The 72,089-nt window shown below is 41.4% G+C and overlaps 1 protein-coding gene and 1 long non-coding RNA gene across 3 annotated transcripts; both read left to right on the forward strand.

The window, feature by feature from the left end:
* Positions 1-977: 977 nt before the first annotated feature.
* On the forward strand, positions 978-43,992 carry jag2b (jagged canonical Notch ligand 2b). Of its 2 annotated transcripts, XM_068708440.1 has the most exons (26): positions 978-1,285; positions 1,955-2,275; positions 17,739-17,793; positions 23,638-23,895; positions 24,873-24,933; positions 27,107-27,237; positions 28,910-29,029; positions 29,453-29,566; positions 29,857-29,970; positions 31,432-31,545; positions 31,928-31,974; positions 32,141-32,314; positions 35,551-35,713; positions 35,810-35,971; positions 36,516-36,629; positions 36,773-36,886; positions 37,093-37,206; positions 37,871-37,987; positions 38,644-38,671; positions 39,280-39,365; positions 40,712-40,825; positions 40,985-41,100; positions 41,766-42,023; positions 42,166-42,297; positions 42,762-42,912; positions 43,050-43,992. In XM_068708440.1, exons 1-26 carry the CDS (start codon positions 1,217-1,219, stop codon positions 43,565-43,567), a joined length of 3,765 nt encoding a protein of 1,254 aa, XP_068564541.1. In that variant the 5' UTR covers positions 978-1,216; the 3' UTR covers positions 43,568-43,992. The 2 variants fall into 2 exon arrangements, with proteins under 2 accessions (XP_068564541.1, XP_068564542.1); XM_068708441.1 differs by lacking the exon at positions 31,432-31,545.
* Positions 43,993-51,524: 7,532 nt separating this feature from the next.
* On the forward strand, positions 51,525-61,340 carry LOC137870800 (uncharacterized). Its single transcript, XR_011102747.1, has 3 exons — positions 51,525-51,583; positions 60,659-60,800; positions 61,186-61,340. It is a non-coding gene; the product is annotated as an uncharacterized lncRNA (long non-coding RNA).
* The last annotated feature ends 10,749 nt before the right edge of the window (positions 61,341-72,089 follow it).

Here is a 72,089-nt window from a genome sequence, read left to right on the forward strand (position 1 = left end):
AGTGACATTATGGCATTTGTGTGTCCATTTCTTCATACTGCCTGGTTTTATAGAAGCTGGTTAAATGGTGCCTGATGCGCAGACAGTAGAGGGCGCTCTGAACTGCTGCAATGTCTGGGGTTGACTTGGGGAGAGCTCCTTGGAAAGTCAAGTCTCGTTACTGACAAGGTGATGTGCGTTAGGGGCAGTTTTACTTTCAGCAGCCATGAACAGTACAGAAACAGGGTGTTGAATGAATTCATATGAATCACTCTCATGCAAGCGTAGCACAAATAAGTCGAAAGTAAATGTCATTTTTGACGCATCATTTTAGGTTAAAGCAACTAGATTAAGAATTAAAATTCATTTGGACACACTAAGAGGCATTCAGAAACAATGTTCCGTGTAAAGTATTGATCTAATGTTAACTATAATCACGTTATCGTAATCTAATCACATGTCAGTTACCAGAAATTTGTACAATTTGACCTCAGAAATTCAGGCAACTGGAGGGACTATTTTTTTTTCAAAGGTTTGTTGATAAATGATATGCTTTGAATTAATGACGCCTGATATTAAAAAATAAAAAAACAAACAGTCATCCAAACGTGTCCCTGGCTGTAATTAAATTCAAGGCAGCGCCGATGAGATCCTCATTTGAAATAATAGCCCTGCTCATCATAATATCTTTGCGGGCGCGTTTAATTAAAGTGGACCCCTGCTTTGTTCGCATGCTGTAACGCGGCTTGTCCAAATGAAGCTAACCCACTATATAATTCAAGTTTTGGGAGGAGGAGGAGGAGGGGGAGGAGAAGGGGGAGGAGGAGGGGGGGGGGGGGGGGGGGGGGGTTAGTATACTATTGTCCGCCCCTTAATCCGGTTGGCTCAAAGACTGCCCGCAGGACAATTTGTAAGTGGTTTGCGGAGCTGCCAATCAAAGCAGACATCCTCTCCTCAGGCTGTGACTACGGAACATCTCAGTTGCTGTGTGGAGAGATTTGACGGAGGGACACTCCTGTACATGGACCATCACTGCGCTGCAATCCGCCGCCTGCTCACGCACACACACGCATGTAATGCCTCGCTGAAATCTGGACGTACACGGTGGAGAAAACGCGCATGTGAATATTTTTATTTTTGCATGTCAGGAGAGGAGGAACTAGTCGCCGGGTCCGCGGCTGTTTGTCTTTTCTTATCGCTTCACCCCCCCCGTATGTTACTCTAATTAATCGGAGGCATGTGGAATCGCACCAGGATTAGGAATCGCTTCCCAATAGTGTGCCTGCTGTTGACGTTATGGACGGAGGTAAGAAGGCTCATTATTTCATTTTTTTTTTAATTCCCAAATTATTTTCACGCTGCTCCACGCAAATGAAATAAATGTTTAAAAAAAAAAATAGCAAATGTCAAAAGTTGGTGGGCGTGGGCAGATTAGCGTATTCGTTCTCCGGCGTTGCATATTCGCCTCATATTAATCGATAATTGAATTACGTAGCCGTCAGTAGTGGAGCATGTGATCCTGTTACCATGAAAAGACAGAAGTCTGAGGAATTAATACAGGCTTCTCTCCATTTTGGTTACAATCATGAGAGCCCTGTACGTTTCTTCTTCTTTTTTTTTGGAGGGGGGGAATTAGGCCTGAACCAAGAAGTTGTAAATTGCATTGCATCAACTGACTGCTGCAGCGGTTAATTTGCTCCCGTCAGAGTAACCTGATTGTCTAAAATCCCCAGCCTCCAACTATAGGCTGTTCACGTGCTCCGTTCACGATGCACACACATTATTTTGGACTGTCCACCCAATCTGAATATTTTTGTATGATTTTTTAAATTGAGAGTCAGGCACTGCTTGGCCACTTGACCGTTTTTACGCACCAATCTAAGCAACCCAAACACCACGCTGCAGCCTGTGAATATGCAGGCCTATGTTTAAATTGGGTCTCTTTTTTTTTTTCTTTTTTTCTTTTTCTTCCTAGGTGTCCCAGTCAACCGGCTATTTCGAGCTGCAGCTGATCACCGTGGCGAATGTAAATGGCGAGTTGGCGGACGGGGAGTGTTGCGACGGCTCCAGGAGCTCCCAGGACCTGCGCTGCACTCGAGACGAGTGCGACACTTACTTCAAAATCTGCCTGAAAGAGTTCCAGATGGAGGTCACCACCACCGGCCCGTGCACGTTCGGAGCTGGATCTACGCAAGTTCTCGGTGGAAATATGTTTTCTTTTAAGAGCGCAAATAACAACCCGAATAAAATCGACGACGGAGGCAAGATTTTGATCCCGTTCCAGTTCGCGTGGCCGGTGAGTTTCTCCAATTTTATTCCTCCAATTAAGTCTACAATCGTGCTTCTTGGCACGTTGTTCTCTGGAGATGGCATTAAACACCGAACCCTGTTTAAAATGTGGGCAATTTAATGTTCACTTTGATCTATGTGTACACATGCCCGAGGAACGCACCATAAAACAATTCTGAACGCCTTGGACCCACTCTCCCATTCTGCACATCACAGCAACATTGATCTGGTTAAGTTAATTAAAGTGAATCATTTTCTGTCACTGCAAACTAAGGCTACAGGTAACTATTATTTTCAGTATAAACTAGTCTAAAAATACCGTTCACACCATCCTAGTCTTCAAATGTCTTCCTTTGTCAGACCAACAGTCCAAAACCCACAAAATAAGTACATTTGCTATCATGTAAGACCAAGAAAAGTAGCAAATTCTAACATTTTGAGAACCAGCAACCGTTGGCTTTTCGGCATTTATGCTTGAAAAGTGACTTATTGATTTGTTGCAGCTCTAATTGCAGCCATCTTCAGCTACCGGAAACTCTACAGCTGTTCAGTAGAAGGCTGGACAGAAAGAAACTGCTATTAAAAGTTGACGTTTAATCCAAATAAACGGCACCTACATATCACATTGATGCCACATTGACCAGAAATCCTTCTTCTGGGTCATGCGTATGGGCCTTTGCAGGGAGGACAGACCTCGTTAAATGGGGCTTCTTGGCAGCATCCCGTCCTTGTGAGAATTGACACACATCACAGTCAAACGATTGCACGCGTCACAAGGATCGGATTGCAGCTGCAGTGGTTCGCAGTGTCATCTGGGTCATCTTTTAAAGTTGCCGTGATATATGGGGGTTGGCTTTGTTCCAATCCAGCCAGCTTGCACCTGCCAAGGCCATGATAGGGTAATTAGACTGGGGGAAATGCTTTGATATGTAGACCCTGGAGGGGGAACTCTGTTACTTCTCCTATGGAGGAACCGTGCCGTGTAACTCCAGAACATGACATCTGGCCGATTCACAATAATGTTAAGGGAAATTCCATCATAATGCAATCCGTCAAGTGGAATTTGGTTTGTTATTTAATGTTGAAATGGTTTGTGTTTTTGGATTTCTACGAAATAGAAATGGTTTGACTCCACATTCATGAGATATCTGATTCTTTACTTTCACGCAAGGCAACATTTAACTGACAGATTGATCACAGAGGTCTGGTGTGACGTCCAAAATGACATGAAGTGTAGTTGAAGGTGCAGCCTGGCGGTATGTTCTTTTGGATGGATGCTCCAATAAATTCTCTATTATAATGATGAATGAGTGACATCCTGCTGTGAGTGTGAAGTATGTGTTCGGTGCCTCCAGGCAGTGGTTGGGTACATACTGCTGGCTGGTTTTGACACCTCTTCTTTCCTCTGCGTCCCACAGCTTCGTCTCCTGCTGTGGGTGCCAGGTGGCCCCTGGTGGCCCCTGGTGGCCCCTCCAGGGCAATTAAACTCTTGTGACTGCAGATGAGTGATAGCTGATGGGTTAGGCACACGAATAAGGTGTGCTAAGAGCTAGTCCTGTGGCAGTGAACACACTTTTAGTTGTTTGTTTGAGGGGAAGTCACTCCAATTATTACCTCTAGCTCTTGTTGCCATCAAGCCTTATCTATTGTAAATGGTTTTGGACAATGAAATGTAATATAGTTGTGTTTTTATGAATTAAGCTATTGTTGTGTTGCTTCATGTTTTAATTCAGATTTGTAATGTAGTGGTGGTCAAAGGAACTAGACTGTAATATGAAGGGTAGGTTGTTTTGCATACCGGAATATATGTGATTTTTATTTGGAAATATAGAGATGATTAGTTGATGGATAGAAAAAATCATCTGCAACTATTTTGACAAGTCATTTTTGAAGCAAAATTACCATCGCTTTCTGTTTCCAGCTGTTCAGTCGTAACAGTTTGTCTTTGGACAAAACAAGAAATTTTGATACTGAGAAATACATATTTTGCACTGTTTTCTGAGGTTTTATACAGATTCATCAATTCATTAAGAAAATAATCCACCGAATAACTCGTAATGAAATGTTTGTTGCAGCGCTGGATTAGATTTGTCTAATCAAACCTGTTTTCTGGTTACCTTTGTCTTCTGTGATGGTAATCTGGATGTCTCTTGGTATTTCATGATAGGTTGGACAAAACGAGCCAAATGAATGAAGTTTTGAAGAATAGCTGATTCAAATAATCCAAATAATGAGAAGCTCTGTGTACTGTTCTCTTGAAAGCTTAGCATGTTTTTGCAGGCTTTTGAGTTGAAGGCATCACATGTTTGATCCAGGTTTCGTCTTTGTGCGTTCAATGATTTCAGGGCTTCCTGCAGCGGTTTATAACCGAGGCCTTGGCCTTTAGAAAATGACCAGCCTTTGCTTGCGTGTTTTAAGCTTCTGGGGGAAATCTCAAAGGTGTGATTTCACACGGTAAAAGCCACCTATTTAATGAGGGAGGCTTTTGTTTAGACCATCAGGTGGGTTAGGGGCCACATTTACCCCCTTGGGCTAACCAAGGTGCCACCACAGCTACATGTACAAAACGCCCGCTCATCTAACATTCATGCATCACATAGAATATGAACCGGTGGTAGTCTCTCATTGGACTCTTTGACTGACACCTCGAGGTAGAGGTGAAGAGGGCTATTCTGGTGTGTTGTCTGTCTCTTAAGTGGCGCGGGCTGATAACGGTGCACTATTCCAGTGCCAGATGTCACAACAAGCCTGGAAGGTCACTTTTGTGTGGCGTTGTCTCTTTCCTCACTGAAGAAACAAAGATGCAGTGTACTATAGGCTGTGTCATCTGGCCAACTGCCCACTTTAAGCCCCAATGAGGGCCGGACCCTTCTGCCGTCCAGAACCCAGCATCTTGAGACAATCTGAAAAATGAAGGAATGCAGGAAATATTACATCTTTTGTAACTCCTTGAATGTCGGCATGATCAAAATAAAGCTGCATGGGTTTAATATCTTTCTTACAAAACAGTGATTTTAGAAATGGACCTTGAAATCCTGAGACATGACAATACCCTTTTGATGCCTTTTTAATTGTATGAATAGTCACTTGTCAAATTCTCAAAGAGCACTTTTCATCTTCCAGTCGAGTGTCGGGCTGTAACAGTTACACTCATCCTGCATTTCTGGGAAAGGCGTCGTCTTCTGTGAAGACGCAGAGACATCATAGCCTCTTCTCTTCTCGGCTCAGCTATCATCCCACCAGTGTGATGCAGTCGCTAATGGCTGATCTTACTCAGATTGCATGATGCTTATCCATTCTTTAAAAAATCCTTCAGAGATTCTCTAGCTCTGGCTCATCTTGCCAGTAAAGAGACTATAGATGCTGCTGCCACCTCTTGAGTTCAGCCTACACTCTACTACTCTAGTACTTGCCCCAAGGGTTTGAATGTACAGTTAATGCAAACTGCTTCTGCTTTCTCTTTTCATTTTTGTTTTGTTAAGGTGTCAATGATATTGTACTCCAAACTTCTAAAGCTGAATACCAGTCTCATGTCTGTGTCAAGTACAGAGCTGGAGCCAGGATGTGGTTAGCTTAGCTTAGCAGAAAGACAGGAAACAAGGAGAAAGTAAAACTCTCTCTCTCTGGTCTCGTTGGTCGCCGGTTCAAATTCCCGTTCAGATCATGTGCGAAGTGTGGACTGGTAGCTGGGTGCCAGTTCGCCTCCTTGAGCAAAGGACCGCACCCCCAGCTGCTCGGGGCACCTGTCCACTGGCAGCCTCCTTGATCTGACATCTCTTCATAGGTCCTGTTTGTGCATGTGGGTCCATTTAATAAGAGTTAACACGCAATGACCACGCCCACTTTAGGAGATCGGAAGTGTACCATTTCAAACCATCGGCAGAGCTTGCAATGTGTCATCCTTGTTATAGAGCTTCTTTGCTAGCACTTCACACTAAAGTACAGCTGAGACTGATTGGAAAATCATACTTTTTTTAGCGTTGGCGTAGATAAAAAAAAAAATAAGCCTCCAGCATTAAGACTGCAGGCTAGTCATCAAGAAAGAGTTACACTCCTCCTAAAACCACAAATTCTTATTCTTACATTCCTGTTTTTGTACAGCTTAAACAAACAAGATATGTGTCAATGAGCTTCATGGTAGATCTATTTTATTGACATTTTATAGAGAGCCAAGCTCGCTGCCCCCCCCCCCCCTCCCCATTTCCAGTCTGTATGCTAAGCTAGGCTAATCTCTTCCTGGCTCCGCAGCTTATGCACATAAGACGGGGGCCGGTATCGATCTAAGTCCCGTAAAGAAAGAAAACAAGTGCATTTCCCCAAAATGTTTAAACTACTGTTTTAAGACAGTGTTCAGATTGATTGATTGATTTTTTTTTTTTTTTCAGTGTCAGTACTGTAGCATGTGGATCATACTGCGCCTCGTTTGGCCCGTCTGATTGAGTTTCCATTTCGTTGGCCCATGCTGTGTTAGCAATTCAGGAGAGAGAGGGAAAGGGACACGTCTTACTTCCATTTGATCACTAATGAAATTGCCGGTGGAATTTCTCTGCCTCTCTCTCTCTCTTCCTCCCCGCCCCCCAGCTACATTAGCCGGACGTCCGTTCGATGTGAGCCAGCTTGTAACTGTATCTGCTCTGAACTTGGATATGTATCAGACCTCCCTCGGCTAGTAACTAGATGCATGTAGCTGACCCGCAAACAGCAACCAACCTCATCGGGAAGCTTGAGCAGTTGCAGATTCTGAATTAGAATTTGTTGTTGCCTCATTGTAATAGATATTCATGACAAATTAAACCTGTATATTCCTGTAAAAAAAACAAAAAAACACCCAGCTTGTGGAGAGTGTGTGTGGTCAAGGGATGAAGTGTGTGTGTGTGTGTGTGTGTGTGTGTGTGTGTGTGTGTGTGTGTGTGTGTGTGTGTGTGTGTGTGTGTGTGTGTGTGTGTGTGTGTGTGTGTGTGTGTGTGTGTGTGTACCAAGTTGGTTTGTTTGGTCTGCTGCTCGTGCACTCCCTTGTGCGGTGTGCTGTCAGTCTCTCGAGTGGGAGGTGTGGACGATCTCATTCATGTTTAAGCGACGGGTTGATCTGCACAGACCTGCTTGAGTTTGTTTCTCTTGGAACAAACCCCAACTATTTAGATAGTTTTGGCTCGGTGTTCTGGCCACGTGTACGCCAAATGCACACAGTTAAGCTGTCATACTTTTTTTTTTGTGTGCTACTGTCAAGCATTGTTCTGCATGTCTCCTTCTATACAAAGACAAACAAATAAAAAAATTCTTATGAATTGTGTAAATGTCTTTGGGCAACGCAAACAGATGTTGCACCGTTCTTCGTTAGTACAGAGTTCTATGTTTGGGACGGAGGCTTTATTCGTAGCTTATTCAAACACGTTTGACTCTGTACGTGCCTCTCCTCTCTGGATGCACACACGCTCGCAGAACCTGAGGTTAGCACAGGCTGCTGTGGTTAGCCACACCTGATGCGGAGTTTGTCAGAGCTGTTGCTAGGAGACGGCTACATTGGCCTCTTGTAAACAATTATCTTTCCTCTCTGTGGCTCCCTCCCCCATCCTTTCTCCTCCGGTCCCAGGGCTGCTGCGTGGAAAACCACTCGCACGAGCCTCACCTGTGATTCAGCTCTGCTCTGTATTGATTATGCAATCATTACCCGGTCGGGCTGAACACCCGAGGTGAAACGACAGCGTTTTCTTTAACTTATTTTGATCTTGTAGACAACAACACGTGTGCATTCAGTGATATCGCTTTTTGATCTGCTGACAAAACTCTTTTTGTACTCGTAAGCATTCGCTTTTTGTGTATGCTGCAGTAAAGGCCAGTAATGCCACCAAAAAGATGTCTGTCCGCAGCTTGCAGAGTCCCTAGAAGACATGCTCACCCTAACCTTAGGCTTAACTAACAAGCAAAGAAGCCATTGTTTGGTCCCTAGTGGCCCCTTTTATGATGCGTTTAGTGTGGGAAATTTATATTCCTCTTTTATCACTAACTGGGTGATTTTATCGGCTGCTCCAGTCGTTGACAAAAATGTGATTGCTTGAATCAAAAAGCTAATACTTCAGTCACAAAGTCTGCAGGAAATGTATCGGTACTGTTTTTGATCAGATTTTGCTTCTGGTTTTATCTTCTTTTCTTTTTTTCTCTCCCCATAGTTATCAATCATTATGTATCTGGCATAAAACACACAAAATTATTATTTTAAGTAGTTCTTAACCTGAATGGGCTTTCTACACACATGCAGGGTATCAAACGCACCATCATGATTTTATTCACCTTGAAACATTTCAAAGAGCGTTTCATCCTAACCGTTATGTTGGGTTACACACAACTTTGTAAGCGGTCAGAGAATTTGCATGCAACGTCAGATTTCTGCAAATTCATCTTGGGTCTACTGTTGCCTTACATCACAGTTTACAAGCCTGACCGACATCTGCGTTGTTGCTTCATTCACCAACAAAGTGTGGTAGTGGCAGTGTGGTATTGACTGTGTGATCTGGACAGCTGCCCTGTGGAAACCCGTGTGGACTGAACTCCTGTCATCGCCATCTGACTCCTGGCTACATTCTTGATATTACATGGATCTGTGTTATGGTGTCGCAAAGGAGGAGGCAGGGATTTCCTCTGAGAACACGCTGTTTTGTTCATTGTGTGATTTCACATGAGGCACAGCATGTACGGGTGGGAAATAACTGCTTTTAGGGTCCATTAATTAAAAGGTTGTTCACCTACTTGGAGCCTCTGGGAAACAATGACGTGTTAATATGTGCTCCATTAATGTTGTGCATACAAGAGTTTGAACAAGAATCTGGCACATTAGTTTGGAAATTTATAGCTTGTTTTTTTTTGTTGAGGAAGTTTCTCATTGGAGCATTTTCAGTGTCAACCATTATGAATTTTCCACCTAATTTATATCCCTTATAACTTTTATTTTTTTATGATTTGAAAACTAATTTTGGACATATCTCTGCCTCTGCCAAAATGCACCAGTTTCCCTTTGGTACTCCTTACCTAGTTCACTTGTAAATCTGCTCGTCCGGACTACATCCAGAAGTTTGTTTCAATCAACGGTTGTCTTAAAATGGGTTGTGTACAAAATCAAGCTCCGCTGAACCTGGCTTTCTTGGTCTCTTGTTAGCCTTCGGCTTACCAGTCTGATGATAGGTGGCTGAAAGGTAGTGATGATGGAGCTAAGTGTCTAATGCCTCATCTTAAAGTGGAGCCGTCATAAACTGTTGGCATCCATCATGTCTGTTCCCTCTGTTTGCACGGTACCAACAAAGGTATTCAAAAGCAAAACAGATGAGACGTATCCTGTATGACAATACTCTTAATTATTCTCGTTCCGGTTAGTTCCTCTCTGCAAACCACAGTTTAAGCAAACAGCTGCACTGTGAAAAGCCAATTTTGAATGTGTAAACCAACATTCAAATTGGTTTTGGCCATGGAAATATTTCAAATGGGAATCATGAGGAACTTGTGCAAAGATGATGTGAGGTGGTTAGGCATGCACCTGGTTTGTCCAAAATGCAGGTTTCTATCATTTTTCACGATTAAATAATGTACAGTATTTTGTAATTATTTTACTATAGTATCCTATGCAGACTGCAGTCAAGCCAGGAATGTGACAACAAAGTAAAATAGGGGAACATTCACAACATAATGAGACCTGAAGCTGCATGTAATGTTGATATTTGTAGGATTTTGTTCAGATCTTGTATCTTGAATTGAGAATGTATGAATGCTTTTGAATGCTTGTGGGTCTGAGCTCATGTGACACTTGAGGAAGCTCCATTGTCTGCAGTATCTGATGCCAAAATGATGCTCAAGTGTTTTCAAAATCAGCCTGTTATTATGCCTGCAGTGTATGTACAAGGTGTTCTGATATCACGATGTCTGTCCTTTAAACTGTGACTGAACACTTCACAAAATGTAGTTTAAGAGGTTTTCAGTTGTCTACCCTCCTTTTTAATTATTGTCACCAGACTCCCATCAGTCCAAACGATCAATAAGATAATCAATGGTTGAAACGTTTGACCTATTTCTCATTTGAGTCTGTTTAGGAGGCCACATTGCACTTAAAGTCAATACATTTTTTGTAATTTCTTCAAGAACAACATTATTGATGTGTTTCTGGCAACATGAGTGAAATGGGCTACTTTGGAAGCACCGCTGATCCCTTGTAAATGAATAAATGAATGACTGCTGGCAATTGGGTGAGGTGAAACTACAGCTGTAGATTGAGAAGCACTGCTATTACTGAAGTGACGCGTTTACATCAATAAATCACCGCTACATCAATTTTAACCGCAATATTAACTAGTCTTCAATTAGACAATTAAACAATACAATTACATGTTGCGGTTTGTGATTCAGAAACTGCAGATTTTCTTTACAGCACAATGGGATGGTGGATTGGGACAATAACGATGACTATACAACACCTACAATCATGTCCTCTCTTCTCAAACAGCAGATGTGTATTTTTCTCTGCATTGATTTGTGTTTTTACACCGTTTGTGCGTGTTGCTGTGGCCCGCTGCGTCCCCTGCCTCTTGTTAAATGAATGGTGTGCAGGTGGTAGAGGCTCCTTGTGGGGGTAATTAAAGCACGTCATTACATGGGCAGTTAAATTGTCACCGTACTGTTGAACCTGTTTGAAATGATAATGGGGCTCGGCGGGAGGCGGTGCTGTATTGCACTCCAGTCAGGCACCCTGTTGTTTTGGATCAGAAATTAGCCGGTTAATGTTTCTGAAGTATGTGTGCTGCTGTAGTAGCTCTTACACTTCTTAAGGCAAATTAACGCCTGAGGAAGTAAAAGACAAATGTCTACGTGTCCACGAGAACTGAGCAACAAGGGGATTGTTTAGAGCCTTTTAACTTATTTGATTCGTGGCACACGTGATGATGAAGACATGTCATGAGTCTTAAAAGCTATTGTTATTGCTATTCTTGTCAGACCAGTATTTTCAGATTTAAATACTTCCATATTTTGGTACAAGAGCGACCTGTCCTTTTTTTTAAGGTATTAAAAAACTAGTTGATCCATTAAATGTTTCCTTTTTTACTGACATTTTCATTTTGAAGCATGTAAGAAATTCAGCTCAGTTTGGTACATTGTTTAAAATCACCTCTGTTTTGACTTTAACAATAAATGACTCCATGTCAACTTGTACATATTGTTTGTCCTTATGTGAAATCATTTAGCTTTGCTATGCAAATGCCAATGTGTTGGCGTTTGTTTTACGTGTTGCATACTCTTGGATCATGCTGGTTAATTAGCACCAGGAGGGGAGGGGTTTGTTGTATTGGAAGTGCATGGGTAATGACCCTGTTGGCATAGTAGCAGCATGTTCAATGGGCCGTGTGTGTGTGTGCACAGCCGGTGCACACCAGCCAGCCAAATGCCTTGCCTTCAGTGCGACATCTCTTGGCACACGCTTCTGGCAAGCAACTTGTGTGCCAGCACTCCACCTCTCCACCCAACAGATATGACTGTCCTACAGTCTGTAACCTGCTTTCGCAACCACACATAGTTGTAGTGGTGTAAATGATCATTGTCAATGGTGCGCGCTTGTCTGCAGGGATTCATTCAAACTAAACACCAAAGAAACTAACAAGGATACTGGTTTTTCCATGCATCTCTCAGGTTGAAGATTCAAAATGAGTGACATTTGATGCATGGTGTTTTTGATGGAGGGGGTTTGTGGTCTGGCATGTGGTGAAGACAATGGGATGGAGTTTAGTTCAGCAAATACAGTGATAGCTGACTGTCGCTGGTGTTTGTTTGGGAAAGCACAGTGGTTGTGGTGGCACACTCGCAATAAATGGTGCCAACAGTGCAAACAACAGCAACAGTGCTGACCGAGCTAACTGTGTTTACCTGAGGGGGAACTGGAGGCTGGGCACCATCTTTCTGCGATGACGCCGTCGGTCGGGAAGGCGTTATCAGCTGTAACCGCCGTATGATTCTGCTTATGCAAGACTGTTGAGCTCCAGTTTCGTCTACATGAAATCCTGGGGCAAGCAAAGTGCAAAAACGTTTAGTACGGATGTCAAACATGGTCAAAACCTTCCAACTTGTACTTCTCTGCCTGCCAACATCATCCCCACATTTGCAAGGGTTTTGCCACTTCAGGTCTTTGATGCTCTGAACAGAGTGAGGAGCTCGACAGAGAGAGATTTGCATTTGGGTCCACGCTCTAGGCAGAAGTGATGGGAAGCTGGTTCAGTCCAGCTCGCATCTACTTTTTCTGTTTTTCACCCATGATTGGAAGAAGCTGCTCCCCCAACCCCCAGACAAGCTCCCCTCCCATTGGAAGTCTCTGTGGTTGTGCTCTGAGGGTGTCTTTGTGACATTCATCCTGTTTGGCGTCTAATTCTTTAATTAACCTCAGTATCATTAGGAGTTGATGATATCAAACTCTTTCCCCTCCAGTTAGTCCTAACAGCTAATTAGACTAAAAGTTGCAACTGAACATTTTACACTTGATACTTGAACATAATTTAATGGGATGGCTCTCATTCTGTTATTCCTCCTACTGAGATGGCTATTATCCATCACTGCCCATTAAGAGAGATAGTGCTGCTGCTGGTCATCCAGATTTTTACAGGTAATTCTAAAGATCAATGTCCAAAGAGGGTAGAAGTTGCATCACATGCTGTTGTGCCCACTGCCCCTTCTATTCAGCAGAGATGCCGTAGCTCGATTGCCCTTGCTGGAACAGCGTAGACTCAGCCCGAGTAAAACCAAAAGCTGGGATTGACATCACAGATTAATGAAGATTACATGCAGCGATTACTGGCCACGGGATGAATCGTGATGACCTCATGTCCCATCAGAAGGCAATAAATCAGGAGATGTCAGTGGAGCTCTCCGTGGAGGAGTCGGGAACAGGGAGGTGGACATTCAGGTCACCTATCAATGACATGGGAACAGAATGGCTCAGGGTTGCAGGGTTTTTATAGGTTGTACACATCTATGAATTTTCTAGTTATTGCGTGATAGGTATATAAAAAAACCCAGCTCCTAGGAGTAATTCTAAGAGCTCAATCAACATTTGAGGTCCGTACTTTCCCCAAGAGTCAATCAAACGTCAGATCCACAATGCAGACTCACCCCTCCATTGATACCTCATTGTTTGCAGACTGGGATCTCCCACGGGATTACACACCAGGCCTGGATCTCACATTCTTGGTATTCTTCGAATGCAAACGCGCTCATCACCCCACATGCAGAGGGCTGACCCCTCTTTTGAAAAAGAAGCGTGCAGATCCCATGCTTAGTGACCCCAACCTGCCCCGGCTTCCACTTCCCACTGCCACCTCTTTCTGTTCCCTTTCCCTCTTTTTATTCCACTGGCCACCTTCCCATCCACCCATCCACCCCTCATCTGGCGTGGGAACCTACACCTGTGGCTCTCCCCAGACATCACCACCACATCCTCTGTCTTTACCAAAATGGCCTTTTGTGAGGACTCAAATACCTGAATTCAGTGATTTGATGAAGATAGATCCATTTGGTGCGATGGAACTGTTACATAATTTTAAGCAAACACAGATTCACTGAGTACGTGACACATAAACATCCATTTTTTTTTTTTTTCACCATGCCCCCCTTCTTGACTTGAAAACTAGGATTTCTCTCAGTAAATCCTCTAATCCATTAGGGGAAGGGCCGGGTTGGGTTTTTGAGATTTGATTGACAGCGGATTCTTTGGGGTCTCTGATAAAGTATCTCACAGTGTCTGATGTAGCTGACGTGTGTCTTTTGTGTTGAGAAAGTGGTAGTTTAATGAAATTAGGATATTTCCTCTGGTGTATACAAGATTAAGACTCATGCAATAACCACTAGAAGCTTTTTTTGACTTTGCCCATGCAACTGTCCAGCCCAGGCTCGGCAGCACACATGCTGACACTAATTGTCCTCGTGCTGACTGTGTCGCTTCATGGACAATGGTTTTGATTGGGATGGGGGTGAGTTATGATGTTGGGACAAGGGTCTTTGTTCAGTAGCCTTTCCCCCTTCCCTCCCCCACACCTCCCCTTTATCCCCCTGCCCATCCATCTATCTTGTTCGAACCATTTGGGCAGCTGTCACTTAATCCAGCTAATCACAGAGTGGGATGGTCTGTGGGAAACCAGACCGTGGCTTTGCTCAACCCAAACATGCACTGACTCAGGGAACTATTTACCCAAACAATTACAACATGTAGGCATTCAAGCAAGACTGGATTTTAGGCAAACCCAAAAGGTGAAGGTCACGTTATGGCCACCGGTTTTTCTTGATTCTGCCTCATGACGAGGCTTGTCTGCCACACTTGCATAGTCTCCTGATACAGGCAGGCATCATCCACTAATTCATTCATTGCCACTCACAGTTCCTTTTGAATGCATTGGCATATGCACACACCCACCCACATGCTCAGACTGGGGCAGTTAGCCCACCCTTTTGTGGTGGGGGGAGGGGGAATGGGTGGAAAGGTCAGAAGCCGAGCTACATGTCGTGGGATGATCCACGTTCATGTCAAATAATCCATCTTTGAGGCCGCATCTGTTGTGCGTCTGCGGTTGGACGGGTTGGCAGAGCTTCCGGAAACGGCAGCACGAACGTCGCCCTTCGCCAAAACCCCCAGACTCACCATACTCCCTTATCTTCTCACCCACCTCCCTTACCCCAGTCTGGGTTTGGCCTCTCATGTATTAACGGTAGCTACAGTCTTATGCAGATGTACCCCCTTCTATGTCAAAACTATGATCCCAAGCCCTTTAGCTCACCCCTCTCCTGTCATCTTCTATCCCCTTCTCTTGTCACCCGTGGTCTTCCACAATAACACTCCCCTCCCCTTCCTCCCGCCACCACCCACAGCCAGACAAGCCTACTTAATCCCACAGCCCAGCAGCAACCAGCCTACCAGCTTGTTGGTCCCCCAGATCAACAACACAGACTGACACACACACACACACACACACACACACACACACACACACACACACACACACACACACACACATTTTCCAATCCCCCTCCCTGTGATTTCTCTTTCCCGCTTCAATGGGGCATTGAAGTCCCTCAATTACTTGCCTTATGCTTTTTTTTTTTGTACCACCACCCCCAGGCCAACGTCCTATCAATGACAGTACAGTAGAGGTCACAGCAGTCACACTGTGGCTACTACAACTGTCACTGGTAGTGACGTAATGAGTGTTATTTAGGTCAGCTGGTTGCCTAGCAGTGTGCCCTGCAGCACACCAGCTAGATTACTCTTGTGATGCTGGTTAGCTTGGTTAGTTTCCATTTGTGTGTGCGTCTGTGCGCGCACGAGTTAATGTTTACTCAAACCAGTGTCAGCTCAGGTTTTTGCAACATCATTGCAAACAATTTGACAGTTATCCAAAAAGTATCAATTCAAATCTGTACCTAAATTGTCTAAATGTAATTGACATAAATACAATTGTAATCATTCAAATTATATAATCATTCAAAGTTATATTGCTAAATCATTAATAATTGTTGTACTTGTATGCATGGTGATGTGTGCATTGGGAGTGGGGATCCCAGTAGAGCCACAACTACTGATTATTCCTGGTATCGGTTAATCTGTTCTTTATTCAATTAGTCCACAGTAAGTTAGATAGTAGTGAATAATAGCCATGACATTTTACCAGACGAGTCTTTAAGCAACAGCCTGAAACCAAATATATCCAATCAAGGATTATATAAAACAGAAAAAAGCAGCAATTCATGAATGCCTTAAAGCATTAATCGATTATCATTATGCATTAGTTTCTGTTCCACTAATTAATTAATAATCTAATAATTTCCACCCAGGGTAAAACACATTCATCAATGCACCACTCCTGTTTACTGATCAACTGTTATACTGATAATCCCCTTAGCTCGCTGTCTGACAACCAAGGACAAAGCCAGGCAGAGTTCATCTCACACAGCTAATATTGGCAAAGTGACCTTCTTAATGGACATCCTACCTGCTGAGGCTTTATTTTTTTCCTGAAATCATGGTGGAAGACCAACAACCTTTAACGGCCATTGTTTTGTTTGTGGAAGAGGAAAGCTGAAACTGATTTACGATTAGAAGAGAAACTGGGGGAATAATAATTGTCCAAGGGGATTTCAGTGGTGGGTTTTCAGAAGACATCAGGTCTAGAGAGTTGGTAGAACATAAACCAATAATCCCAATTATGATACTGTGTTGTTAATGCATCAGATTTAACCAGTTGCAAACATTCAGTAGCTAGCAGCTAGTTATAGTGAATAGATACGTTTCAAAGAAAAAGTTTATTTTTATATACGTTTATATTGTTTTTAGATACCATAACATGACAACTTGTGACCAACGGAGACTCCAGGCAGTCCACGTCGAGATAAAAGTCCAGCACAAAACACTAGCTTTAGAGGCGTTGCCAGGCTAGCGGTTTCCTTTGTTTCCAGTCTTTATGCTAAGCTAAGATAACTGTTCACCTCCTGGCTCTAGCTTCATATTCAGCATACAGACATAAGAGTCACATCAATCTTTTCATTGAATTCTTTGTTCCTCTTTGTTTTTGCATGATGTGTAAAATGTCTGCTTCCTGAATTTTTTAGTTATTATTACATGCACCTTCACCACGACTATCTTTGTGCATCCGTGGCCTTTTCCTTAGTTGAACTCGCATCACGCATCTCAATGCCAGGATGTTTGGTATCAAAGCTTCAGGGTAGGTGCAGGTTCATACTACCACATTGCGTTCTGAGCCAGAGGAAAGTTGGTAGAGCTGAACCAGTTTGCTGTTCCCTTGTGTCCTCTCCACATCTCAGTCCTGCAGCTTCTTTCTTGGCTTCTTTCCACAGTTGTACTATCCTGCTCTCATCTTTTGAATCATTGGGTTTCATTGGCAGTGTAACTCAAGCGCACCTCTGAGTAACTGGGCCAAGTTGCATACGAGACGCTGTAGTAGCAATGAAATTGATTTTTGCATCATCTGTGTGTAGAATGACTTGCAGGACTATGGCTGAAATGATCATCCACAGTATTTACAAAAGCCGATTGTTAAATGTTCCTTTTTTTTGTAGCGGACAATAGATGAGGCATCATGTAGTTCTTAGCAATGATGATCAAAAACTAAATGATCAAGTCTTTTATTCTTTTGATGTAATTTGGATTGTATTATTTGAATATTTACACAAAGATATAAAAAAACTAGCATTACTCATTGAAATGTTGTAGCTATGCTTAATAGTTGCAAATGTTTCTTTGTGCTTAATATCATTCCTACTATGCATTCGCTCTATGGGCAGCTTCAGACATTGTTACTCCAATGGACACCAGTCTAGTCGCTGAATTACCTGCACATGAATGAGCAAACTTTTACACCTTCTGCTGTGGACATGAAGAGAGAGAGATGCTATTTTGTCCAAATATCATCTGACTAATTTATTTTTTCCTTTACCTCCAGCGGATGTACACGTTGATTGTAGAGGCCTGGGACTGGGACAACGCCACGCGCAACAGTAAGTCTAAACCTCACACAGCTCTCAGTATTGTGGCTTCTATAAACTGAATCTGGTGGTTTTAAAGGATTTTCAGAAAGGTTCCTAGATGGACTTTTTGCGTGCCATATTGTTGTCAATTTTGTTTGCAGATATGTATCTATTACTCACTCAACAGAAAAATTATCTGCTATAATTTTGATCATCTTTTTTCATTTTTCAAGCAGAAATCCTCCCCCAAAAAAACATGTATTGCTGCTTCAAAATGTGCTGCTTTCTTCTTTTTTTAAATTTGAACGTCACCTCAGTCACTGGAATATTCTGAGGGATCTTTTTCATAATTTTCTGACATTTAATAGACCAAGGAATTTATCCAGCAATTTGCATCCATCTGCAGAAGAATTGATCATTTACATAATTGTTAAAATAGTTGGAGGAGGAGTTAAACTCCATCATGAATGTGAGCCTTCCTGTTCACATCTTCAAATCAATGAATGAGTTTTTGTGTTTTCATTTTGTAAATTTCTGTTTCCACACTATAGGTTTACAGGTTGAAAACACGTTGTACTGTAAACTGTAGCCCCCAAAATGCTTCATATAGAATTGCCGTCTTGGTTCTTCTCAGCTGTGTTGGCTGTGGCGGTCAGGTCTGACCAGCTGTATCCTGTTTTCCTTTGGTTATGTCCGCTGTGTGGACTCCTGTATAACCCCTTTATCCCGTCTGAGCGGTAGCCCAGTCTGGGAGGAAGAGGACCCATTGAGGACTGTATGTCTGGATGTGTGGAAGTAGCTTTGATCTGTGGAGACGGTGGCATTTTTCGCGAGCCTCTTAATGCCTTTCTGTGCATTCAAGAGTGAACACATTTATAGTCGGGACGATACTGTCCTCTCCAGTCCGCTCCTTATTTATGAGGTCATTACATCCTGTTTTGTCCATAACATCAAACGCACTTCCACCCGTGAATGCAGACAATGGAGGAGAAATAGATTTTGACATCATAGCGCTTTGATTAGACTGCTGCATACCCTGTGTCGTTGTCGTTTCAGCCGGTGGGCCTCCAGTAATTGTGTACATTTACAGTAATTACTTCTGATGAAGCTTAAATGTTCCTTGAGAAACAGTCCAATTGATTCTCTGTAAGCTACAGACACTTAAGTCTCAGCCAAATTAAATTAGCAAAATAAATGCATTTCGGATGTAAGGATACAAGAAATAAGAAGCACATTTTCATCACTTCCAGTTTGATTCATTTCACTGGCATTAAATGAGAAGGGGAACACGTTCCTTATCTAAAAGTATAGAAGGAATGTGATAAAGCTTTTGACCTTTTTGAAGCTCACACAGGTTTGATTCATTCTGTGTTGGATGCTGTTTGAAAGCCGCACTGAGCCTTCTGTTAGGTCACAGACATCAGCTGACTTCAACCTTTATGTCATGGGTTCAAGAAATGCAAACGTCTGTAACAAATGCTTCTTTTGACCTCCGTAAGAGATCACAAGGGAGTCTGCTTGTAGATGGAAACTTCTGTGGAAACTTTTGTCTGGCAGGTGGGCGGGGCAGGTCATATTCATAATGTTGTATTTTTAAATTTGTTTTCACAGTTAATATGACATGTCATGGCACACGAGTCACTCTACAAACCTTTCATTTGTAGAAATCAGGGCTTGGGTTTCACAGGTCATCATCATAGACAAATTTGATTCAAAGACATCTAGCAAAGAAATTAGTTGGGTTAATTCATTTTTAGCATGTATTTTATATACATCTACCATCGATCGACAGAGATTTGACTTCAACGTGACGTCTAATGGCTTCCATCTAACTGTATGGATCTAATTGTAAATCAAGAAATCTGTCTGAATGCCCTTTGCATTTCTTGAACAGTTCAACCAGTCTTCTTCACACTTGGTAGTTGTCTTGCTGAGGTCCAAAGGGGGTGCCGTGTCAAAGTTGGTACAGTTTGGACTCTCGACATGTTCAATATTAAGAAACAAGTGAACAGCGTTCTGTGCAGCGGCGAGGCTTCAGGCCTCAGCTGACCGATGCTACAGGATACAGCAACAGGGTACAAGCCTGTTTCAATGAAAGCCGGTGACTCAAAGCTACGAACTCCTGCTTGACAATTGTTGCCAGGTGGCGGGCGTGACGTGCAACGAATCACAGTTGACCTGGTCCCGACTTTTTTTTGCTCCAATGATGCGGTGCAGTGTGGACCAATCTATGTTTTTGTATCGCCCTGTTCCCTTCCATCTTCTAAAAAATATTACGTTAGCCAGTTCCCAGTGCTATTTAATGTCATAACTACGTCAACGAGCGCTTGAGCAACACTTCGACGGCAACTCGCCGACATGGCAGCTGGCAATGTTGCTCGTAGTAGTCTGAACACGGCATGAGTCGACCATGTCTCTTCTGTTCTCTTCCCTGGAGTCAACGAGTGACGAGCTGTTCTAAACAACGCTGCAAGCAGCGCTCCCGGTGCCCAACGGCCACGCTACGAAACAGCCACTGCGCCGTTACCTCTAAAGTATTGCACTTTACAAAGCTTACAGAACGAACACTGTCAACTCATGTCACAGTCAGTGAAGACATTATCATGTTCAGTAATGGCAAAATGTAAATTTTACTATTTATTTATTTATTTATTTATTAATATAGTTCGGCCCTACAAGCCTGCTGTGCCAAATAATAACCCCAGACTACAGCTTGGAGCATCTCGTCATGACTATCGGGGATGTTATGATCCCTATTGAGGGTGTCACAGTGGTGGTTGTAGTATTGATTTTTTTTTTTTTTATGATCGAGTGAAAAGCTTAAATGCTTTGAGACGTGGCTGTAGGTTTTTCCCCTTTGCTGTTGTCTGTAAAGCTGTGTGTTGTGACACTTTAAGCTTCCCAGTGGTCACATTATCAACATGCACAGCTTTTGTTTGATTGTTATACAGACTACAACACCACTGATGTGGTTGTTAGTTAATTACCTGGTAGCGCAGCAGACTGGATGTCCGCCCATTTCCTCCAGTCAAACTCGATCAGCACAGGAATCGGCATGCTCCGATCCGGCCACATCTTGATGTCATATACAGTATATTGAGCCTGTTGTCAAAAATATGTACTGTACGTGCTTTTTGATTACATTTTGAAAAGGTTGGAATAAGTTACAGCAGGTGGCTCGAAAGAGTGAACATCCAGCTAAAGACAGTGTAGTTGTCTGACCACATCCTGAGGGATCTGTCCTAAACTGCAGGACAGAAGGTGTACAGCGGCTAGAATCCGGAACTTTCATGGCCCACTAGACGGCCATTGTTGTAATGCATATCTCTTATATGATATGGACAAGTCTTCCCTGTTGCATTTTTTGGAATTGTCAGTTTTGAAAATACATTTCATTCTTTGTTTCTATTGTCTTTGTCGCCATCTCATCCCAAGTAAAAAAATCTGGGTATGTGAATTGACAATAAGCCACTGAGGTGACACACGGAAAGAGACATGTTGAAGTACATGACGGTGTGTGTCTGTAAGACACTGAAACTTGTTTTTTGGCCTGAGTCAGCACCAGCCTGATGTCTTGCGCTACCAGTGAGTTGGTCTGTCAGTGAGATTCCTCTCCTCCAGCGTCACGTCCTCCAGTGTGCCTCTCTTCCTTTCCCCCTTGTGTCCTCAGGAAAGGCAGCCGGCTGTTTTCCTTGTGTTTATCGAGCAGGAAGTGGAGTGGACTGGACGGCCGGACTCAGTGTTTAGACACCGAGGTAGCAGAGCCCGGCTTGGGCCCGGAGCCCATTGTTCTCTATCTGGCAACTGCCGGGGTTATTTTTGTTATTGTTGCCTAATTCTGTCTGACATTGTGTCAGTCCCCCAGCAGAGGAAAGTGTGTGTGTGTGTGTGTGTGTGTGTGTGTGTGTGTGTGTGTGTGTGTGTGTGTGTGTGTGTGTGTGTGTGTGTGTGTGTGTGTGTGTGTGTGTGTGTGTGTGTGTGTGTGTTCCTGCTTGCTCACTTCAAAATGTCTATGGTGCATTGCAGCCCAAAGGAGAAAGAGGAAATCGCAGCAGACCCCCTATTTCCACAGAGATTGTTTGCCAGCTTCGATCCCACTGTGATAAAGATTGCTTTGTTTCTGGAAGCCGGCGCTGCAGCGAGCCCCACAGAGGCAAACCATGTTTAATGTGAGCGTTGGCGTGCCAGAGGCTAAATGGTAGCGACCTCCCGACATGACTGTGCACATACAGCTCAGAGGCATACGGCTCAGAGGCACCGCTGATGTGTGCCATCACCAGAAAATAGATCAATTTGCAAACAATGAATTTCAATTGCGTACTTAAAATTCAGAGGGTACTTTCCACGCGCACGTACACAATGTGATATCAAAGCGTCTGTCTGCTCAATAAGAATGCACTGCTTTTCCTCTGAGGGAGTGACTTTACATCAGAATAAAGGAGATTCCACATTGTTTTACGATGTCTGTGTTTCATATAACTAATTTTTTAGAAATGCAGTGGCTGCTGTCGGCTTTTTGATTTCTGTTTGTTTTCGACCTTTGGGGAAGATTGACAACACGCACTTGCGAGGACTCTTTTCTGAATGTTAACTTGTAGTGTCATGTTTTTTGATAGATAGATTTTCTGCTAAAAGTCTTGAGCCAAGATGTGCTATCCAAATCCTTATCTATCTCATCTTCTGATCAATTTAGTAAGTTCATGACAGCCCAAGCTAACTTTATAGTCATGCAACCTGCAATGTCAGGTTTTTTGTTTTGTTGGCACCTTGGGGGCAGCAGAAATGAGTTGTGAGCATAGCATTGGTATAGCGTCAGCTTTAAAATTGATAGGGTGAACTTGTTAGCAAACAGTTGCTTTTTACACTTCCAGTACTTACGGAGCAACACTCACTTTCATTTGGAATAGTGGGGCAAAGGATCATAAAATTCACGGTTCGGATCACGGATCAGAGTCACAGATCGGATCAGCATAAAAAAAGGAGCAAATATAACTTTTAAAGATCCCTGATCACGTTTTTTTTACCGCCGATACTAAATTGCCGATCATTGATGATCCACATTGGCACATACAGATCCCTTTGTTTGATTATAGCAGCTGGTCTACAAGGCTCCACACTATTTGTGCCACCTTCCCAAAAATCATTTCAACCGCTCTGAAGTCAGTGTAAACCATCCAAAATTTAAAATGTTATCCTTTTACTTTGTTATAGTCATCTATACTTTTTTTTTCTTCATAGAAACACACAATTCAAATGATAAGGAAGTAAAAGATTGCATTTTAAATGGATAAAACAAATCGTGTCAGTAGTTGTAATGGTGTATTATAAGCTGCTTAGAGTTAGTGTAAACAGCTCATAATTCATCTCTAATATCTATTTATATTAATGTGAAAACATCTCCTTCAAACAATTGGATTTATTCAAGTTTCTCACCAACACTACAAGATTACATGTGAACACATCATGATAACGTTATAATTTACCTTCGCCCAAAACTCATTTTCACTGAACAGAGCCTGAACGCATCATAATGTAACCGAACGGAGCCTTTTGTATCCCATTATAAAAGATTCTCATGGACGATGAGGTTCACTGGATGCTGATGGTAACATTTCATTTTGTCATATTGTGAGGACAAGTTACACCAAGAGCATAGGGAGGGAAATTAGTCTTCTGTAAACATAATGATCTAGGATCAGTCTTCCCCGTTATGGTTACTCATAACGGTCTTTTTCTTATTCAGTGTGCAGGTGATTTGTAAGTGGAGGAGCGGATATTTTGAATGTTTCATCTTCTTGGTTCTGTTGTCGCATCAGACCAAAATATTCACCACTTTGACACAGCTGATTTGTCTTAATCTGGTTTATGTTTCAGTTGAGGAGGAGCTGCTGATCGAGCGCAGCATTCACACTGGTATGATCAACCCCGGCGACCATTGGCAGACCATCCTGCACGACGGGCCAGTGGCCCGCCTCGTCTATCGCATCCGAGTGCGGTGCGATGAAAACTACTATAGCAACAAGTGCAATAAGCTGTGCGTTCCTCGGGACGACTACTTCGGCCACTATCGCTGCGAGCCTTCGGGGGCCCAGGTGTGCCTGGATGGCTGGATGGGCTCAGACTGCAGGACAGGTGAGCTGCAAATGTCCAGGAATTGTACAAGTTCAACATTTAAGCTTCTCAGGTGTGAGGGTTGGATGCTTTTCCTCTTGGCATTTGATGGTAAACTGAATATTTTGGGGTTTTCACGACTGTTACTTCAAAAAAAGATCACTACATTCTATTTTAGACACAGAATGATGAATTGATTAATGACTATAATCACTAGTTTGTCGCCATACTTCTTTCTATTAACAAAGTTGCAACGTATGCTAGCCTTCTACAGTTTTTGGATGTAACTAACCATTGTAGACTGTTTTGGACATTTTAAAGACTTCAAAATTGACTTCAAATCTGTAAGATTATCTAATTAACATTAACGTTAGTTGCAGCGTAAAGTGCTCAGATTATTTGCTGTATAAAATGATGTTATTAAAATCTTAAATTGAACGTGTCATCTGATGTACAGTACAGACACTCGTTTGAGTCGTATCAATTGAAGTAAATCCAATGTAATTGTCCGAGTACCATTTTGTAAAGCATGCTGGAAATGCAACGTGCGCTGCCTGCTTATGTTGAAACGTGGCAGCGTTGGAGTCGTGCTTGTGGGTGGTGTCAGAGAGAGTGGGGGGCCTCAATAAATCAGCCAACTGACCTTAGAAGACGAAGGGTGAAAAGAGGAGGGGAGAGGAGAGGGGCTGGGTTGTTTTTAAGAGGGGGTCGTGTTGTACATGCAGGCTATAAAGATGTCTCCCCCCCCCCCCAATCCCTGGTCAGGGTGCCATGAATTCTCACGTCTCGTTGCACTTGTTAGAAAGATGGCAAACAAACGAGCTTCCCCTCCTCCCACCGTTTCATATCGTTGCCTCCCTTCTTATCTCCCCCCGCTCTCTGCCCCTTTTCTTATGATATTTTTTTTATGGGAAGAAATGTAATGATACATGTCTCCCAATGGAATTTAATTGTCACCTTTTTAAATTACTTCTCTCCATCTTCTTGCTTTTTCTCAGCGATCTGCAAGCAAGGCTGCAACCTGTTACACGGCGGCTGCTCTGTCCCAGGGGAATGCAAGTAAGATTAGCAGGAAAATCCGTCTCTTTCATGTACAGAAATGACTGCTCGAATCATTTCTTTCCATCAGTATCTTTTTCTTTCTTTCTTTTTTTTACTGCTTTGTGTTAAGATCTATGATACTATGCATGCAGTTAGATTTTTTTGGTTTGTTTGCTTTGGTCTGTTTGTAATAGAGCCATGTTTTCTATATTCAGAATATGACCAAAAGTCAAGCTCAATGTGTGAAAGACAAAAGAATAATGCATTTCAGATGCCAAACCGAGGCACCTTTACTTGTCGTAGCCTGTTGTTGTTTTTTTGTGTCAGCCTTTTTTCTTCCCTCGTGGGCATCTCCACCTCGGTTCAGAAGAAAAGGGCAATGCCGCGCCTGCCTTCTTGTATTTTTAGCCACCTGAAATCCTCTACAGAATACCAAGCATCTCATCCGCTCTCTGCTGCTCCGACTGAAGTAAGAGAGTCGTTGGTGTGTGTGAATTTGACCACTGGTAAACGTGCTGGGAATGGTCATATCCCCTCCCCATCCGCATTGCAGTCCTCCTTGAGGAGCAGGAAAGGAAATTAATATCCCACTGTGTTGTGTACATTTCCCAAAGTGGAAATGACCGTCGGATAAAGTGACGTAGAATGGCCCCGTAGGTCCACGTTTCCAGGATGTGGTACATCCCATCGTCATTTGTAAACCCCCTCCTCCCACCTGCCAGATGGAAAGAGACACTCGACTCCCATTATTAGGAAGCAGGGTTTGGCTCGGAGCCGAGGAATAACGGGGGGGGTGACCAGTTTTTCGGAAACATTCACATTTTTTCGTGTCTGCCTCGTTCAGCATCCTGATTCCAGTTAACATGCAGACCGCAGAGGTGCACAGCTTATTCTTCCCAAAATGTCAAGTCCCAGTCAATAGGAAAAGTGAGATGAATAGAAGAGCAGCAGTAAAGAATCTTCCTGCAGTGGCATGAATTTAATGAAGCCTCGGGTCACAGAAAGCTGGTATTAAATCCCTCGCTGTCTCTTTTCACTGCCTCTATTTCATCACAGTTTTATGGGGTTTGCCGAGGGCTTTTAAGAAACAAAAGCTGGTACGTGCCTGTTGTTGTTACGCTGCTGCATTGGGGCTTTTCATTAGCACACATTAGACTTGTTCTGACATATCTGTCAGAGGCTGGCCGTGTCACTTGGGTAAGCACTGCAACACATTTTTCACCACTCTAAGCGTTTTGCAAACTTTGACACGTCAAAGTGCCAAGATGTTGGAATCCAGCTGAGAGGAAACATCACGCCCACACCTGCAAGGGGTTGATGAATAATCGTGATATCAGTGTGGCCAAGAATTAAACCACAGAATGCCTCTTTTGATAGCTTAAAGGGCAATCAGCGAGTCTCCTTGCCAAAGCTTTTGTTAGTGTGATTGCCACATTGCTGTCACATTGCCCTCTGAAGCTAATCACATACAGTGGAAGAAGCATGCCAAGTATTCCCCGATGCCTGAGAATGGCCGAGAAGGCCTCGTCTCTCGGATAGACAGCGGTGCCGTCTGCAGGAGACTCAAAATAGCAGTCAATTGACAAGACAGCTGGCCCGACGACACCACAGCCTTGGAATAGCCGATCGCTGTCGTGAAGCTGCAGGCGTGTGCACACGTACACTGTATACACACGGTTGTCTCCAGCCACTCGCTCTCGGACCCGCCGTGCCACCCTCGTAGCCCTCAGCCCCAGACTCTAACCCGAAGCATGGGAGCCGCTGGAAGTATTCTTAACCCCTCCTGCCTTGGAATGTCGCCCTCCACGAAGATTAGTTGGCAGGAGGGCCGCGGGATAGGTTGACACACGAGCAGATGCAGTATGAGGTGCGTTTCCACTGTTAGGCAGGTTGTCGAGGAGGCTCTCTTTGTCCCTTTTGCACGTTTAGCAGCTCCTGCAGCAAAGTGGTTTGAGTCATGAATCGATGCCTCTTCCCACAGACTTTATAGTAAATGTTTCTTATAAAACAACTTCAGTGATGGGTTTCTTTTGAGAAACTTGGGGTTTTTTTGGCAGCTTCTCACTGGACTTGAACACAGTCGTTAAGACCTTAAAAAATCGGATGATCCGTTACTACTTCTTTATCTTCCAGTGATCAACTGGTGAAGGGATTGGATGAGTGAAATGATGTATGCGTCTGTGTTTGACAGGTGTAACTACGGCTGGCAGGGCCAGTTCTGTGATGAATGTGTGCTTTACCCCGGATGCGTCCACGGGACCTGCAACATCCAGTGGCAGTGCAACTGCGAGAGGAACTGGGGTGGCCTGCTGTGCGATAAAGGTATGCGATAAAAGTTTTTTTGGTTTTGTTTCGTCGTCTCCCACACAAGATGCTGGCAAAGCGCCCGCTCTCATCCTGCACGCTCTCTAAAGCTACAGTTGCTGCTGAAATGCTGCTCCTGGTGTTCTTGTTGAAAGAAGGGAGTAATAATGACGCTGTTGACGAAATGTTCTTTTTGACATTTTATAGATTAACCAATTAATTGGTTGCAAAAGTGTTCTTCAGGCACTTTTAGGTAGCGTAAGGAGAGAAGTTTTGTCAAAAGCCTTTATCTTGCTGGCATATTGGTTCAAACGGCAACTGGTTTCGACCTCACTTGTTCTTCATCCGGGTGGAAATGGCAAAAGTAGGAAAATACGTAGTAAATAAACAAACAAACAAACAAACAAACAAATACAGAGTAAACAATGATGACGGAAAATGAAAGGATCAAAATGTCAAAGCAAATCATATCACAGAGTATGATGTGTTCCCATCAATAGGTTCAATTTAAAAGATTTTTGGATCTGATGGCAAAATTTGTGCTCTGTCTTTCAGATGTCAGTGAATCAATTAATACAGAAAATAATAATCACAATGATAGATCATGGATATTTTATGTTTTGCAAAAAATCAGTATTTAAAGGTACTTTAACGTACCTTCACATGAGGTCTGAATTCTGTCCTCGTTCTCTCTGACTCGAGAACAGCAGCTGGATAGTTTTACTGCCTGTGGCATCGGAGCAGCAGCAGGGACACTCGATCCCCCCACATCCCTTCGTCACCGAGGGCTCTTCAGGGGATGAGAACGCGTCCTAAGATCCCCAGTGGAGACGGATCCCTGCTCTTTTATTTACCAGCCTGTAGGGTGACCTGGCCTTTAGCCTAAGGATGGTGTGCAGGGATCAAATAGGGTTTCATTGAGTTTCTTAGGTATACGGAAAAAACCATTAGCAATTAAAGAAGAAAAGGGACATCTAGGAGTCTATTCAGTCTATAACTGATTAAAAACTGCAACTTAACCACTTGGCTGTGACCTGTAAAACCTTTATCATAGTGGAGTGCTGCAGAGTGGTTGTGAAAACACAACTGTGCTTCCTGTCAGAGCTGACAGCTGGTGGATCTCGACAAGCTTGCTGGGAAACGAGAGTTATCTCACGGGGTCGATCCAATTAACAAAGTCAGAAGGTCTGAAGCAATGAGGAGGCTAAAACGTTCCTCAGATTAGCACATGAAACAAACATAAATGCCACATTCACGTCATGTTTTGTACATCACTTTGGTTTGCCTCTTTAAACTCTGTCCTCTCATTGCATCCTCTTCTTTTCCAATAATTTAATGCAGCCCAACTGGAGAATGGGCGTCACCAGCTCGATGCTCCCATTTCCTAATAATCACATAAGGGTAGTGTGTTGAAACACAGAGAACATTCATTTGCAGTTTCTTTTTCTGGAAGTTAAATTAGTTAAATTTGCCAGATTCAGCACTTCACTGTACTGCTTGACCAGACGCTGTGGAATTAGCTTTTTGTATATTATAGTAACAAGGCTGATGCATAGATACGTGCTCGAGTCAGGAGGGAGAGATCAGTCTTTATTAATGATGGACTTCAGGCATGATTGATGAATTTATCTTCTCTAATTTGGAAAGTTGGTCTAAATTGGGTGAAATCACCGAAAATGTCTTCCTCTAGATCTGAATTACTGTGGTCGCCACCATCCTTGTGTCAACGGAGGAACCTGCATGAACACTGAACCAGATGAGTACCACTGCGCCTGTCCTCGGGGATACTCTGGCAAGACCTGTCAGATAGGTAAGAGAGAACCTGCACTGCTGTCTATGAAAGGCCTGTCACAATAACTACTGTTGTTGAGCGACATGTTGTCCCAGAATATTAGAGAACGATATTGTCTTCTTAAGACCATTTGATGCCACTAATATAATATAATAGCAAAACAATGCAAGTACACCCTGACAAAGAGCAATGAACTTATATATTCAATATTCAGACTTTGGAATTTGAATTATATAATATAAATAATTGAAAACCACACAATCAAAACAACAAATAAAATGCACTCTTGTGCTCTGCTAACAAAAAATCATGACAAAGGATGCCTTAAGTGATGTACTGGAAATGATTGAAGAAAATTGCTTACCTACAGAAAGCCCAATCTATAATCTGAATCTGTAAGAAAAAAAGAGTAATGTTTTGCTTTTCCCTTCTCCCCATCAGCCGATCACGCCTGCGTTTCCAACCCTTGCGCCAACGGTGGCGCATGCCTCGAGGTTCCCACAGGGTTCGAGTGCCAGTGTCCGCCGGGCTGGGAGGGTCCGACCTGTGCCGACAGTGAGCCCCCTGCACCACTTTCAATCATCTCCACTTCTTCCATGCTCAGACTTACAGTTACATCTTTCACTCTCAGCCACTTCTTTTTCATCCTTTTCTTCCAAACACATCCTAATTTGGAGATTCACTTTTTATTTCTTAACTAGTCTATGCTCTCTTACCCCCAAACCCGTCATCTCTCTCCTTCTTGTCCTCTTTCACCATCATCTTGTTAAAGTCTCACTTAAGTCCAACACAAATGTTGCATGTAGTTAAACAGAAAGTGAGTTGAGGTGTGTTCTTTTTTGCAGATTTGGACGAGTGTGCTTCCAGTCCATGTGCTCAGGGTGGAACCTGTGTGGACCTGGAGGACGGCTTCGAGTGCGTGTGTCCTCCACAGTGGGAGGGAAAGACCTGCCAGATAGGTGAGATATAAAATGTTTTTATTTTACCAGAGGCGGTTAAAAAAAATGGTACTTCCCGTGTTCAAGATTTCAGTTCTTTGGCAAACAACTCTTCCTTTCTCCAGGGAAGACGTGTTTTTGCAGGCATTTCTTTTTTCCGTTTCCTAAAACAAATAAAATGACCTCGGAGACACAGGCGCACTGCTCAGATGTGTTTTTTGGATTTAATTTGGCAACCAGCAACCTGAGGTCCATTGCCAGAGTACAAGCTATCAATATCCTGGATGGGCTGGCAGCTGCCCCGCTTTTTTTTTTTTTTTACTCAATGACTTTATGAGCTACTAGTGTGTCTGTATCCGGCTGTTTGTTTGTCGGTGGCATTCGTTTTTTCATTACGCCTACCGTCCCAACAAGTGGACGTGACCAGCGTGAAGCCAGGAAATGGATTACGACCGGTAAACAAAGTTAGGGTGTGTGTGTGTGTGTGTGTGTGTGTGTGTGTGTGTGTGTGTGTGTGTGTGTGTGTGTGTGTGTTGGGGGGGGGGCTGAAGGTAGGAAAAAGATCCCAAGTGTTCAGTGTCACCTTACCAGCTCGGATCTCAGCTTACATGCAGCCATTGGCCTCCTGTCTTACCTGGCATTTGTGTGCGTGTGTGTTTGTGTGGAGTTTAGGGTTTCAGAGAGGAGACAGGTGTGTGTGTGAGTGAACACAGCAGGACTCCCTGCTGACTGCACCCCCCCTTCTCTTTGAATATTTGAGCAGTGGTGCTTTTCTTTGTTGTAACACTTTTGATATCTTGGTGAGGGTTTGTGAGTGAAACGGTTCTGTTTGCACTAATTTAATCCTCGTCGAACACATGAAAACTGTTAAGTGACAGTCTGAGGAGTTCTGTGATACTTGATGACATCAAAAAAATGACATAGGGTCTCAAAGAAATTCAGTTTCAGTCAAAGATGAAGGCAGTAAATATTGAGTGAGACGGAGCGAGAAGTATGACATGCAACAAAGAACTTGGAAGACGTCCCCATGGGCACAAACTAATTGATAGATTTATTTATAGTAAAAATGTAATATTATTTGCGTCTCTAATAGTTATGCATTAAATCATTCTTTTATTTAATGAACCCTTGAAAATGTGTTCAAGGAGTAGTCCAGCGATTTTTAATACTGCAATGACAAAGTTTGGGGGCAGAGTTTTAGAAAATGAACAAAATTGAAGCAACAAAGGTGTCCTGACTTTCACTCCCAAGTATAAGTCCAGCCCCAAAAACACTGGACCCTACATTTCCCAATATGCAACCAAAAAGCATCTTTTTTACCACATAGGCTTTTTTCCCCCCAAAGTGTCTCCAAGCGCAAGCTGAGATGACTTAACCAAAAAACCAGGTTGGGTTTCTGGTCTCCTTTCTTTCTCTTTGTCCTTTTCTTGGTTGTTGTTTCAATTGATGGACTCGGTCTGCTTCTACTTCCTGCCTTTACAGATGCAAATGAGTGTGCAGGAATGCCCTGTGTGAACGCTAAATCTTGCAAAAATTTGATTGGCGGATATCACTGCGACTGTTTTCGGGGATGGTCTGGACAAAACTGTGACATCAGTCAGTATTTCTTTCCTTTTTTAAAAGTCACTTCTAAATTTCTGCTACTTTCAACCGCCTCCTCTCACTTCCTGGACTCTCAACATAGGTGTAGTTTAGTATCACTTCCTTTCCCCACATGTGGTAACCCGCTCCTCTTTCGTCTTGGCAAACCGAATCATCCTGACTGAACTTGCATGCCCAGTTCCTTGCTGAGGATCCACTGCATGCCCAGTCACAATCTATACAAGGTTTATCTGGCACTCTATTAGCTTCACTTGTTATTTCTTTTCCAAACTTAATCTGTGCACACATTGTAGTGGATAAGGTGATAAATATTCCATGTTCTTCATAATGTTTGATAATAAAACATATTCATTCATGTCTTCTTCTTCCTCTTCAGACGTCAACGGCTGCCATGGTCAGTGCCAGAATGGAGCGACATGCAAGGTATGAAGGTTTCATTTGAATCATCATATTCCACTTTACCCAGCCGTCTTGCACTGAACGCTGCCAATATAGCTTGGAGATGCTCACACAGTCTGTGCGCCAAAGATCCACCGACTTGTTTGTCGTTGCCGTTGGTCTCTTCATTTTTCTTTTGTTTCTTCTTTAGGACGGCCCGAGGGGTCACCACTGCCAGTGTCCTCCAGGTTTTGTGGGCTCTCACTGTGAAATCCAGAGGAATAAGTGTGACAGCGGCCCATGCCAGAACGGCGGCCAGTGCCACGCAGTGTTGGACGGCTTTGTGTGTCAATGCCCACCACAGTTTGCTGGACAGCTGTGTGAGGTGAGTCTCATGTTCCACGAGTCACAATAGATTGGATTATTGTGGATACAGTGACGGTTTATAAGCTGGTGGTAGCTTTTGATTTTTAGTTACGTTGATGCGTTACTTCGGACTGCAGCAGTGACACATTACATGTCTGAGAAGAAACTAAGGCTGTCCCGAATATTAATTTCAGGGCTCCGAAGCGTTGGGAGTAATCGACAGTGAATATTTCGAAGCTTTGCCCGGAGGTTAGGCTCAATCTGCAGCATGCGGAGGAGCGCTTTAACCTTGATTAGTTTGCAGCACAAAATGGTGCATTCAAGCTTTTGGGGTTTTCATCAATGTTTCTGTAGTCTGATTAGGAGACCTTTAAAAAATGAGGTCACGACGTGTCAATATGAAGAGAAAATGGTGTAACATGAAGTTAAGTGCTAAAGCAAAGCGGTCTATGAGTTGAGACGAGACAGACGAGGAGATGATGGTACATTGTGCAACTGCCATAAAGAGTGTCATAATGTTCCTAGCAACCAATGAACTTTATAAATTGCCATGGAAAAACATGCCAATATAATCACACAATGTAAGCCATGATGATTTGGTGAAAAGAAGAGAATTGTAATACTTGCATGATGATGATTTGATTTTTTTGAAATATACACAAAGTGACTCGTAATGCTGTGCAAATACTCAAACTGCAGTAGTCATTAAAGCACAGTTATCTAAGCCAACTGTCCTTTGCCAAAGTACGATCTGCCTAAAAGTTGTGTAATATGTTCCAAGCCTAATGGGCGAAGCCTGGGTTTTATTGCAAACTTCTTCTGTTTTCGCTGCAGCCTTTTTATATTTGAGGTGTGTGTTTGAGGCTAATGTAGGTTAGCAGTGAGGAAACTGACACTTCACTGCATCTCTTGGGTCCTGAATGGAGGACATTGCTGGTCAGGAGCCAATCCTGTTTTAGCATCTCTACTATAAATATGAGCCTCTCTGAATGAGGTGACGCTGGATTTCTGCCTGCATACTACCAAGCCCTGATGCCTGCTATGGCACGGTGTAGATTCCTGCCCTGCAGTGCCACAACTATGCATCATATTTCCCTGATTAGCGTCTCCTCACAAGTCCACAGAAGTTTGTTTGTGAAAAGGTGTTTTCTTTATCATTTCTGATCTGAATGATGTCTTCATAAGGAATAATGAAGACATCATTCAGGTCTGCCGTGCAGACAGCTGGCTGCACAGATTGAAATAAGCATATCTGTAGACGTTTGAGTAAAAAAAACGTTCTAACATCGTCTGGTCTTGACACACATGGACCGGTGGGAATGATTGAAACCTCTTTTCACAGCGTTGGAATATAGGTGCATTTGCAGGAATACAGACGGCTTAAAAGAACTCAAAAAGACAGTAGGACAGGGCCGTAAAGTGGCCCCCGACTTCCTTCGCCCATGGTTAACGTGTCCCCTCCTCTATTCCTGGTCTGCAAAATAGCAGTAGTGCAGCTGTTGTGATGTTCTTCACAGATCTCTCAAAAATGAATTCAGTAAGTTGCTGGTTGCTTGTTCATCCGTTCTCTCCCTTTCAAATTCTGGCTTTCTGGACCTTTTGTGCTGACAGATCCATTGGCCCTTCAGCATTGAAGTCTTGGATTGTTAGTCCCTTAAGTGACACAAACACCAGCATGTCCATCATCTCCACTCTCAGAGTTGACCTCCAATCTGTCTTTGATTCTGCTCAGACAGCTGAATCCCCTCTCGCATACAGATGAAGTAAACTGAGGTGCATATTAAGCTGTTTGCTTTACTTATTTTTTATATGTTGAAAAGTGGTTTCCACTGATGGCAACAAGAGTTCAAGAATTGGTTGCCAATTACTCAAAATGGTTGTCAATCACAACCTGGCGACCCTTACTTTTGAACCTGTCTGCTGCAATGAAACAGTCCAAACAGTTAACTTAATGTGCTGAAGATTTATTGACTCTCTTGCCCTCAGACACGCTCCCCTGACCACACACATGCAAAGTAAAGAAAAAAAATGTATCTGGCTCTGACACTGAAGAGTAAAATAAACTGTGCGTGACCGCAGACTTCACCCACCCTGTCGCCCTCCTCCAACTCCCTTGTTCAGCACCTTAAATGGCAAAAGGGTTCAACCCAAAGTTTATGCACAGTAGGCTTCTGTTTACAGAAACTGGCCGATTTTCACTCCAACCTCTGTATTGCTCCATGTAGAAATGTCAAAATATGTCACCGTGGCCTGTGTCACGGTGGTATGACAGATGATTTATCTTTATTATATTCACTGTGGCTCTGCATGATGTTGGACCAGTGTCAATATTTGGCCTCATAATGGGCTATCTTTCTCGTGCCTGCTCAGTGTCTCACTCTTTCTTTCTCTTCTGCCAGGCTCATGTCTCAGAATAATCTTGCAAGATTAAGCACGGCACAGATGTAAAACCAAAAGCATTGGATTCCCTTGATGAGCTTAGGGAAACTTTCTGAGGCTTACTTTGCTCGTCCACTTACATTCGATTTGTTCTGAACGGCAGCGGTGGCTTGAGCCAAGCTAAGCCGCTCACCTGCACAGACTTAAGATCAGCTTTCTCTGTCGCTCATTCACTTGCATCTTCACTTGTTTTAATAATCATCAGAAAGCCATCTTTGTGAGCTGATGGTGTTTGGTAAATTTAGTTATTATGGCAGCAGCCTGTCGCCTCCCACAACTACTGTCCAAATGTCCTTAGGCAAGGCACTGTACCTCTGTGACCCGGACACGTGTATCATGATATTTAAATAAAAGACGATAGATTATCGTACTGAAATATTGGCCAGCCCTGCTTTTTAACACAACATTGACATGTTATCACCTCATAAACTTGCTGTGGTGAAAATATTGTTTCAGCTTTATTTTGGTCTCCACCAACTCCTGAAGGAAATATCTGGCTCTTTAGTAGTTAGAAATACTCCACTACGTTCACCAGTTAGTTGCTGACTTTGTCTGTGTGCCGTTTGGTGCTGGGCAGGAAGTGTACAGTCAGTTTTCAGAGCTGATGCTCTGAGCGGTGAGACTGAATCAGAACAATAAAGTTGAGGTCCATAAAACCAAAATAACCACCGTCATTCCGAATGATGAAGAAACGGAGAGTTAAAAATCTTAATTTAAGCAGCTTTAAGTGTGATTTAGAAGTTGTATTTCTTCAATTTGACTTGTATATAGTGACTGTATTGTAAATGCACATTTGTCTCCTTTATGTTTCCTCAGATCTATGGCTGGACCCCCTCAGACGCTTGTGATCCAAACCCTTGTGAGAATGAGGCCAAGTGCCACAGCATGGACCAGGACTTCTACTGCGCCTGTCCCGAAGGCTTCGAGGGGAAGACGTGTGAACGGCTGAAGGAGAACTGCCAAACCGCTCCGTGTCAAGGTGACTGAAGTCGTCTGCAATGATGAAACGGTTTTTAACTATTATGTGAAAGACAAGTAATGAATTTGACGTTTTTTGTAATTCTTTGTCTTGCAGTGATTGACAGCTGCACTATTGCCATAGCAACCAACGACTCCGCTGGAGTGCGGCACATCTCGTCCAACGTTTGTGGTCCACGAGGACGCTGCATCAGCCAGCCAGCGGGCAACTTCACCTGCATGTGTGATCCGGGTTTCAGTGGCATCTACTGTCATGAAAGTACGTAGAGATTTTTACCTATTTATTAAAGATCATACAGACTTTTAAGTCTTTTAAAAAGTGAAAAAAGTTGGTAATTTGCCTTCAAAAAATGCTTTTATAAATTAATTTAATAATACTGCACAAATTTCTATCATTTTATTCCACAAAACACGAATATCCTGTAATTTCCTCAAAACAGTTATACCAGCCTGATATTACTTTTTCATTTTTTTTATTCCCCTCCCCATTTAGCGTTTAATTATAGATGGTTTATAACACATTTTGATGTTATTGTAAGAAGATGTAAAGTTATATTAATGTCAGTAACATTTTACATATATACAGTATAACATAGTTTTTGTCATATCTAATAAGTGAAAAAATAAACAGTGATTGTTAACCCTTAATAAACTTCTAACATTTTTTTATTTTTGTTCACACATAATAGTGCGTTATAGGCTTTTATAAACATTTCTGAAGTGAAAGTGTTACTGAAAATATAGATCTTCTGAGAGTAGTCCTGCTGAAAATGTTAACCCCCCCCCTCCCCTCACTTTTTCAGATATTAACGACTGCATCAACAACCTCTGTGGAAACGGAGGGACCTGCATCGATGGAGTGAACTCCTTTCAGTGCTTCTGTCCTGATGGCTGGGAGGGTCGACTGTGCGACCTCAGTGAGTCCCTCTGCAACATAATTTAAATTTAAAAAAAACATGCCTGCCTGTGGTCGAGCTTCAGCCTACTCCGTTTCAGATTTATTTGCTCTAAATAACAGACAGTTTGGTAAAGATCTAACCACTCTTCGTTCTTCCTCCAGATGTCAATGAGTGCAGACACAACCCGTGTAAGAATGGCGGCCGCTGTGTCGACCTGGTGAACGACTTCTACTGCGAGTGTGCAGACAACTGGAAGGGCAAGACCTGCCATTCCCGTGAGTTATGTCGACTCTCAATTAACGTGTGTGTTTATGTTCATAGCTTGCTGCGGCCCCCGACTTCAACATGGCTGACACGTCTTTGTGTGTTACGAGTGTGTTGTAGCATAAGAAGTATCCTTTCTCACTGATGCTATGAATAGTCGTACGGCGATGGTGTGTGTGTGTGTGTGACCTCAGTGTTTCTCTGTGATCCTGGCCAGGCGAGAGTCAGTGTGATGCAACCACCTGCAGTAACGGAGGCACCTGCTACGACCACGGGGATGCCTTCCGCTGTGCCTGCCCACCTGGTTGGGGAGGAAACACATGCAACACAGGTGAGGCCTCGGGATGGCGTCTCAAATATGTTCAGAGACAATCAGCTGTGTTTCAGATGTCTGGAACCAGACTAATTTAGCCTGTTAGATTCTGAAACTGCATTGACAGCCAGAATAATACGAAAGGTATATTTAAGGTTACTATATAGTCAAAGTTTGGCTATTAAATCAATTCAGATTAAGGGCTTACCACTGTCCCATATATAAATAAATGGATGTCAAATTGAGGGTCATAAGTTGCCGACATTGACTGTACTAGGTCTGCACGATTACGGCCAAAATGATAATCACGATTATCTTTGATCAATAACATCACGATTATTCTTTGTTTTGTTTTTTTTGTAAATATTTATATTGCACTTTCACATATAAATAATTTTGTGCTACATTCCTGCTAATTAATAAATCTGCATCACAACAGCACTCAAAAATATGGTTCTGAAGTCAGTGCATTTTTTTCGTTTTGCAAAATGAGCAATGTACAGTGTATTACTCTTCTGCTCTAGACTGCAGGCGCAACATTCAGGAAATATGATCAGTTTTAGTTTCAGGTTTTATTGCCGAAACACTGTAATATGTGATTTATTGTCCAAGTATGCTGTTCATACCATTTTCTGTTTGTAAGATCTGTGATCTCTGACTAATGCTTTCTCTCTTCCCACAGCCAGGAACAGCACATGTGCCTCCAGTCCTTGTTCCAACGGTGGAACCTGTGTGGGAGGAGGAGACACCTTCACCTGCATCTGCAAAGAGGGCTGGGAAGGCCCCACCTGTGGCCAAAGTTAGTCTCTCTATGAAGCTTTGCATATACCTGACATAAAAGTCACCCTGCTCTTAGCTATCATGTACTTGTTATTCACGTGCCTAGTGTTTTTGATGTGATGTAACATTTCTTTGTTTCTTAGCATGTTCATTATCTTGGTTTACAATATTTTATGAAGTGATGTTTCAAAGTCTCTTTCTGCCAGTGTAGCCCAGCATACCTGCAATATTTAAGAGCTTTAAATGTCACAGTAACTCAAGTAAAATAAGCAAATGGGTGATTTATTCAAGACTGCACATTGTGACAGTGGTATTTAATGAACCACTGATGGGGGAGTGCTTCTCTGTAATGCAACAATGAGTATATAAGTTATAAACCAGCTCACATGGGATGTGATATTTACATTAACTTAACAGTGTCTGAGCTTGTAATACAAGAGGAGTTTGTGCTATCGCAAGATAACTTGGATATATTAACATGTCCTAGGTGTTTTAGCAAAACATGTAGGCAGCTAACATTAAATAGTGTCACAAGTAGAACTTGTAGCTAAATATTCAATATTTTCATCTTCAATAAAATCAGTACATTTTATTAATGCAATGGCAATTTACACGCACATGGCCCTCTAACAACTTAACGCTAAAAGTCTCCTTTTTTGTCATTCTTTTCTACAGATATAAACGACTGCAACCCTCATCCATGGTATGTACAGTTTCCTGCCTCACTCCTCACTCCTGTGGCGTAGCCAAACTTTTCCCCTCCCGTTTTACTCCCGTCTCCCTCATCTCCACACTTCACACAGACCTTGCAGGCTGGAGGGGTGAAGGGCCGCTAAAAGCAGTGGAAGTTGTCCTTAAATCAAGCCTCAAAGGAGCATCTCTCAGAGGAGGGGGTTTGGATATTGAATAGGACAGGGAGAGATGGAGAGAGGTTTTCTGAAGGTGGGGGGGGGCCAAGAGTCCCACCTAGCCCATGGTGAATGCAGGTGGGGGGTTGAGTGGCGGGGGGGAGGGCGTTCATGTCCATTCTTCTCATGCGACCTGGGGGGGAGACGGGCTTTGAGGAGGAATGGAAGGAGAGGGCATGATGAGAGGAGAGAGGAGGGGAGGGGAGGGACTGGACACGCCAATTAGCATCTGAAAGGTGGAGGCTTGTATTGATGAGTTGAATTGAGCCTTGTGCCCCCCCCCCCTCTCTCTCCACCACCACATACACACACCCACACACAAAAACGATCTGCTTTGTTGCAGCTGGAAAGGATGTGGCTCTTATACTGCCTCATCTAATCGTTTATTTCTTTCCTCTCTCAGTTACAATGGCGGCATCTGTGTGGATGGAGTCAACTGGTTTCGGTGCGAGTGCGCTCCCGGATTCGCTGGACCAGACTGCCGAATCAGTGAGTAATGATATGAGGTTACTTTACCTGCTTTTAGATGCAGAGCAAATGTGCAAAACCCCCAACCAAAACATTTTTAAATCAAAATCCTGAACCTCATTCATCATTCATAAGACCCTAACATAGCCATGGCAACATGGTATGATTAAGAGGATGGATAGGTGGAGCAAGGAGAGACCGAAAGGAAAAGGGGGTGACAAGGAGGTGATGGACACATTGACACCTAAATGTAAGACCGGTACGCCGCCCTCTCCCTTTTTCTTGGTCCTCTAACGCCTCAGAGGTCAGAGGTCGTCCCTCCTCCATACTCACACAGTCACACAAACACACACGGAAGACAAATTACTCAGTGACCCTGAAATTCTTCTTTTCTGCTCTTTTGTTTCGGCCGGATAGCGTTCACCTTTTCTGTCAGGCTTGAATTTGAGAATTCTCATCCAGACTGTGTTCATGTGGAATCTGGATGACAATGGCCCGGACTCTCTGTGATATTGGTGGGAAGGACCAATTGATATGTGTCGTTCAAAGAACTGCTCAAATTAGAGACGGGTCGGTGGTCAAACCTGTGCACAATTTACTCATTTATGAGTATAAAAGTGGTAATTTAAAGCTTACATTGCTGGGTTTTATCCAATAATTGGCTTTGTGATTTATTTTGCTTATTATTTTTGATTTTGACTGGCTGCTATTTCCCCGAAGGGACCACAAGATGAGTCTGAGGGGTCATGAGATGATTGACAGAATTGGTAATACGAGGAAAATACAATACCGCCACACAACATTTTTGTTTATTTTCTGGCCAAAATGGCAAAATTGTGCAGCAAAATCAGTTAATTCCATTGACATTGCAGTGATTAGTGCACTCACTGGCAGTGGTGAAGCACATATTTCATCTTGAGTTCAACTTGCGTGACATTAGCACAGTTGCCCAATACCAAGCTTTCTTGACGGTGTTAACCTTTAGCCAAGTTTGAGAGTCACTTTTAAACGTCTCTTTCTGAATATATAATATAATATACTGCTCCACAAAAGAGGAAAGGTTTGCAGACATTCCTGAGGCTAAGGTTGATCATTTTTGTAGTTCATTATCCTGTTAGTGTCCAAGCTAATGAGCTAACTGTAAGTTGGCAAGCTACTAGAAGTAAATGGCTCGAGACAGAAAATATTCCAGTTCCAGTTACTAACGAGTCCTACAAGTAGTTCCTATGTCACCAAACTTATATTTCACAAAGACATAATGTAGCTGTGTTGTGACCAGGCCTTTACTATAAAGGCTCATTAGCTAAACATGTTGGGATCCAGGGCCTACATCCAACTTCAATTTGATGCATCTCTTATCTTCACAGACATAAACGAGTGCCAGTCTTCACCTTGTGCCTACGGTGCCACCTGTGTGGACGAGATCAACGGTTTCCGCTGCATCTGTCCGCTTGGTAGAACAGGAGCCCGATGCCAAGAATGTAAGTACAGCTTTATTCTCTGCTCTTCTAAGTCATCCTCACTCATTGATTCCATTATGTAGTCAGAAGTTTGACAACTTTGATTCATCCATTGATTTAGCCACTCATGACTGCAGCCCTCTTGCTAGAGACGTACAACAAGTCTCTGTCTGTATGTAGTTATAGGTGTTGGGAGGACTTGCCACTATGCTGGGCTGCAGTTTCCCCATGGCAGCCACTGGGAGGAAGAGTGCAACAGCTGCCATTGCATCAATGGCAAAGTGGACTGTACAAAGGTAACATGGCCCTTCTTAAAAAAAAGAAACAGTGCCTGCTTAACTCTGGTACTCCTCACTTACAAACAAATTCAAACAGCAAGGAGAAAGAGTTTGAACCCATGCACAAACTGTCTGAATGGTTTCTTAGTTGTTAGTAAAGTAACTTATGTTCATTTGCTTTGTTGTGCTTAATTTATAGCATTTCCCTACATGTGAAAACTGAGCTAAATAATTCAGAAAATACATTATTGTGTGTCATTTTAAGTAAACATCAGAATAATTTACTGTGATGTAAAGGAGATCAGAGCTGAAATAATAACTCAATTAATTCATCAATGACAAAGTAATAATCCATCAATCATTTGAGTAATTTCTAAAGCAAAAATACACAACGTGGCAAAGATGGTTTAGCTTCTATTCTGTGTCTTATATTATTTTGAACTATTTATTTTGGCTCTTTGACTGTTGGAATATTTTCAGACATTTTTACAGGCAAAATGATCAATTAATTAATTGAAAAAATTAATTAAATTAAACGGTTAATACAAGTTATGTCCGGCTCTAAATCAGATGATAGCTAACATTTACTGCTTGCCATAATAAGGAAACATGCAGGGTAACACCATTATAAATGTTTTTATGGGTTTACATGTTGGTGAATTTTTTTGACTTTGTGAAACCAGGTGCTGTGTGGTCGCCGTCCCTGTCTGCTCCAGTCTCCAGACCAGGACCAGAACCAGCAGTCCTGCCCAGCTGGACGAGAGTGTCTGGAGCACAGCTACCTGACGTGCTTCTCCCCCCCTTGCCAACAGTGGGGGGTTTGTTCCATGGCTGGACCCTCACTTCCACAAGCAACCACCAAGTGCCAGCCAAACACCGGACATTTGGACAACAGCTGTGGCCGCGTGACACTTGTCTTCAACAGAGACAAAGTACCACCAGTGAGTCATCTCTTCATATAAATCTTTGCTGTTGAAGTCGTGAACACATTTTCAGGCTGTGTTTTTTTTTGTATTGTTCCTGATCAGTCTGTGTGTGTGTGTGTGTGTGTGTGTGTGTGTGTGTGTGTGTGTGCCTGTTCAGGGAACAACAGTGGAGAACATCTGCTATGAGCTGAGGTATCTTCCTGACACCCGAAGCGTGGCAAAAGACCACGCCCTACTGCTTTTGTGTGACCTCTCTCATTCCAATCAGGATGCTGTAGAAGTGGCGATAGTAAGTGAATGATCTGCGTTGTCTTGTTCTTGGCTGAGCACACACACTATATTCTTACGTTGTACAGTGTTAATAAACCCCCATTTAGGCTGAGAAGCAGTGTTGCACAGTTTGAGTTGGTTGGGTCCCAAAGAGCCAAACAACTAGTGCTACTCTTTGGCAATTTGTATAAAACAGTTAACCCTAAAATAAAAACACAACGTTTTGCATTCATATTCCCGCAATGTCCTGCTTCCTGTTTCCACTCTGCTTGAACTCTGTCAATATTTTTTTTTTCCCAAAAATGTATATTGTATATGTATAAATATGTATGTTTTTTTATATATCTATATATATATATATATATATATACATATATATATATATATATATATATATATATATATATATATGTTGTAAAACAACTTGATACTTGTTCCCAGCTGTTATGTCTCATTTTCTCTGTTCTTTGGTTTGGTTCTCAGTCTTTCCAGCCGGAGGATCTACCAGACCACAGTCTGATCCAGGAGGCAGCCAGCGCTATAGTTGGCACCTTGTCCAAGCGGCACAACAGTACCGTGATGCTGGCAGTCATTGAGGTCAAAGTGGAAACACAGGTCATGCCCCCCTCAGTAGGTGAGTAATCATCAACAAGGGTGTCCCACAAGGGTTTGTTCTGGTCCTCGTTCAGTTCCTCAGTAGCATCCTCACTACTTCTACTGATTTCTACTCCTTATCCTCCTTTTCTCCCTTGAACATCTTTATGTCATCAGATTACCAGGTGCCTCTACTATGTGTGGTGTTCTGCTTGCTCTGCCTGTTCTGCATTATCGTATGTGTTTGGTGGACGCGCAAACGGAGAAAAGAGCGCGAGAGGAACTCACGACCAGCTGCCGATGACAACGTGAACAACCAGTGGCAGCCACTTAGGCTCGTCGTGGGACGTCAGCAGCAGCAGCAGCTGAAAGAAAGCAACAGGGACGCCGAGCAGGAGCGCAAAAAGCTCATGGGCCCCTATCGGACGTGTGATGAGGGGGAGGAGGAGGAGACGGAAGGCGAGCTTGAGCTCGAGGAGGAGTGTGGTGGAGCAGAGGCGGGAAAGCAGCCAGTTTATAAGTACTCCAAGACTGCAGTGCAGTCCAGTGGGGAAGTGATCTGTACCATGCACAGTTCCAGTTCACCCCTCAAAGCGCCCCACCGGACCCCAGGCTACAGCCCCAAAGACAACCGCTGGAAAAATGTCAGTGCCGTCTTGACCGGTCAGAAAGACCTCAGAGACCCTTGTGTATAAGACGTTTAAACAAAGGACTCGCAATGTGGAAGCGAGAGAAGCTGCAAGGCAGCAGCTATTCTTCTTTTTGGACTACTTTTGGGAAGAAAAAAAGGCTTTGTGTTTTAATAAGCCATTCTTTGCTTTGTTTTCATGTTTTTGTCACTGTCCCCTGAAGTACTTTTTTGATTCAGGAGGCTAGAGCACAGTGAACATCCTTTTTTGCTTCTGTGTTTACTTATTTTTCTTTAGTTATGTACAGAAGGGGCTGAAATGTAACAGTTGTTCAAGAGGCTAAAGAAGCTCTCTGCAATTTTTGTTTATGGAATTGTACCATTTTTGAAACGATGAATCATCGAAAAGGAGGAAAAAAAACCAACCTGTATAAAGAATTTTTTTGTTTGTTTACAGATGTTTATGATTTTGTTAAATTGTCAGCGGGCTCCTGTTCAATGTGGGGTGGGGGGAGGGGGGGGGGGGGGGTTTGAGGGACATGGACTGCTGTTACAGCAACAGAGGAAGCCCTCCCTTTGCTCTGTCTCTTTCCAGCTTTGCCCACCAATCCACCTGTGGCCGTCATGCGCCAGCCTTACCAAAACACTTGGCCTGGAGGGGAGAGGGGACAGAAACCCCAGTGCCTACTATGTGGCCTTCCATTTTCTTCACCTGTCTCTCAGTTGTCTTGGCTGAAAGCTCTGTTTGAGGATTTTTTGCAGTATTTGAGTTGGTAGCAAGTGCCTTTCTAAGGGCCGTGTCGAGGCTCCAAGTCGCGCTGCCCAGTTTGACCTCCTTGTTCTCAAATCTCAAAGGGAAGTGTACATCTAGAGGGTTCAATTTCACAGCAACGCCATTCAAGGTATTTGATCAAAACAGAAATGAATACTCTGTACATATGTGTAAATACTAAAGGAGTCGCTGTGTATATTTGAAATAAGTAACTTAAAGACAAGTCACACATTTTTATTATTATTATTATTATTGTTATTATTATGAATAATATTATTATTATTATTTTTTTTTACAACGCCATTCCTTTTATTTATGCCAGTCGAAATGGGCACGTTTTATAACACTTCATATCCAGAGTCCCACAGTTAAGAACCTTTACAATGAGGTACCACCTGTGAAGGAATTTCTGAAGGGTTTATAAATGGTTAGTCATGAGGACACGTTTCTTTTTTTTGTGACAAGCTGTCACATCGAGAGTTGTGGCTATGTCTTTAGTGCTTTTTAGTTACGGCAAATCAGTGAAGCTTTATACCCTTACCATGAAATAACTGGCCAACGGATTTCCACTTCCATTAACAATTTTAATGATGAAACACTTTTTCCTGGCTGTATATGGTCCAACATAATTAGATCTGGTCTCAGTCTTCTATCAGCCTGGCAAAATGAACCTATTGATCTTAGTCAACAGTAGATTGACAGCAGAAATTATGGCTTGGATAGTTTTTGGATACAAAGAAATCCAAATTATTTTGCACAGAATGTTCTCTATTGAAGAAAACCTGTATTAATATTTGGAAAGATGTATCAATGATTCATCTGTGTTCTTAGAATTTCACAGTCTCATTGCAAAACAGATTTTAACATGGTCATATTTAAAGGGTAAGTCAAAAATGTATCTGATAAGATAAACGGCTGCCGCGCTGCTCTTTAGCGTCGGAAACGTCGAAGCGAGTCGCCGTTATGGCCACTCCTCAATCAGTGATGTCACAGTAGGCCTGTTGAAACAGCCATTGTGACAACACTAAAGGGGGTGTGCCCAGAAATGCAACTTGCTCCTAATTTTCTGCCAGTTGGAAGCAGAGCAGCCGTCTACTTCTACATTATTTGATCCGGTCTTTATCACTAGTCATTTTTAAATAACTCTTTGTCTCTGATTTTGGTTTGGTTGTTTAATCAGGATTTGGTTAATAACAAAATTCAGAAGTAGCTTTTGACAGTGTTTCAAAGCTACCAACATTATAGCCTTAAAAAGTTCTCAAGCCATTTCTAAACCCGTCACAAATCCTTTTGTTTCAGGTGCCTTAATGTAATAAGTAATGCATTATTTGTGTATCAACGGTCATCTTTTTATGTTGTTGGTTTGTTTTCACTATTAAGGAAAGTAACTCTTTAAAACATTGTGTGGTGTATAGTGGCGTGTTTTATTCGCCTGAGTAAAGTGCTCTCCTTGTCTCGCTTTGCTGTCATGGAGATTGCTGGAATAAAACACTTTAAGGAGGATTAAAAAAACAAACAAATCAGTCCACCATGACTCTTTTAAGTGTCATGAATGTGGATGTCAGTAGGTCAAATGTTGACGTCATTCATTAGCTTCATGTTTGGTTTAAAGGCTTTAATGAAGGGAACAATATTTGCAGATGTCTTTGCTACCATGCAGGTGTTTTTTTTTCTGTTTTTTTTTTTTTTTAAGATACCAACTCAGTTCAAAATGACCGACTTTTTCATATCATGTCATTGTCTCAAACCGGCATCGTATTTTCTGTAAATGGGACACAGCAAAATAAAGAATTAAAGATGCATCACTGCTGGTGTTAAAAGCTGAATATGCATATTGTATACATTTTATTCTTTAAGGGACATGCTTTCATTTTATACAAAGGTTTCCATTATTTTAGTGGATGTTTCATTGTTCTAAATAATCATCCCAGTTATTTATTAAAGCAGTTTTGACACATGTGGATCACGCTTGTAATATTTGGTTTGCAGTACACGACATTGGGAATGCTGCTAGAGATCCATATACCAAAACATGTTGACAATGTGAGAGGAAATCTGAATTCACAAAAACACTAAAGGTCCATTCACTTGTGCTGCCAACTTTCGTCATGGTACAGTTAGATGTTCAAACTTTTTAGGAGCTTTCATTTGTGTCTAAAACTCAAGCGTTACAATTTATTCTTGACTTTGGAAACAGCGTTTGTCAAAACAAAATCAAGGTCTGCTTGCTTAATAAGTACATTCAATATAGAATATTGAGACTATTCTTTTAGAAGTAGACAAATCACATTTTAGTGAAGCTTACTAGATAAATCAGATGTAATATTACATTACAGTCATTTAGCAGACCCTTTTATCCAAAGCCACTTACAATTCAGTTTCTATCTACACACCGTACATGCAGCTACAGGAGCAATTTTGGGGTTAAGTGTCTTGCTCAAGGACTAGTAGAGCAGGACTAGTAGAGCAGGACTAGTAGAGCCGAGGATCGAACCGCCAACCTTCTGATTGAAAGGCGGCCCTGCTCTCCACTTAGCCACGGTCACCCCATAATAATTGCTTTGTAATATTTATTTACTCAACAAAATTGTGTATCATGACACATATTGAAAATATACCATCATCCGATAATTAGAGTTAAACATGTCATGCCTTAAAGCTGCAGTAATCGATGTTTGTATACTAACAATTGATAAAATGATTTTGTAATATAAGAGGTTGCTCATAATGTAGAAGCCACAGAGAATTATTACCTGACTGCAGCTCTAAAAGATGTTTTTTTTAGTGTCTTTCAGTTCATTGTTTTGGCTTTATGGTCAACAACTCTACTGGTTTGATTCATTCTCACAAATCCCATTTCCAGCTGCACCAGGTTGACTTTTCCACAGTAAAAGCTCAGATAAACCTACTGTTCACTACCTACCCAACACAAAACCGCAGGCAGTTGGTCAGCTTTGATGTAAACTACAATAGCAGCAATCATTTAGCAAGCTAAAAGCTATGTATTTCTCCCTGGAGTCGGTGGAGACCAAAAACGGAGCTAAAATGAGACTAAATATTAGCCATATTGGTGAAGGGGCCAGAAATACACCTACAAATGAATGCTAACACAGCTCTGTGTCTGCTGGATGTGTATGTAGGAGACTGCTCTTATTCAACAACTACTAAACAAAGGTAAATGAATGCTACTTTCACTTACTGATATCACGTTTTATATTATGCTTTAGTGTAAAACAGAGGGGTTCTCGATCTTATTTCAGCCAATGGTCACTTCCAAGATACACTTTTTACACTTTTACGGTCTTATTTATGTGAAAGAACACAAATAATTGTGTTTTAACATATTTGCAGATTCTAAGAGTTATTCATTTATGAACTATTCAAAATTAAAATATTCAGTAAACCATGAAGCCTTTTGTATATTTATCACAGACCCCCTGGCGACTTGCCCCAGACCCCATTTTGAGACTGGTGTAAACAAAGCCTTCTCCAGTGCTTTAAAGGGTCACCTGACCCAATGACAAAATAAGCAAATGGTCCCACTTCAGAGGACTATTTGTTCAAAGACAGCGGTTCTAAATTATTCAGACTAAATGTGACACTAACATCGAGCTTTTCAAATGAAATGTTAAAATGTTTTAAACCGCAAAAGTAAAACTGCATTCACCTCCATAGTTCTGGTGTGGAGGCAGAAAGATTAGAAACAGATATTTTGAGCTCTGCTCAGCTTAATACCTCAGTTACCTGCATTAATACATGAAAACAACTAACTCATAACTTCTAACTGTTGCCACTCGCACAAGAATAACAATCTTCTGAAACTCTGCAGTCCTTGCCCTTGCCCTCGTCTGTGTGGGCTGAGGACAGCCTGGATCAATCGATCCAATAACCTCACCAGCCTCCCCGTCATCCTGCCATCACTCTCCAGTCTCTCTCCCACCACACCAATAGGACCTCATCTCCTGTTCTGGGCCGATCTGGTCTCCGCCAATTGGAGGCTGGCGTGATCATCCTGGCCACAGAGAGATGTGAATGTTTCATGAGTAATGTTATGATGCTGGGCCGAGTGCTGGTGGGGTGGGACACTTTTCCTCCTGCCTCCCATGGGTGCTCCTGGCTGGCGCTAATAGGACCTTCCTGTGTCGGAAAGGCCAGATCGATTTACACAGCTTTGTGGAAGTGATGGAGTCTCGGAGGGAGAGGAAGGGAGATGATAAAGTAAAATAATATACATATGACTGTAAATTCGCTTTCAGACGAGTTTGGTCCTGTTGTCCTAGCATTATTCGATACTATAAAGGGATATTAACTTCTTGGATATCCAAAAGTTTGTTTTAATTCCTCTATGTCAAACCATTAAGCATGAAACACTTCATTTATTGCCATAGCTTGATACAAGGTACATTGTGTGATGCCAAGTTAACTGCCTGTCAGATCAGTACACCCCCCCCTTCCCCCTACACCACCACCACCACCACCACACTGATCCCAGACTGCATCAGTAAACTGACACCAGATTCCAAAAGTGGCTCCTTACAACAGCCAAGGACATCTCAGTACGCTGCATTTGTAAACACCACTCAAAATGGTGAAAGCGTTAACAAGCAGAGGAGAGAGCCTAAACGCAGAGGACATGGCTGCTTCATTTATCGTTGCTGTATTAGGGTGGAGAAGGTTGCCGAGTCTCTTTTATACACACATGCACCTTCTGCACACACTGCAGACTGCGGTACACTAACTGACTGTGAGATGGTATTTTGTGCGCGCTCCTGCTCCATGTCACTGCTCTGTACATCTGTTGATGTGGGTCTTTGGGAACATCTGACAGTGGAAGCAGCTGGGTGGCAGGATTTTAGGCTAAGCCCTCCGTCCTTTTAAACACACACACTCACACATACGCAGTCGTAAACCAAACATGGCCCTGATGGGACATCAAGCTGGCACGGGCTGGTGGGCAGCGGGCTGCAGCTGGCACCGAGGCGGGAAAACAAGTCACAATGTACTGACTGTATCTGTGTGTGTTAGTTGGCTGGCACTGCAGGTCTGCCTTGCCGCTGCAGTAACCCTCACACGTACCCTCTGCACCAGGAGGTGGGGTGGGGTGGGGTGGGGGGGGGGTCCACCAAATTTGGATGAGGGGAGGGGGAGTGTGACTGGGAGTCTACAGTGCCATAGCAACTTTTCTGGGCCACCTGTTCAGTGTGTGGATGTGTATAAATGAACAATTGTCTTGAGAGGAAACTTAAATGATTTGTGCAGGTAAACTTAGCAATTACAAGTAACAGGACACAGAAAAGGATACTAAAATATGAATTGAAATAAAGGGGCTAGGGAAGGAAGCCCCTTATGATAATCAAAAATTTGAACAAGAGATTTATGTATCTCATTTATAGAAACATTTTAGGAAAGAAATAAAAAAATAGGGCTGCAACTAATGATTCCTATTATTGATTCATCATTTAATTCCTCAGTTAACCAATTTGTAATTTGATATATAGAATGTCAGCAAACAGTAAAAAACAAAATCCCAATTCCCCAGAACTCATTGTGGTGTCTTTAAATATTTTGTTTTGTTTAAACAACAGTTCAAAACCCAGATATATTCAATTGATTATCAAAATGGTTGATCAGCTAATCAATTAACTGTCTAATAGTTTTAGATCTAAGTGATAATGTGCAAAAGGCTGCCAAGCTCTTGTTATGAAAACAATACTTACTTTGTTTTCTTATTATTATCTTTTGTGGCTTTGGGTTCCATGTGAACCTTCACACAACATATTTCATGAATGAAGCTCATTTTTTTTCTGCTTCTATGGGACCTTAAAGTTTTACCATAAGCACTAAAAATACCTCTGGTGTTTAGGAGAGACAAATCTTTTCAACCATGGTTTTAGAGTAATTATACCGAAGAATCCCAATTAATCTGACAGTGACATATTGGTGCTACAAATGACATCCTTAATCTACTGGCCTTTTTTTGGATCTCCCTGCTGTAGGCAGATCACAGCCATGGAAGTCATTTAAAACCTGCATGTTGGATTTTGAAGGGCAGAAGGAAAAGTCACAGGTCAGAGGAGGGTAAACAAACTGTGAATTTGCATCTACTTTCCCACCTTAGCTACAGTGGCATGATACTATGCATGTGTACTTATTGGTCGTTTGGATAGCTCTGGTGAGAATCTGGCCTTTAGCAGCTGGTGGGGAAAAACAGAGCTCATGTATCCTGAATATTTATAATACTCACACATATAGCTCATGTTTACATGAACAGACAGATGGAAAGATGGTGCGCTTGACACTGTGCTTTTTTGAGATTTCATCATGTAGTTTTCTTTCCTATGTTTCCCTCTACATATGCCATGCATGTCTGTTTGTACACGCTCAAGTGACAGTGTGCAGTGCAACCCAACACCATGTACAGTGATATGCAAGGTTAATTTGCACCTCTCTCAGCATGACTGACATCAGGGAGGGTAAAACGCCCTCAGGAGCTACTCTGAAGCAAGTTACAGTTTGCACCGTACAACCAAATTAAAAGCTACTGGATATGTGCATGGTTAGAAAGCTACACTGACATTATCTGTGTTTTCAGACAGTTGCTAACCCAACATCTGAGGACAGTGTTGGCACCAACATCTGTGTTTCTGACAACAGTAGTGTCCATGAGAGAGTATAGCATTGTCCATACGAAACTATAACTTTATTCAGGTAAAAGAGCTTACTGAGATTAAAAATATCTTAATATATCAGTCACAAGAGACATATTTTTGTACATTTTTGCTGATATATATACTTCTGCACTATTACTTTTAAGGAATTTGAAAGCAGGACTTACATTTGAGCAATTTGACTTGTCCTAACTATTTTACTGAACTACATTTATTTGACAACATTAGATTCTTGTTACTATCCAGATTCAGATTATTAATTCAAAAACATTAATCATCCAACATCCAATACATTATGATGCATTATTATAAATGAATATACCAGGCAGAATATAAAGTGAAATTAGCCCTGCATTTACCAGCTGCAACATGTAAAGTGATTTACACATGACTGCATCAATACTTATAATAATAATTAGTCCATTATTCATAAAAAGTAGTATTCATTTTACTTTTGGTACATTATGTATCTTTTTAAGATTTAAGATTTTGCTGCAATATTGCGTTACACTTGGTGCTAATATAAGGTTAGCATTTAAAGTCAAGCTAGCCAGCTAACTGGAAATAATCGTGTTTGCTTCTAGCTAACGTTAGCTTAGGCTAACGTCACTCTGTTGTGGACCACAGCTTCACTCCACTATCTGTAAGTACATGCTGCAGGTGCTAACATTTATATTGTATGTTAATGTTCTGTCTATCTTCAGTCGTGTTTATGGACTTGGTATTTTCTGACTGTTGGTTCTCTGGTAGTTCTGCTTGTGTCTTGTCGTCTCCTGGCTGCACTTTTGCTTGTGGGCAGTAAGTGTGTATTTGTTGTGAAATAATCTCTTGGAGCAACTGAGCTCATCTCTCCTTTGGTTGTGTTTTGGCAACTGCGTTATGATGCTTTCATGTTGCTGATTTACAGAGTGTTGAAGGATTTGATTACTGAGTAGCAAGTGTTCGACTTGCAGTGCAAAGTGGCGGGAGAATTACTCCTTTTCCTAAGTGAAAACAGCAATACCACAGTGTCGAAATACTCCTGTAGGCCCTCCATTGAAAGCATCTAAATATACTCAAAGTATCAAAAGTAAAGGTACTCATTTGTAGAAACGCTATTGGAATATGATTATGGATGCATTAATGTGCAATGTACACCATATGTGACTTATAGTTTGTAATCATAATTTGAATCTACCGAGTATATAAGGCTGTATGATAAATGGAGTGAAAAGTTAAGTATGGTATTTACCTCAAAAATGTAAATGGATAGTAAAAAATTGAATTACTCATGTAAATAATGCATACCTTAAAATTGTACATAGAGCACCTTGGCTTCCACTGAACACCAACCTAACATACCTCACATTATTATTTACTTATTTATCACAAGCCACATGTTTTATTGCATCCACAAAGTATAGATGTACACTCATATAAAAGTTGAATTATTTATTGGATAATTTGGTGTGTATCTTTAAATCTTCATATACTCACATTCCATTCAGAAACATACCTGTGTGTTGTGCAAGTTATCAGAATACTCTTCAATTACCATTAAAAAAAACTCCCACTGACAGCAACACTGAAATTCTCTGACAATGAGTTTAGGGTGATGGGAACTTGTTGCATCTTGTTTTCCATTTTTCATGTAAAGTTCGTAGGTGGACAGTTGGAAACAGCAGCACTGAGAGCATGAATAGTTGGAATTTGAAGATGGACCGACATAGCCAGATGTTTGATGATAGTCGCTGCTCCCAATTATTATGACACAGAAATGTATTGCCCCTAATGACTTTTTTCATGAATGATTAATCTGGAAATGATTTACTCAATGAATCTATAATGGTTTGTTCTAAAAAAATGGCAGGAATGGAGAAAAATGCCAATCACTATTCCCCCAAAGCCCAAATTGACTGTTTTTATATTGCTCTTTTGGTTTTGAAAAACAGTTGAAAACCTAATTGAGAAAACAATTTCCCCACAAATCTACGCTATTTAGAAGCTGTTCTGGAGCTCTCGATCATATACCATGATCTTCATCAGCAGATGGAATTTGCCCACTTGTCATGAAACTGTAGATGTTCACATTTTCATTATTTCTTTCACTTAAACAACCTCTCATTATTGTTGGCTTAAAAGTTGAGGTTCATTTGTCACTAAAGATTATGTGATATGATCAAAAGCTCCTCAACTGCTACTAAATGGACCTTGTGGTGAGGCGTTCTTCTCAACTGATATTTCCAGGGTCCAGAATGAACTTAGAACCTCTATTTTTCAAAGGAACATAACATGGCAGAGAAGTCCTTGAATTGCTCAGAAAGAAAAATAAAAAAAAATAAAAATCTACAATTTAAATTTTAGCAGACTGCCTCTGCTGATGAAGACCAAGCGAGTAAGTAGACTTTGAGTGGAGATGATAGTGTGAATGCTACAGTGCGTTAGGATTTGCTCATGGAAAAGCACAATTATTCTTTAAAGTGGAGAAGTGTCTACTCTACAGTTAAGCCTTTTAGCTAATATATCCATATTGGCACCACTCCTGCGTGACTCACTTGGTCCACAATGAGTAAAGAAATAATGAATGTAATATCACACATTCCTTGGTTAGTTTGGGCATGTCACAGGAATATGTTGCCTTGAGCTATGTCAAGTACAGGTGAGTCGATTTGAGTTGTTTGAACAATGATGCTGGAGAGAAAATGATTGATTAAACGTAGTGAAAGTCTCGACTGTAATCCAATTTTCCAACTTTTTGCATTTACTGTGCTTTTTGTTCAACAACAAGTAAGAGGGATGTTTTGTCCCTTTCCTTCACATTTAAATAGTTTAATGCAGTAAATGAGTTCAGAATTCTTATTTATTAGATCAACTGCAGCATGTTGGGGCTTGATGTCTTTCTAAAGGGTATTTTATTGGGTGAGGCATTTCTTGAACTTCCTGCATTCCCTTTACACACCCTCACAGTGTGCTCTTTTAATGTTCAGTTAACCAGTACAGACAGGATCATGAGTGAAAGTAGAAACTAACGATTATTTTGTATTATTATTATTTTTTACTTTTTTAAAATGATGTTCTGTTTGCTCGATTATCTGATTCATTTATTTGGGTTTTGGACTGTAGGTTGGACAAAACAAGACATTTAAAATAGATTTTAACAATGAATCAATTATCAAAATAGTTTAGATTATCTGTCAGTCAACTAGCCAATTCATAGATTAGATCAGTTCAGCTCTAAATGAAATAATAAATACATGTATAATGATTCATATCTTGAATGATGACTGAATATTGTTTAATATCAGTCACAGCTGTTGAAATTAACTTTATGTTACAGGATAGAATGCACAGTCAGTATGAAATATACTGACGATAGTTTAAATAAATAATCAAAGAAGACTTTTTTGGAAACTGTTTTGATCTTAAAAAACATTGCATTTACCAACTGTGGAGGTCTGATTGTTAAAAAGTAGCTAATTGTTTCTCCTCTTTGTGTTGATGGATTGTGGTGAAAGTGACACTCCCCTGAAGAAGAAAAAAGATCAATTCATCAGAAACCCATTCAATACTTAAATCAATTCTTTAACTTGACACTTGACAGACGCAGCCTTAGATATCTGATCAGAGGTCAACTCCATCTGTACTCAATCAATTCCGTTACAAAGCCTAAATAACAGGATAATTGAACGTTTCAGGGCGAATCCCACGTAAAGATAATTGATTGAAGGCTTTTAATCCCTTTCATCCTTCAAAACTCTGTGGGATTATGGATTCAAGTTGCATTTGGTTGCAACAATTGTCGCCCACCAGAGAAGCATGGAAGCTTAATAACAGAATGTTTCCTTTTAAATGTATCGGTCTAGATTCGAGACGCACCGATTGCAATTTTCTTATACGATTTACCTTCTGTCTAAGAACTATAATTGACAGCTCATATTATGTTCATAATTAAACATTGGCTATATTACGTAACTTGTATTTTCTCCAAAACGGCTCCATGTTACAGGACACCCAAACAAATCTTAATCAAGGTTGTGTGAGGTCGTGCTTGGATTCGGCGTTGGCATTGAGCGATAAGAGCACAGCTGGTTATAGCGAGTGGATGGACGTGCCGCTTGGCATGGTGCCCGATGTGACAGCTGACTTGATAAGGAAGGCCTTTTATCCGGCAGAGGAGCGTGTTTCCAGGCCGATGGGGGGAGGGGAAATGTGACCTGCTGTGCACCCACCTTCCCTAAAGATCATTAAAGCCGATTTCTATCATTTATTTACGTCAGTTTAAGCCAACATGATACATATTGTGCTCGGGAAGGTAGTGGAATTGAAACCCACCTAATTAACCTTCTAATTTTGCTAATTCAAGCTTTCTGTTGTACACTACTTACGCAAAACCTTATTTTAAATCGTTAACGTTGCATACCGCCCCCTACTGTATAGGAGTGTGTAGATGCTGCCCTTGTTAAGCCAATGAAAGCAATTTGGCTTCATATTATCTGTCAATTAATTTATCGGCTAATAATTCATTATTAGAATAATACATGATAATATAAATATCCCACTACTGATAATTTATCAGGCCCACTATATATATATATATATATATATATATATATATATATATATATATAGTGGGCCTGATAGTGTATATATATATATATATATATATATACACTATATATGTATATAGTGCATCCCTGCTTCTCCCTGCTTGGTAGAAGCAAGAAAGACACGCCAGCCATCGGCAAGTTTTGCCCAAAGCAAGTTAAAGGTTTTAAAGTGTTTTAAAGTCTCCTTTGACCCCTTCATTGCAGGCCTAACCCTCACCCTTAACCTAATTTATTTCTGCTTCACATCCTCATTATAACCCATAACTCGAGTCCTAATCCTAGACAAGCTAATTGAATAGGTGAGGACTGACAAAATAACTAAGGAGTGTTTTCCGCATCTTTCTAATATTTATTAGGACTGCACGCACACAAACATCCACCCCAGTCAAGTGAGTTATCCACTTAACCACCGCTCCCCCCTTCGTCCCCCCGTCTGTCTGACTGAGTTCCTGTTCCCATCTACCCAGAGAGCCCAGCCACTGGAGGTACCGAGAGAAGAAAAGCATACTTTGTGTTTTTTACGACATTAAAGGCAGGCAGCCTTGTCACAGCGTGGCTTGTGTGTGCGCTACCTTCTTTGATAGGGAAATCGGATCTAGACTTGAGAGAGGAGCGTAATGCGGTTAAAGGCATCATGAAAAGCCAGCTGTAACAGGATTTCATCCTCTGTAGAGCTCCAACTGACTGCTGTCGTGAGGCAAGTCATTATGAAAAACCCATGAGTGTGTGAGTGTGTGTGTGTTTGTCTGCCTCCGAGTATACTATGTAGGAGGTTATGCATTCTCCAGAGTGTGAGTTGGTGAATCTGTCATGCAGTAAAACCACCTTGTACCTGGCAGAGTATGTGTCAGAACAAATGTTTAGTCATACTGCGGAGGAACTGAAGGAGAGGAACTGCCTTAAAGCTAGGGTTGGTAATCTTGAAATTGTTGTTACATGCTGACGGCAATCAATGACTAAAAATGCTATAAAAAAAAAAAAAAGAAGAACAAAATGTGCTAATTTTGGGGGAGTGGCTTTGGAGGGAGGCCTGAAGGGACGGGTTGTCAGTGTTGCGGATTTTGCAACTTTTACAGCCAGTGCGGCTAGCTGCCTTCATTGGAAAAGAATTTGAAACACTGGGCTGAGTTTTTCGATTGGATATTGTTATAAATCCAGCGTAGTCTTCCTATTTTCAACCATAGCTCAAAAGAAAGGATACATGGATAAAAGACAATCAATATAGATTTGATACAATGTGGTTAATCGATACAATACCAGTTGGTAAGATATAATGGAATGGACAGATACAATATCAATAGATACATAGATACAAAAGATACGGTATGGCTGAGGGATACAATATGATATATAGACTGTTAATGTCCTTCTTAGACCGATATATCAGCCATTATTAGTTTATTGCAGAACTAATGTTAGAACTTGCAATACAGGAAGTATAAACTTTGTTTGACGTCATACAGAAACATTGTCTCACCATTACATTGTTCGTTCACCGGAGAGCACTGATACCTTTTCAGCTGTAAGTGGCAGCCCTAGTTACAATATGATAGTACTGTAGATCAAGAGTATATACATGGATGTGATACAATATGGTCGATAGAAGGATACTTTAGATAGACACATAGATGATAGGTATAAAATGTACCTCTGGTCTTCAGTGCAGAAATGTGTCTCTTTTTACCCGCCATCCTTTGTTTTTAAGTCATTAAAACATGTTTTGCTGCATGCAAGAGTTTTCTTTTTTTGTATGTGTCAAGGTAACTGTACATGTGTGTTCGGTGCAGAACAATTTTAATAGCTTCTAGCCAAGGTCAGCACCTTCGCTGTGCTATGTGTGGAATGAGAGAAGGCCTTCACTTGCGGGGCCTTCAGCCGACTCCAGAGAGTCGCGCTCATTGTGTGGCAGCCCGCGGGGAACAAAGACATTTCCACTGGAGGAACTTTGGGTTCCTGTCGATAAGGAGGGCAGCGTTTTTGAGTCCGGGCCGTGTTTGTATGCTTGTGTACAGTGGGGGGATCGACGGAGCAGCGCAGGCTTGCACTTTCCAGAAAACAAGTGGTGACTGTATAAATAGTCACCCCTGGAGAAACATCAAAGGGAGAAAATTCCACCCGATGATCACGATATTCTCAGCCTGAATGACGTGTGTCTTTACTGGGGTTGAGGGTTTAAACAAAACTTGGACTCAAACCTGACTATCAAACCATTTGAAACCATCTGATGTTCAGAAATGTCAATGTGATGTCAGTGTGATTGTTGGTCAGTTGTATTTTAAGTTTTTTGTTCTCTTTACTGGCTCCAATTAATGTCTCACATTTACTTTTACACTTAGATTCCCAATACATATCCTGATTATCAGTGGTGGAAAGTAACTAATTATGTTTATTCATTTTTTGAGCTACTTTTATTTTTATATTTTAGTTATTATAGTTTGTTTTTAGTTGGAAATATTCTACTTTTCACTCCACTACATTTAGTTAACAGATAGTTACTAGTTAGACAGTTCTTCTATACAAAACATCATCGTCAAAATAATGACATCATTATTTTACAAAATAATATTAGTATCGATGATGAGGCCCATAAAGTAGTTAAAATTAGCTCCGGCTCAAACTGCTGCAACATTAAAATGTCACTGCATCAATAATAATCACATAATATCTGTTAATATAATAAAACAATATAAACCACACAAAAGGGTCATTCTCCATGATGAGTACTTTTACTCAAGTCAAATTTTCAATGAAGGACTTTTACTTTTAAATATTGGTATTGTTTCTACTACTATTTAAGGACTTCCACCACTGCCTATTATAACGCTAAACCCATGTCCCAATGAAAAATACCTCTCCATACCCACTAAGAATTATTAACAGCCTAATATGAGAGCCGCATTATCACCACATTAAAAACAGCTTCTGGACAATGTGACCTCTTACCCTGTCATCCACGTCGAAATTCCTTGACAAATCTTCAGAGGAAGTGATTCGATGTGATTCACGTATCTATTTGGCCGTCCCCATCAGAAGTCATGTATTCAGCTGTAAGTCTGAGTCTCCTGAGGAGAGACAGGAAGTTGCCACAAATCCGTACCGTACATTCTAAACAATAATCATATCTCATCCTAAATACTTCCATACAATGCAGGTTTAAACTTGAGGGCCCTGTTTGCTTTGTTGCCCTCCACAGGTAGCCTTCTGCGTAGTTCACATGTTTTACATTTTGTCTCTCCTAACTGTGTTTGTCTGTCAGATGATATTTCAAGCTGGCCTGATTGACAGTGACATTTGTGACAACGTCCGGGTCATTCCATAAACCCATACATGTCTGCAGATACCTTTAATGCATTTGAGCTGCATCAATCATATACAGTATATCAGATGCTCTTCTGTCTGTGTCTAAGCTAGTGGTAGCAATCAATTAGAAGAACGTAATCTGTGTCAAAAATCAGTTGGTTACCGCTTATCTGAAATCTTTTGTGTTTGCTGCCTCCGGTTATTTGTGTCAAAATGCACCCAGTGAAGAAGACGATGTTGCTATTCGACAGGCCCTTTGAGCTGCTTTAAAGAGATGCTGCTGTATAGGCGGCCACATGTTTCAAGTGTGAGGTGGTTCTAAGCAATCGCTGATGTGTTTTTTTGGCACTTTACAGAGATTACTAGATAAGTCAATCAGTGCGACCAGCTGAAACACAGACTTTACCATTATTGGATTTCTAATCCAATAAAATCAAACATCGATGACTGACGGAGAGCGGACGACAGGAAGTGCACACGGAAGGACAGCAAGCCTGTGACTAGTTCAGTGAAATCAGGGATTTCTGACAGACTGAAAGTATACTGAACATCATCTTCGTGGCGTCTTCTTTCTTGGATTGTTTGTGGATGAAGTTCAGGGTCTTGTAACTTTATTTCACAACTGGAAAATGACCACGAGCAGACAAACTGCACACCTTCCTATGTGCCTAAGGAAACAGACTTGCAGTACAGTTTCCGACTGGTTATATTGAGTTATAGGTAGTATGTCAAAGTAGCTATATGTACAGTATACTGTATATATTTATATGAAAATGTCCATTTTTAGTCAAACAAATCAGAGAATAAAACATTAAATCAAAAACCCCTCTAACAACCTGCATTTCCACCGCCTCCTGGGTTTGCTGGTGTTAGCGTGCGACAGCATCGGCTCTTGATCCTCATTCTGTTGGGACCGCTATGTTGTTTCCAAGCTTTCTGGAGACATTCACACACTGTCTGCTGCCTTTCCTGCCCACTTATCAGCAGCTAATTGCCAGTAATGCTGAGGAGACAAAGTTTGATCTGAACTGTTCATTCACTTATCCCGAGGTTGAGACACAAGCTTTCATGTCCCGTGTTCCCACGGTTGGCTTTGGGACTTTCCAAAGCTCTGCAGACAGCTCAGGGCAGTTTCAGCTGAGCTACACTAGCATTGGTCTCACACAAAATCATAAACATTATTTTTTTTTGTTCAGTGACGCCAACTTTGTGTCAATGTATTTGTTATGGCTCATTATGGAGATGTTGTGAGTGGCATTTATTGTTTTCCTGTCAGATGACTCCAGGAGTTTTAAAGTAACTCTCTACTCACAAGTCTCCACGAATAAGCCATAAATTTACAGTTAGTTGTGATCATAAGGTCAAATTCAAGTTTTACGGTTTACTCTTACATTCATCTGACGACACAAAGATGCGTCAATGAAAGCAACTGTATTGTGCCATCGAATACAGTTTAATAAAGAGATTTAAGCTCAAAGTTTATTATATGTTTTGACATTTTAGAGTATCTAAAACTTAAAACACTAAACTGTATCCATATTAGTGTGAACATAAAGCTGATATGTCACATCTGCCACTAAACCTCAGACCAACAACTATTGACTAACATGATATTTGGTCGCTGTGATGGATTATAGATTATGTAGTAAAGATGAAGGGATGGGTTTCTAAGGGAAAACGCTTGGTCTTGAATGCTCCACTATAATCCAAACAAGTTTGTAAATAAAATACAAATAAATTCTATAATTTGCACTTACTCTGGACTAAAGCTCAAAAAGCAGGGTGTGTGTGTGTGTGTGTGTGTGTGTGTGTGTGTGTGTGTGTGTGTGAAGGGAAGTGGACTGGACCTCAGTGACACCAAACCCACATCTGACACCTGATAAGGAGCTCGAGCGCAGCAAGGACACCAGCAGGCATGAAGCCAAAGATACTCGGCGACGGCACATTCACGATGAGCGCTGAGAGTGCTGAGAGGTGAGAGGCATGTGTGGAAAGGGGAAAGGCTGATGTCTTCACATTAAGCCTATCAGATTGTTCCTGTGTGTGTGTCAAGCATCTTTTGAGTGTGTGTTCAAATTCCCTTCATACATAATGCAAGTTGACCGTCGTCCAAGTCTGTCTTTAGCCTTCTTTCTCGGCGTTTTGCTCATTTTTTTTAACGTTTGAAATAGGGATCGTCATGACCATTTGGATACTAAAGTGTGCATTTAAACATAGATGTAAGTAGAAACACACCAAGCCTTTGTGCTGAGACCACGGTTGCATCCTCAATACATCTTGTGCTGATGGTTTTATAGTGTTACCAATACTCCTGCCTTCAGTGGCTGTTTTGACCCTTGCTTATTGATTTTCTCCACAGAAGGAGTCAATGCAGAGATGAGCACTACTGCTGCAGCAAAGAGGGTCAGGAAGTTTACAGCCAAAGGAGGGAGGGAAGGATTTCTACTACACACACACACACAGGAGAAAATAAAGAGAAGAGGAGGCAAGAAGGAAGGTTTCTCTCTCACGGGTAGCTGGTTTATTTTTAAACCGTGGCCTGGGATAACATTTTAAAATATGATAATATCTGTGATTTGATATGTAGAGACTTTTATGTGCTATAATCTATGTTTGCTATTGGATTCTCTCGTGCAGGTGGTAAATACGTACATCCACAATGGATGTACGTAGCTGCTGGTATTCAAAGGAAACGACCATGTAAGAGAAGAAGTAATCTTTAACATGGCCTGAGGCATTTCAGCCCATTTAAGTACCCCATCCATCACCAGGAAATACAATGGTCCGTGACACAAAACCAGCACACTATACAGTTAACAAAGAAGGCTAGATGATACTAAAGGGATACCAGTGGATGGGAAGGACCTGATGATGGTGTAATGAGTAAATTGTTTGAATGAAGCAGGTACAAATGTTCTTATATTTGGTGGAAGTAGCACGGTTCAGCTGTGTTTCATTCATGTTTTATTTTCTATATCAGTTGCGAAGCTACCAGGCTTCTTACCTTTTAAACAATAGAGCTGCTATAACTAAAAAATAAAAAAAAATCCTCCCAAAAAAATCCTCTAAAATGACCTGTTGTTGCTTTTACCGTCACTGAAGTTTGATCCTAGAGGGCTGTCTCCACATTCATCTGCTGAAGAGGGAAAATGTATCTGTGCTACCCTTAAATCTCAGTTTAACACATTTACCTTATAGGACGATGTTGTGACATCACAACTAGTTCGACAGCCAATCGGTGTGTGTGACTGAAATTTAAAAAACTCCAGTGCACATACACTGATTTTTGAAGTAGGAGACATCTTGTTTCCTTTTTTAAAATGAAAGATAAAGAGCATTAAAAAACAATAGTTTATTTTTTTCATTAAGGTAGAAGAAGTAGAATGTACTTATGTAAGATGATTTTTTTTACTACTTTATTGAATTTACCATACATCCTCAAGCATTTCTTGTGGGGTTCTTCAAGTAAACAAACAGGCTTTGAAGTTTGTTTTAGCTTTAAGACTGACAGATGGAGAAAAAGCACAGCAGTACGACTGTCAACACGACTGTCTACACCATGATATCCGTCAGCATTACTTGCTGGCATTCTTACAGAGTGTGTGAATCAAAAAATATCTATATGCTGTGATAATGACTCAGGAAGTGGAGTAGTTTGGCGGTTTGATTCCTGGCTGCTGTCATGTCAAAGTGTCACAGAGCAACACGCTGAACTCCAAATCGCTCCTCCTGGTTAGGCCAGTGCCTCTCGTGGCGGCCGTCGTGTGTTTGTGAAAACAGAAGCACAATAAATGCAGTCTGAACATTTTGAATACGGTAGAAATCGTGCAAAATGTGCTGACTATCACGTCTAGTTTGGACCGGCGTAGCTCATGCCTTGACTGTGCAGCACTAGGCGGCTGAAGGCAGGGGTGTCAGTACTTCTGCTGCTAATCATCAGGCAGTGGAGGAGACTGATGTGTAGACAACACTAATGTGAGGATAGAGAGCACTGTCAACGTACGGCCATGGTACTGATTGAAGTGTGTGTGTAGAAGAGAGAGAGTGTCCGTGTGTGTGTGTGTGTGTGTGTGTGTGTGTGTTGGGAGGCATTACATTTCATGTACAGTACATGCGTTTGCTAACATGTTTTGCAACTAAACATGCTTATACTGACCCCTTCTGTTGGAAAGTGGTCTGTACACCTTTCCGCTACACTTCTTTTTCATTGTCATTTCTTTCTTCAGGAACCGGGGGGGGCTTTTTTTAAGGAAAGATGAATCAAACTGAAATGTAGGGGGAGTTAAACTGTTTCTCGCTATTCAGTATATAACTTCTCTGCTTGCTTGAATACTTTATGTTCAACCCTTTATGGGTTGTGGAATGTAATTTCGAACATTCAGTCAAGTATACATCTACTCCAGTGTATGTCAGAGAGACACATTGTATTTTTTATTCCACTACATTTATTTTCAAGTTAATTTACTTACTTTAACTTAAGTGCTGTTTACCTGTTTATGCACCAGTAGTAATTATGATCTAGTAATATTGTATATGATAATACAACTATACTTTTACTTGTGATATTTTAAGTACATTTTGCTGATAATACCTCTGTACTTAAGTAGAATTTTGAATGCAGGACTTTTACTTGTAATGGAGTGTTTTTCAAAGAATTAGCTGAAAACAAACATTAAATAATTTTCTCTAAATTCTCGAAAGGCCATCGTACTGCATGTTAACACCGTGTGTGTGTGTGTGTGTGTGTGTGTGTGTGTGTGTGTGTGTGCGCCCGTGTGTGTACGCACATGTGTGTGTACAGAGTTGCTTAATCATTACCAGTGTCCCCATGCAAAAGCACAACAAACCGCCTAATTAATGGAGCGTCCAACATTCCTGGCTTTTATACTGCAACACAAAGGAAGCCTTTTTGTGGTTCAGCAATAAATCAGTGTCCGCAGTCAGTCAGCGACACTTCAACACAATGTAACAGTGATTTTTCTGTAGTGGTCACCGCCACGGTGGCGACTCAACAATCACGTGTCTGACCTCCTTATTGTACTGCTTTTTAGCTATTGTTGCACCAACCATGAAATCAAGCATTAGTAGAGGTTAACTGTTTACCAGCAAGCAGCGTCAGCCAATCAGCAAACATCTGGAAAGTTTTCAAATAGGCATGTAGATGGATGACCAGTGTCTGCTAGAAAAATGTCTTTTTACAGAAGCCATTGGTAGAGACTTATTCATAGTCTTGTTTACTTATCTGATCTGAAGTAAAATGTCATAGGTTTCACTTAACTTGTGCACCTGCAGTTTAAGCCTCAGAGGGGTATAAAGAGCACTCGGGCTCATGCATTCACTCGCAACAGGCCGGTCTTTGTGCCAAATGTGTCGACCCACTGAGTGCAGGCTGTAATCCGGATGGGCAGGTGCAAGCAGCGGCGAATCAAACGGATCAGAGCAGGAGGTGTTATTTAGCAGCTCGACAAGTGCTGAAAATGTGATCAAGAAAGAAATCTAAAGGATATATTTCAATGGATCCAAACCAGTTGGTATGTTGGCATAAATGAGGAGTGCTTTGGGACAAATGTACTAGAGCAAACATCAGACTCATCAGAGGTCCATTTGGTGATGTGGCTTACATGAAACAAATCAATGAAACAATGAATTGTTTAATAAAGTAATTGTTTGCAGAGGTAAATCAATGAATCAGGAAAAATAACTTTTTTGATAATGTATTGTTTTCAAACAAAAATGCCCAACATTGTTTCAGCTTCTCAAAGGTGAGTATTTGCTGCCTTTCTCAGCTTAATATCATTATAAACTGAACTGAAGTGAATTGAATATCTTTGTGTTTGTCAGAACAAACAAGACGTTTGAAGAAGTCACCTTGTACTGTGGGAAATTATAACGGGCATCATCTTCTGTTAGTCTAGAGACAAAATAATCTGCAGATTCATCAATAATGAAAATTAAAACAAAACAACAAAACAGTATAATCCTTTGTGAGGAAATTGTATTGTTATTCTGGCAACATAAATGTGCTTAGAAACTACAGCATTGCTCCTGCATTTGAAAATGGGCACATGTGTTAATCAATCATACTCAACATTTTTACAGAATATTACATGCGCGCAATGCTGTTTAAAGTACCTTTCATCAAACTGCATAAAACATATACAACTATATAATTTCAAAGGTTGCAAACAGACCAGAATATATTCAGAAACACGTTCACTGCCAAGAGCCAAAGAACCAAAAACAAATTGATGGATTTTCAATTGTATGAGTGCTTGATTGTGTGTTTTAGAAACCAAAGCTTTGAGAGAATACCTTGGGACAACGCGATGACATGATGAATGTCTAGATGAGAGGATTGTTGAGAGCTGCAGCAGATGTGAGGAGAGAGCATCCAGAGAGGGGGAGGGAGACGAGTGTGGGTGTCTGGTGACAGAGAGCTGTCTTTTCCATCAGCCTCATTAGTTAATTATATTGTCAGGGATCCCATTAGTGTTTTTACAGTTCACTGAACTCCTCCCTTTGTATCAACATCTAGCGTGTGTGTGTGCGCCTTGTTAGACAATATAGATGTCTGCTTACCACATGGGCACGCGTAGAAGAAATACATTTATTTATGTTAATGGTACCAACAACTTCTGGACCCTTTATACTGCAACAAAAATGCAGAAACGAGAAGTTGATCAAGATGATAAATCATTATAAGTAAATTCTTTAAGAAGCTTAGATCATTGCAGATTGCGTATCTTGGATGTACATGCTATCATATTGATTGAATAAAGTCTAGTACAGAACCACTTATCCTTCTGATTAGCTGTAATTTTCCATCAGTCTGATAATGAGACACTAAATTTCCAGTTTGTTTGACTTCAGTATTTATTGATTTTATTCAAATTGCTGTAAAAGGTTGAAGATGTGGGCAGTGATTCAGAGGTCTGGAATCATACTGAACCATTCTTCCTTCAAATTATGTTCATGAGCAACAGTTCTTTATTATCAGAGACTAAATCCACCACTCTGATGATTAACCAGTAAAAGATCATCATCTAAGAATGACATAGAGTGAGTTCAGCAGTTTTTCTGTCCTCAATGGTTGGTCCATTTAAATTGGTCCTTTCAACGAATTGAATTTGTATAGCCTCTGTATCAAAGCAGTTTGAAGTTTGACATGTTAACATTTGCAGAGCCGTGTCAAAACTGCACAAAATATGATCTTTCAAAATCTATTTCTTCTAAAAGTGTTCTCAAAATCAAACTTCCACATGTTCTGAGTCGACCAGTGCAGTTTGTAACTCATGATAATGGCTGTGTTATGACATGGAAGTGTATGATGGTGGCTATATAATGTGAAAGACCATGTGAAAGACTGCAGTCAGAGTTCAGTGTAAGGGAGGACACTGACCACTAGGGCGCACTGTCATTCTGTATGAAAACATATCACAAAAAGACAAAACATCTTAATAATTTACAAGCTAAGCAGGATCCTTTTTTTATGGGACTGGGCCAGCAAAATTTAAAGGAAGTGAAACAAATGTTGAAAACATGAATGAACAAGAAGAAGCCATGAAACAGCTTGTAGGGATAATACATTATTCTTTTGATATTTTACTTTCAAATACTCTCTTACTTATGATGAATCATACATGTTTCTCAGAATCATAATTCTAACCATTAAACCATGAGTTAATGAATATTAAGTTATTCTTGATAATCAGTCTAAATCAGTGAAAAAAGTCAAGCAGAAGAACCAGCATCCTATTTAACATTTCATTAAACACGACTGTTTATATGTATATATACTTTAAGGGAATTTTAGTATCAATAATAAATAAGTTGTTGCAGTAAATGTTGAAAAACTGATTTGAAATCTGCATTGTGATATAGTTGCAATAATGATGACCCTCAATGAAGCACCTACAAAAGCGGAACGGCAACATTAACAAGGCTGATAAGACATAATAACAGTTAACTATGTCCATATGTAAAAATCACCAATAATAATTGAACAATAAGAACATAAAAGTCTGTCTGAACTGTCACCAAACAGCAGACATAGGCGCGCTTTTAACTGAAGCTTTAAAGCCAGATTTTTTCCCTCAGGAGCTGAAAACGTCCTAAAAGTAAAGTGACTTTTGGATTTCCAGAAGCACGGCTCCAAATGAACGATAACGTTGCTCCATAACTGTACAGCTTGTGTCTGCTGCCAAAAAAAATCGACGGTTGCAGACTCAAGTTATCAGGGAATAATATGGGAGGAAGTAACAATAGTCCTATTGGAAGCATAGCGATCTTTCCCATCACTCCCTTAAACAGTTATCTGTAACTGTCCTTCTGGCTCCTCTATATTCTTTTAATGGATATAATGAAAAGCTCTATGTTTATTTTTGACTCCTCCCAACCAGACTCACATTTTATTATGACATAGATGTGTGCTTTAGGATGAAGGCTGAGAGTGTCATCCCATCTCAGGTCTGATCTTGAGGCGCGACGAATGCTACACTCAGTAGATTTGGCCTTTATTTCGGGTGACTTTATATGATCGTGGGTATTTCCTGACGGCCTAGTTGGTACAATAATAAGGTGTTAGAGGTCAGTCTTTAGTCTGAGTCTCCAAAGTACAAAGTGCAGAAGGGACACGGCGCACTTTGTGTCATCAGGACACAAACAGAATAGAACAATTTAATAATGTAACAATATCTCCATCTGAACCTGCTGTCTCTTGTGTTGACCCATAGAACAGATTTAACTGTGGCCAATAATACCCTTCTAATCTGTCGAGGAGCAACAACTCGTAAAATCATTTTGGGTCTTGGCTAGTCAGGACCCCGTGATTCATCTGCAAAGTGAAACTCGACCGAACCATTAAATGGCTTTCAAATGTGCTGAGAGGAAACACAATCACTTGATCTTTATGGATTCCCAGGGCAACTTGTGTTATAGAGAATAATAATCTCTGATTCAGCTGAATCTGATTTGAACAAAGTAAGACGTTGCCATGATTTTGTAATGTGATTTAATAACGTTCTCTTATTAAAGTCTTTCATTGGAAAAGGAAGGAATATGATGAACAGATGTGGCTTCACTGGAGAACAGATGAATAGAGTTTTATTCTGTGTGGCTATATTTTGAAGATGCACCCAAAGAACGGACCAAAGGGAAAAAATTCTAACATATTAGACCATCTTTTTTCATTCTCTGCATATTGAACTTCAAACCAGCATCATCTTTAAAATTCACCCAAGTCTCTTCAAAACCTAAGGAATGAAAAGATTAAACTCTTTACAGTTCAATAGTTTAATAATGGCGTGTGCTCTGGGTTTGCTTGCTTTTTTTTCTTGCTTTTTTTCTTTCGTCAAGGATGGTTTTAATTATTTTTTAGAAGAGCAGCATTACTCCCACATCACAACGTGTACCGGGAGAGAATGCTAGGCACGGCGCTCTCCAGCAATAAATAACCTCTTCAGCCTTTTACAGGAAACCAGCAGCAAAGAGTCCAAGGGACTGACACACACACACACACACACACACACACACACACACACACACACACACACACACACACAGGTTTCCTGTCTGTTATCTCTATCACACACATAGTGTACACACCTGCAATGTCTCACGTGCACACTTCAACCTTTTCTTTTCGGCCAGTCTCTCGCCTTCTTCCTCTATCATTACTTTCTTTGTCATTTTCTTCTGTTATATCACTAACTAAGTACCCTTTCAGTCACATAGTCTGCTTGACACCGCTTTTGCAAAAAAAAAGTCTAGCGAGCAGTGTCAAAGGGAACATTTGCAGCTTTTCAACCTCATGTCTGAGTTTGGGATAACGTCTGTAGTTCCAGCCGATGTTCTCTGAGTCTCTTGTTAGCAGCCACACAATCTGTTGTTCTTCCTTGTGTCCAGTGATGTGGTTGGAGGAGAGGAAGAACCACAGAGTGATACTTCAACTTTGGTAGCAGTGGGAGGCAAGGTCTTTCAAAAACGTCCTTGTTCTCTTCACTTTTTATTCAAACTAGTTATGTTTCAAACAGCATCTCAAGAAGTGCGTGTGCAAAGGATGTTATGGACGAGAATTTTTACAAGAGACGCACCAATCGATCGGCAGTCAATCAAAACTGGGCGGTTTCCAGCTGATCGGCCATGACCATGTGACCGGCCGATTAGTTTCATATTTCCAGTCGCACAGCAGAACATACAGTAATGTCACAGCCCCACACACACACACACACACACACACACACACACACACACACACACACACACACACAACAACTTGTCCGTGTGAGTGAAGACATAAAGTAAAAAAATAAGTCGTGGAGAAACAACTTTAAAAACATTAGGAGCAACAAACTTACTATTACATTATTCACTCCCATGTATGTAGCGAAACAGTTAACATTAACGGAGGTTGGGGGGGGGGGGGGACATGCTGTGTAAAGCCGGCATATTTTATTTCACATCTTGCTCAGTGAATCAAGGATTTATTTCGACCAAATCTGACCAAGATGTCTTTGGGGAGTGTTATTTTTTTTCTGTCCAGTTTGAATGAAGGGTGTTTGACAATGACTTTACGAGGCAGTTAAGCCTGTTTTAGTTTGGTGTAAGAGAGAAACTTTCATTCAGAAGATGTACAGATGTATTTTTCTGTTTAGATGCATGAACATTAAGTGTTTATCTATCAGAGTGCATCCTGATACATGTAGGCACTCATTCAGTGGACTACAGCTACCATCAGCACTGATTGGACATCCACATAAAAAGTAGCACACTTCCCCCGTGAGGTTCAAAGTTCATTCTTCTTCTTCATGATCTTCCATCAGCTGATGGAGTTTGCCCAGCTGCTGCTGAAGCCAACACGGACGATATGATGTAAATCTTGAGAACATCTAACATTTTCTCTACAGATTGTTTTCATCAAGAGTTCTACTTTACTTCTCTGCTTATTTGCTGAAAGCATAAGACCATTAAACATGTTTTGCATTTGACATCTGCGTTATAAATTCCCCCTCTTTCATCTCAGCTGCAAAACCTTTGTGTTGCTAACTTACACTTACTAGCACATGGATGAATAAGATACAAACGATTTATAGATCGAGCCTCAAACTCGCTGTAAATCTGAAGACGTAAATTCCAGGGTCATCTGTCCTTGAATCCTCTGATCAAAGTCCTTTATTTTCATCCTTTATTGTTCTTGTAGTTTATGGAGTGTGTATGAGTTTCCCCCTGTTACTGGGTTTCTATGTTGACTCGTGCAGACAGTCTCTCTATCTTTCAACAATTTGCATAATATCGTCTTGATCGCCTGCTTCTCTATTGACACTTTGCACTGTGCACATCTTACTGTAATCGACCCTGCCTCCTAACTACAGATCATAATGCAGAGCTATTACCTGTTTATTAACTCTAATGATGTTAATAAAAATAAGAATTTAAAATACGTCTGCCCATTGGGATAAACCCAGTACAATAAATTACAGAAAATATACAGAGTATAAATGAATAAAAGAAGAAGGGAAAAAAAATAAATAAATAACCAAAGTTGTCGTAATAAAAGTGATTTAAAAGATGCGATTGACTGGCAGCTTGAGATCTCCGGCATGTCGGTCTAAAAATGAAAAGCCTGATAATCTTCAACCTTTATTCTGGACACAGGAACAGTCAGAGAGATCCTGGTTGAAGATCAAGGTTACATGCAAGCTCATAACAGCTGCACAAATCCAAAGTTCAGAAAGGTAGTTCAAACCAAAAACTGCTGAGATACTCAACTAGGGTGGATATGATCCTAGTTTGACTCTAAATCTTAGTAGAAAACAATAGTTTTGATCAGAGCCGAACTGTTACAGTGCTTTTTGCTTAAATTTACATTTACTGCAGACGTAAAGAACGAATAGCATTTATAATCCTCTGCCCACACAACATCCATGTATCTAAAAAGCATCAGTCTATCAACACCAGCTGACTCATCCCTGCAGCAATTAGATTACAAGAAGTAGACAGTTCCCACACCGGGTCAGCATGTGAAAACCAGCTACCCAAAATGCAAAGCAGTGCCCTCAGTGTCACCTCATGTGCCAGGTTGCCACAATAAGAGCAACAACTTCCCACTCTCACTTCTATAAAGCTGCCGGCATGTGACGCTTGCCATATCCCATGCCTTAAGAGGTCAGCATGAACCTCTGACCTCGGCAAGACCCTTCCAGCCTGGAGGTCAGGCAGTTTTGATTCCTGGTTTTGATGCTTAACGTCGGGAAAACAGCGATTCAGTTGTTTGTCGGAATTGTTTGGATGGATGCTGTTAGGTCCAAAAAGGAGAGGTCAGCGCTTACACTCGGGATGTGGAATTGTGAATCAGTCCTTGGAGTTTTGGCAGCTTTTATTGTCACATAAGCTATAATACAGTTTATGTAACATCCCAGAATAAAGCAATGTAGCCAGCATCGGGGTTATGATGAGTTTTGAAGTGGGCATAACCTTCTGTGTTCCTCTTACTGATGGATCCATCTCTCTCTGGGCACATAGGACTTCTCCTTTCTCTGCACCAGATGTTTCCGCCCTAAAATCACTGTCTTAAAAAAAATTGTCCTCCTGCCATCATGTATTGCCATGCACATCAACACTGTGTTTTAAGTTACTGCAATCATACCAGTGGCACCATACTCTGTTTATGATGCAATACTACCCACTTCAATAGATATCAGTTAAAACAATCCCGTATTCAAAAGTTCAAGTGACCAGCAGGTGTTGTACAGTAATACACAGACTAAAAGTCTGCACTAAACACTGGGCGTACATTATCCTTGAAGTAGATTCTCACCAAATCGGTAATGGAGCTTATGTGTGAACTGTTCACAGACGCCAGCTTAGAGGCTATTCTCAGACACATTCCAGATATCTTGCATGCTGAATGTCTGGACCGGTCAGGGAGCCACAGCCAATGAGAGCATGAGACACGGGTATCGGAGGAGAGGTCGCCACATTTATTTTTGTTGTTGTTTGTTTTTATTTGGAAACCAGGGTTTCCTGGTGAAAGATCTTGTAGTGTGTGACCCTCTGTCGCCAGTCAGTCATTAGTGCTGCTAGTTTTCTTGGTAAGCCAGTCTCCCACAATGAGAGAAAACCCAGAGAGAGCTGAGATGAAGAGAGTTGAGGGGGGTTTTTTTGACAAGGAAGCACAAGCTGTAATTGTTCTTCTGTTTTGGGCACAGGCTGAGTATTTCCACGCAGTTGTGATTTCTAAATTCTGTTTACTATTCACCCCAGTTT

Source organism: Cebidichthys violaceus, unplaced genomic scaffold (assembly GCF_023349555.1).
Source record: "Cebidichthys violaceus isolate CVI_PGR_0920_01 unplaced genomic scaffold, fCebVio1.0.p SCAF_14, whole genome shotgun sequence".
NCBI classification, from domain to species: Eukaryota; Metazoa; Chordata; class Actinopteri; order Perciformes; family Stichaeidae; genus Cebidichthys; species Cebidichthys violaceus.

Excerpts from the sequence above, each read along its gene's own strand:
- jag2b (XM_068708440.1), top strand. The coding sequence starts at position 1,217 with ATGTGGAATCGCACCAGGATTAGGAATCGCTTCCCAATAGTGTGCCTG. Across the intron at positions 24,934-27,106 it reads TCTGTCCCAGGGGAATGCAA|GTGTAACTACGGCTGGCAGG; the intron begins GTAAGATTAGCA and ends TGTGTTTGACAG. Across the intron at positions 31,546-31,927 it reads TGGACAAAACTGTGACATCA|ACGTCAACGGCTGCCATGGT; the intron begins GTCAGTATTTCT and ends CTTCCTCTTCAG.